Source organism: Enoplosus armatus, chromosome 17 (genome assembly GCF_043641665.1).
Source record: "Enoplosus armatus isolate fEnoArm2 chromosome 17, fEnoArm2.hap1, whole genome shotgun sequence".
NCBI lineage: Eukaryota > Metazoa > Chordata > Actinopteri > Centrarchiformes > Enoplosidae > Enoplosus > Enoplosus armatus.
In genome coordinates this window covers 6759832-6820779 of record NC_092196.1, presented here as the reverse complement: position 1 = coordinate 6820779, position 60948 = coordinate 6759832, and the positions used below count along the sequence as shown (strand labels likewise).

The 60948-nt window shown below is 41.4% G+C and overlaps 2 protein-coding genes across 2 annotated transcripts; one reads left to right on the top strand and one right to left on the bottom strand.

The window, feature by feature from the left end:
• Positions 1 to 2227: 2227 nt before the first annotated feature.
• On the top strand, positions 2228 to 13468 carry baiap2l2a (BAR/IMD domain containing adaptor protein 2 like 2a). Its single transcript, XM_070923797.1, has 15 exons — positions 2228 to 2281; positions 2792 to 2867; positions 4431 to 4517; positions 5665 to 5726; positions 5818 to 5889; positions 6672 to 6752; positions 6847 to 6978; positions 8023 to 8121; positions 9200 to 9269; positions 10111 to 10318; positions 10591 to 10656; positions 10918 to 10920; positions 11490 to 11670; positions 12865 to 12905; positions 13387 to 13468. Exons 1-15 carry the CDS (start codon positions 2228 to 2230, stop codon positions 13466 to 13468), a joined length of 1314 nt encoding a protein of 437 aa, XP_070779898.1.
• Positions 13469 to 16230: 2762 nt separating this feature from the next.
• On the bottom strand, positions 16231 to 29753 carry pvalb6 (parvalbumin 6). The gene is made up of 5 exons (XM_070922430.1): positions 29714 to 29753; positions 21805 to 21870; positions 20932 to 21064; positions 20706 to 20815; positions 16231 to 16984 (listed from the first exon to the last, which is right to left on the bottom strand). The coding sequence occupies exons 2-5, from the start codon at positions 21863 to 21865 to the stop codon at positions 16959 to 16961; spliced, it is 330 nt and encodes a 109-aa protein (XP_070778531.1). The 5' UTR covers positions 21866 to 21870; positions 29714 to 29753; the 3' UTR covers positions 16231 to 16958.
• Positions 29754 to 60948: the final 31195 nt, after the last annotated feature.

The following is a 60948-nucleotide window of genomic DNA, read 5'->3' as shown; positions in this document are numbered from 1 at the left end:
TTTTAACAAACAGATTTTTATTTGTGGTTTTAAATACACTCGCCAGCACAAGCACAAATGCCAGGTTTTAAACTTTGTTTTAGGACAGGCCAAGATGGCGGTGTATGTGAGCCGGAGGAGGACGGTGGAGGACGGGTTGATCGTTGATGTTGTTCCTGTGTGTGTGAAGATGATCAAGTCCAGAGTCCTGGTTGATTTTAGCTTTTATAAGGCAGCAGGTGACCTCGTTCCAGCAGGTCTGGGGTTTTAAAAAGGTTCTCTGTTCTGTGGCAGAGGGAGAACTCAGCTATGGAGATGTGCTCGTCTAAGTTATTTATTTATTTATGGAAGGTTTTTCAATGTAATTTATTAGGCTTTATTTCTGGAAGGTTTTTCAATGTAATTTATTAGGCTTTTAAATGTACGCTGTGTACATTTGAAGAGCAGCTAATAAAGTTGATTTCAAAAATCAAAAAATCTCTCTCTCTCTCTCTCTCTCTCTCTCGCTCTCTCTCTCTCTGTCTCTCTTCCAGGACCTCTTATCTATTGAACTATAAATCATTAAACCAGGAGCCAAAGGTTTCACCGTTTGCTTCTTTACTTCCTGTCTGGATTCTCTCTCATACATGCATTGAATAGAATAAAATACAGTCATGACGTTTACCACACCACACCTACAGTTCATGGGGAGTTTACCAACTCTCTGGCATGTCAGAGAGAGAAAAGCAATGTACAGTTTGACAATAATAAATCTGTCAGAGCTGTGGGTCGAGTGGAGCTCACGGTGTATTACAGCTTGGCAACATGGGGTCGGGTATTGGACTTAGTGCCAAAACATGATTGCTGAAGTAAGGAAAGAAATCAATAACTTTCTTTCCGCTCATCTGAGGTTTTGATTAAATATGGCAGAGCAACTCCCTTTTCTGTATTTCATACCAAAATGTAGGGACACCACTGCTTCTTTTTTTGCCTTGTACAATTTGTGCAAGGAGGATTTTGACATCTAGAGTGATTAAAGTATAAGGATTATAGGATTTTTAGTACATATGACCACGGAATTCTGCATTAACCAATCAAAAATGAGGAATATTAGTGATATTACTGTATTAAAGGATTGGGATTGAGCAAATCATGGATTTCAAAATATGCTCGAATTACAAGTGCCCTTGTGACATTTTCATATTCAGTCAAGTGAAGTCAGTTTCATTTATATAGCCCTAGTGCTAGCCCTATGCCCCTAGGGCTTTACAATCTGAACAGCAGACGAACCCCACGGTCTTTAGACCCTCAACAAAAGGAAGAAACCTCAGAGGGAGCAACAGAGGGGGGATCTTCACTTCTGTTTTCCTCAGATATTATTGCAGCTCCATGGCTGCATGTGCAGGTTATTTTCAGGCATTTAGGTTTCCACAAGCTACTAATGTATTTTGTATGGACAACAAGTTGTTCAGAATCAGCTGGAAAAACTGAACACTGATTTCTTTGTGACCCATCTTTGGATGTAAATCCAGCTCTTGAAGAACTGATATTAAAGATTAATGTTGGTGTTATTATATATTTCTTGTCAACAAATCCCACGAAAAAAAAATACCTAAGTATTGTCTGTGCATCCAAAGCCTGATACAGATTATTCCTCTGGGCCAAAGTCTAATCCCCAACAAATACACCATTTACTTCTGTTTGAGTAATGTTTGCAAACTACAGCATCCATCTGTTTTAGGAAATTAATTAACCTTTTTAAAAAATGAAAGTATATATTCATGACCTACATATGAAGATATAGTATCTTTATACGTAGGTATGTATACGTAAGTATTGTCTGTGTATATATATATACATATATATATATATATATGTATATATATATATGTATATGTTGTCTGTATACTGCATATTGAATTTGTACATTGCAGAGTGAAAACAGATCTCTGTTATAGTCTTGAATAACACATACAATGTGGCAGATGCACACTCACACACACTCACATGCCCAGACAGTCAGGGTTTATAGCATGTGTCAGTGTGTTTTATGGTTGAGCCATGTTTAATTATTTACTCCGGTCTTTCTCAGGCCACAGTGGTGTCGATTACCAACACACTGAGCTGCCTCCTCTCCTCAACTCCACGTCCACTTCAATACGATTAACTCTCTTTTCTCACCGAGGCTTTGGCATCATTTGCTGGATGATTTAAGACCTGCAGACCCTCTCGAGGTTTCACTGACAGCTGCACTACTCTGGATATAATAATGTCGGGGATGAATAGTGATCAGCTGCATCGCTCCACCTTGGGGATTTACTCAGTAAGTAACAAATTCTTTTGTGTGGGCTAGTGGCTCAAATTAGACAACAAACTTACCTGCAAGTAGGCGGGTGCAATAAATAACCACAGGAGTAAGAGCCTTGTAAGAGTGGTCTGTCCTTAGTTTTCTGGTTGATTTCTTTTCAAGAAACTCTTCAGGAAACTCTGGAGAAAACATTTCTCGGTTACATAGGAGTGAAGCTCTGTTCAACTTTTTGAAGCAAACATGATGTGAATTCACCTAGTCAGTTTTAAATTCAAGGAGTATTTCCTTTGCTTAAGAACAGGAGAGATTTGAGTCTGAGGCTGCCGGTGCTGGGAGGGAGAGTTTGTGCTCATAAATACAGATTGAATTAAAGATGGATTTTATTGATTCTCCTTTAGGTGGGTCTTAAAGTTTCTCTGACTTTGGAAATTCAACAGAAAACTGTGGTGTAAATGTGTGTGTGTCTCTCTCTCTCTCTCTCTCTCTCTCTCTCTCTCTCTCTCTCTGTGTTTGTTTCCCAAACAGAGCTTGATGGATGAGTTCAACCCCAGCCTACAGAAACTGGTTTCACTGGGTAACAGCTACATCCAAGCTTTCCAGGGTAAGAAAGAAAGACAGAAAAACAATCTGCTAATCAGAGACTCTCTCACTTGTGGGTCATTTGTGAGTGAAATTCGCACACTTACCTTTATAAGGGCTATAAACTAAACAAACTGTAATGGCGGTACACAAGACATGGGAGCTGTCAGGCATCTGTTTCATTATACTTAATTCCAAAGTCCACATGCTTTGGGAATATCCTGGCGCTGTTATAGCCTTGGTTATGGGCCTGCAACCGAGGCCTGCAGAGGTTGTTATGACTACATTGTCATTGTATAGACAAACTATATTTGATTTCCATATATTATATATGATTTCTATGCTCTATATCTGACTGTGTTTCCTTTAAGTCCTGTAAGGAAGAGAAGAGCAGAGGTCATTTCAGAGACAGGATTAACATTTTTAATTTGAATCTGAATGTACAGTAATTGCGTCTGTATTTTATGACTTAATTATCCACCATCATAATCACCTCTAATCCCAGCATTAAATATGAAAGGCCTTTAAAATGTTGCAAATGAAATTCAGCTACAGAAGCAGGTTTACATGGCGATGCTTTTACACATCATAATACATTACAGGTGTTTTGGTTTAATATACGCCAGAGCACCAATGCTACGTCATCAACAGCTGACGTCGCACCACTGCACCAAAGGCCTGCAGACTTCAAATACAGATTACGATGTCTCTTGTTCTCAGTTCTCTCTGTGTAGAGTCATAACATCACGACATGTTGATGAGTTCAAGCCAAGAAGAAGAACTAAAAAAAACTTTGAGTCTGAGTCAGATTTGACTGATGCAGCTTCTCCTCATACATACAAAAAAATGTATTTCTCAAATAGGTAGTGGATGCTGTTCAGACCCTCCCTATCCATTGTTATTAAAGCACTATCACATAGGTGTTCATTACATTTCATTAGTCTCACAGCCCAGGGGAGGGTTTGATTGGTTGGCGTTGGCTGTAGCCCCATCTGTCCAAAAACAAGGCCAGTTTCTTTCACCTCCAGCTAAAGCTCACTCAAGTTAGAAAGAGCAGAATACTTGTGCACAAGGATAAATGGGGCAAAGTGAGTAAATCTAGCTTGAGCCACGGCTAGCTCTGGCTATCTCATCTAGCTTTAACTGGATTCAACTGTTTTATTTGGAATTATACATTTCTGTGACATTAAACATTTTATATGTTAAAACACTTGTCAAGAAGTGAGATTCTAGTCTAAAGAAACGTTTGATTAAATACTGTATTTGTATATGTTGCTGTATTTTGGCTTTGTAGGGCAGTATAGTAGAAATATAGCTGTGTCAATAGCAGGTGGTAGCAATAGCAGAGTGAAGACGGATTTTATGGTTTTATTGCTTATCAAGAAAAATGTGATTTCACTATAATTTTATGCTACTGTTTTCTAAGTAAACATATTTCCAAATGATTGCAGAGAGATAATTGTGTGTATGGTAATTTGAATTATTGAATAATTTCCTTTATTGTAATTAATGGTTCTGTCAGGGAAACGAATTGTTCCAAATGAATTTGCATCTCAAATGACGATTGTGTCTGTGTGTGTTTCAGCTTTTGCTCTAACAAGTGAGGCCTACTTCAGTGCACTTTCAAAGATCGGAGAGAAGGCTTTCCACACCTTGTCCTCACACTCTCTGGGTATGTGTGAACACACGACTGTGATTACTGAGTGGAAACACAAAGAAGTTGTTTCTGTATCTACAATCCAGGATGTGAGCGGTTCGTTTATGGCCTTTTGTGACATTAAACACTTTTCTTCGGTATCATGAAGACCAAAGTTTACCCTCGAGCTGCACTTTATTGCTCCTTTCACAACTACTAAGAACCAGTGCACGTGTAATGTGTGTGTGTGTATGTGTGTGTGATTATGACAGTGTGTTATAAAGACTACAAGACTTTTACTTAGAGCTCAGACTGAGTTAATATTTGTACTGAACTCAGATCAAAAACGTGGCAGAACCGTCTAATTAGATTCTTACTCATGACAACAGTTAGGTTCAGAGCTAAACACAGTGAACATTTGAGTCTGTTTTTTCTTTACGAGAGTTCAAGCCAAGAGTGTCGGCAGAGTGGGTATCAGACGCCACCAGGCAACATGAATAATAGACGATGACAGGCAGCGGGCCGCGCTCCGTTCACTTAACCCAGCCACTCTGAAGGGGAGTCATGTTAGGTTTAGAGGAGTTTAGAGGCGGAAGATGTTGTCCAAACTGGATCATTAGTGTACTCTCACTGTACAGTTTCCTCAGTGAGGAAATCCCAGCATGCATTTCAGGGACTAAACGAGTTCAACATTTCCAGAATATGATGTTGTGACATGGTGAAACCTGATATTTAAACTGCTTTGAGCTTTGATCAAATGTTTAGGTCGCTCACTATGTATGTGGGTGCACAGCTACGCAGGGAGCTAAACACGATTTCAATAAAGGTTGAAGATAGCACGTTGGCTTTTTACTGGAGGCACCGTTTGACAACTAATTCAATGATAGATTCCATAAACATCATCACAGGTTGCAAACCACAAAATCATCCACATAAATCAAAGGTAAAATTAAACAGCTACAAGGAAACTGGTTTAATAACAGTATAGATTAGCTGTCAAATGAGTTACATTGCCCCTCATGTCAGGAAGAAACAAAGTATCACCAGTGGGAGATTAACTTTAAGTCCTCATAGGAAGTACAGCACAGTGATTAATCTAGTAAAAATACACATATTGCATACAATGTCATTTATTGTTTTCTAGTAATATATTAAGTATAATGTAACGCGTAATGTCTTTAAGGAGACATCCTGGTTCAGATCTCTGAGAGCCAAAGAAGACTCACCATGGAGCTGGAGGGAGTAGTAAGTTACATCAACACCACACTGCGTATGTACGAGCTCTTATGTGCCCCATTTTCTCATGTGTTTAATATGATTGTGTGTCTCTTTCCAGTTCCACTGGTTCAGTGTGGAGGTTCTTCAGCAGATGGACAATAACATAAGACTGGACAAAGACTACATATCAGTGAGTGAGGGCCAGGGCAAAATGGGACTCATGACAAGCTGCTATCTCACAATTATTTCCAGGAGTTATCTGATGAATTCATTTATTGATATATAGCTCACCGACCTCCCAGATGATGAAGACTGAAGAAGCCATTAGAATGAATGGGAAAACGTCTTCGTCTTCATTTCCACTGGATTGCTAATTTAAACCTTACATTGTCCTTGTCGTCAATTTCTTCTTCATTCCCCAGATGTAGGCGATGACTTGATGATGGAAGGAGACTCCGCTGATACTGACTTTTCACATAATATTCTTTATTTGCATCAAAGATCAGGATCAACAGGCATGCGCATCTTAACCTGGACAGCACCCGTAGCCGAATCAGTACTGCTGCCTCGAACACTGTTCAACCTCGTCCTTTATACATTTAGACATACATAGGGTCCTACTATAACTCATGAATCCATAAACTTATATTTCCCTAGGGTCCCTCAGTACCCCAAAACCTATGATATACAAGTTATTTGGACAACAGTCTAGGGGTCAAGGAAAAGAGACCTCTATAGCATAACTCCCACATTCCAAGGGAGACACCCAAACCATAATGAATCTTATCAGTATGGGGCCCCAACATCTGCTAGTTATTTACCTGGAACACTGCATACGTGACAACTTTGTACTGTGTCATTTTATGAAAAGATTGCTTTTATGATTCGTATCAAATAATACACATCATCCTACAGTGCCTGGGTGACTGACTTGATTTTACGCAGACGTGATGTGAATTCTCTGTCGTACAGGGCAGCAGGAAGCACTATGAGATGGAAGTCCACAACCAGGCAGCAGCTCTGGAGAGACAGCTGAGGAGAGGAGCCAACCAGGTTTGTAGCTTCTGTACCCTGGAGGAAAAGTACCAAAGTGTGCGAGTGTCCTTGTGCAGTATATATATATACTGTCAAATATATGTATCCTCAGGATTGTAGAGAGTATGTGCAGTTCCTCAGGGAGAGCCATGGCGAGGCTCTGAAGGAGGAGGAGAGACGACACCGCTTCCTGGCTGAGAAACACTGTGGCCTGATACAATCCATCGCTCACCTCATGAATAAGGTATACAACTTACTTCAAATAGCATTTATGAATTCAATATTTCATGGTTTGTTTTGTCTTATTGACTACAGGTGCCGAATGGGTCGGGTTTTGTCATACAGCTCACTGCAATGAATGTCAGAAGGACAATAACAGGAAGGCACTCAAAAGAGAATTCACAATAATGTGTAATGATTATGTGAGACTTTGTCGGTCCCCGTAGGGAAATTCCCCTGCTTTATAAGGTCAAGCACAGACCGGAGGCTTTGGAGGAAACAAACAGATACAGATTCAGTTTCCTCAGAGCGGGACTGATGCCACGCTAACAGGTCATCTGTTTGTTCTCTGGACTGTTTTTATTACACCACTCTAATGACCCAATCACATGTTTTATTGTGACTGACAGCCAAACCCTAGTTTTCATTTGAGGCTGTACCAGTGGTTCAGGGCTGACCTGACACACCTTTGTTTTTCCTGTTAATATTTAACATGAGAAAGTCAAAATGACAAAATGAAATGTAAAACTTATCAGATAAAAAGCCAAAACTTTGACTTACTAAGTAGATGTTTTGTCTCACTCAGTCAAAATGGAGACATTAAGACAAAAATCTGAAATAGTAAGTCAAAATTTTGAGATTGTAAGTCAAAATTATGACATAAAAAGCAAAACATTTTGAGTTATCAGAAGGATTTGCTTTTTTAAATCGACAGAAATGAGCTTCCATAAGTAAGCGTTTAATTCTGCAGCTTTAACCTGTTTGACCAGAACAGATTCGTATCACACAAACACAAAGAGACGGCAGTCTAATAGAAATGATGACATTTTTTATGTGCAACAACAACAACAACAACAGTACTATCAACAAATAAAGACGGCCACTGTTTATCATATGTGGTTTATACAGTCCAGCACTGAACATACATTCGTGTATATGAGGCATTTTTTTGTGAGTGTTAACATAAGCTGCTGTAACATAAGCTGGTAACTCTGTCGACCCTCACTCATTGACAGGATTTTTTTAAATCTTCATGAATGTGTGTGTTTCTGTGTGTGTGGTGTCGCAGACAGGAGGTTCTCTCCAGCAGAGAGCTGATGCCTGGTCAGAGGAGGTGAACGCCACCAGAGGACCCGAGGCCCAGCGACCCGCCACTGTGGACAGCTCTGTGAGTTTACAGACATCAGCTGCTGTTTGAACTGAATTATTAAATCACTGAATTATTCCAGCAGGAGGCTGGTTTTGCATTTGAATCTTTCAAAACTCCAAGAATATGCTGCTGCTGGTGTGAGCTGTAATCCTGTCTTGGGGGAAAAATGGATGACAGAATTTGAACCAGTCGAAACTTTTAAACTTTTGTCTGAATTCATGAAGCAAATATTATATAAAAAAATAATATTATGATGGAACTGGGTGTTACCTGCACTAGGAAATGGATACTCATATAAACAGACTGTGCTATAGGGAAAGCAGTAAATTATTGCAATAATATTTTTGTTACAAGAGCGCCCTCTGCTGGTTGATTCAATTTGAATCCATCAGAATGAGTCACACCTCTGGCGTGTTTAAGGGAAGCTTTCTGAGGAGGATTAAAACTGTAGCTGACATATAAGGACAGAGATTACACATATGTGATCCTGATAAGTATTTTTCTGTCCAAACACCAACTTTAATCAAAATATAAACCTACACATCATCTGAATAAACGCACGCAAGTCTTTGAGTGTGAATTCAGACGACTCTACATCTCAATACAGTGGGATTAACAGCTTGGATAACTCACAAAAACCATGTGGTTCTTTGCATGAAAGCTGCAATTATGATTCAAGTAAACAACAAAGACGGCCCTGAGATAAACCCTGTCAGTTTCAGTCTGTTCCTCGTTGGGAGGTGACGTGCTGATGAACCCCACAGATCCCACGTCCTACTGTAATAACAATCGGAGGATTAACATGGATTCTGCGTTTGTTTTGGTTTGACGTGGGGATTTATCCTCGCTTATAACAGAGTGAAGCCTGTGAGCCACTTTAGACAGATATTTGAGTTGCTACAGTCACACACGACACACCTTTCTCAGTGTAACACACAGTAGATCCAACGCATCCTCCAGGACAAGCCGTAAGGTAACATTAACTGCTCTCTTCCACGTCCTGATGTTTGCAAGATAGATAAACATTACAACTGCACAGATGACTGACAGTCAAGCTGTTTGTGCTCATGCTTGTAATGTGTTCTTGGTTGTGCAGATGGGGATGAAGGAGGAGGAGGTCAGAAAGAGCAGAGAGGAGCTGACCCTCGGCAGCATACCATCAAGGGGTGAGTGGTTACTGTAACATGACATGTTCACTTTGTTTGAACAGGCAATAAGTCTAAAACGTCTACTTCTTAGCTGTTCAAGTGTGCAAAACAAACGGAAACAACGATATCATAAACCGATTTACATCTTCACACATTTCATGTCACGTTTTTCCCAATTTCAGAATGAAAGTATTTCTGTAACATTCAGCGTCGTTTGTAAATCTTTTGCAGCCTGTTTTTCCTCCGCCTGTACATCAGTGCTCATTTTTCCTTCACTCCACCATCCGCTTTATCATTCTTTAAGCCTTTTATCTCTCTCTCTCTCTCTCTCTCTCTCTCTCTCTCTCTCTCTCTCGCTGGTCCATCATGCACTTTCATGCCTCCTCATTTGTACTTTCCCTCTGCAGAAAGTCTGTTTAATTATTTGGCTGGTTTATCTGGAGTAAAAATAGATACAATAACCATGTATCAAAAACAGACAATAAACAATCTCTGGAATATTAAATAGCACTTCCTCTTACGTTCCACTTTTGCACCCTCTGAAACACTGCATGCATCAGGCTTGTTTGTAGGAACACAGTGGCCCAACTGATGCTCACTAGAGAGGAAAACAATGCCACCCTCTTTGGTGTAATTCAATGAATTGCATCCCCTGCCATCCAAGCAAAATAATTATGCGTAGAGTAACATATTTAGTAGTCTGCTAACCCTCTGAGGTATGAATACCAGGGCCATAATGAATAAAGAAATGAATGTGAGCCGCTTATATTCTTTAATTAATCATTTCACCAGAGATCATTCTTTGCCATTTAAGAGGAATAAACAGTCGTCTCTGCACTTTCATTTGTTATCTCTCCAGCCCCGTCTCCCCAGGGAAGCATTTCTTGCTCCAGAGCAGAGTCAGTGGGAGGTGGCGGTGGAGGAAGATCCATGAGGGCCCGTGTGGCCCACCAGCCGGGCGGCTCCAACCCCACCCTGCTGCCCTTCACCAGAGGAGAGATGATCACCGTGCTGGTCCAGCAGCCCAGGAACGGCTGGCTGTACGGACACGCTGACAGCGGTTCACGGTGAGAGATGTTCCCTTGTGCTCTGCCTTGCTTACACTCTGTCTATCTGTACCTCAAGTATAATATATGGTAGCCTACTTTTTTTGCTGCTGTACTGTCTGTTGCACACTGATGCTATTCAGTAGGTCAGTATGTTCACTACCAACAGCACCATTTAACTGTATTAAAAAGTGTCTTTGCAAATGATGTGTACTTTTAACATTCTTCATGACCTTAACAACTAATCCACTAACATCTCTAACATCTTTACTCTCTGGCTCTTGTGTTTTCAGTCAGGGGTGGTTTCCAGCCTCATATGTGGAAGCAGTGGATGATCCTCCAAGGACAACCAGCTCTGGGTAAACATCCTGTAAAATGTACTCGACAGGTGTGACTGTGAAGAAATGCATTGTCATATCTTACTGACTCTCACTATGCCAGACATCATAGCGAAAGACAAGGTTTCCAGCATTAGACTGCAAATTAGGTCCATCATAAATATGAAGCTACAGCCAACAGTCAGTTAGCTTAGCTTAGCATAAAGACTGGAAATGGGGAATTTACTTAATGAATATTATTTATTTCTGTTGTGGTGTATTTTGAACAACGCTGCCTTACAGGAAGTAGATTTGAATCAAAACCGTGGTCCAAGTGCATGTCACACATGGAAAAAGTATTCCATCCTTTTTGTTGCTGCCATTAAGAATGAATGGGGATATTTCAATCAAAAGACTAAACTTTCTGCATGATATTTGCCTTAAAAACCTGATACAGAAGCTCAGCTTGGAGCTCCCCCAGGCTGTCCCTATTGTTTTATGGGTCCAACATTATTGAAAGGGGGTCAGCATGAAACTCAGGCCTGGAATAATAACATGAACTATTTAAGATATTTGGGTGACCCATTGCTGTGAGGAAAACCAGTAGGAGGTTTTAAACTAAATCTCTGCTCGGTCACTGTGAACACATGCCACAGCTAAATGCCTGAAATGTGAATGTTAATGTAGCTCGAACACACTGAACGTATGTATTTGACGTGAAAAACATGCTTTAACTCATATTTTTTGTCTTCAAATTTAATATTTAATAATATAATATAATGTTTGAGGGACAATAAGCATTTCAAGAGGAAAGAGAGCCCAGGTGTCAAGTGAAATAACTTCTTAAACAAAGAAAACTTTTGTAATTTCACCAGCTCCGCTCTCCGAGGCAGCAGCAGTGTGAGAAACCGGCCCGACCAACAAGGAAGCAGCGGCCACAGCGGAGCCCCACCCCCTCCGCCTCCACCACCATCTCTATCTTCGAATAAGCAGTCCGAGATGCGACCAATCACACCGACTCGTGACAGAAGGGCTGAGTCTAATTCAGAAAACAAGGTATGCCTATCAATCAGTCTGTCTGATTATCGATCAGTGTAGCTGATATCAATCAGTTCTCTCTCTCCCTCTCATCAAAAGAATATCAATCTTTAAGTGGGGACCACTTTCTGACAAGGCACCTTTTATAGAGCCTTTATGCTGTAAGTTGTAACTAATGGCTTTATCAGTAGTTAATAAATCATTTAACAATGCTTTTTAGATCAGCGGTACGCCATTAATAAGACAAACTTTTGGGTTACCAGGTTGTGGAAGGTCCTATAGGTTGGTGTTTGGTATCCATTTATTTGGTAATAATACAGTTCTAAATGTGGGTAATTCATAAATGCTCATGGCTTTGATGGTGCTTGTCAGTCTGTCCAGCAGGGGAACTGCGGCAAGGTGCTGTTCTCAATGGCACCCCACCCGTCTTTCTGGTGGATGCAGGGAGGGAGCTCCAGCTGCTGATGGTGTATGGGCGAGGAGGTTGTGTGCATGTGTGTGTGTGTGTGTGTGTGTGTATGTGTGTGTGTGTGTGTGTGTGTGTGTGTGCTCTTGTTCTGGCATGCTGCAACGTGAGACTATTAAACTGAAGACCTATTCTAAGTCCTTGTGACTAAATAGGTCTGGTTCATAACCTTTAGGGGGCTGCGGTGTGATAATACTGTCAATGCCTTTTCTCTTTGGTGCTATTCAAGCACACAGTGGTTTGAATAGCATTTCCATTTCTGTCAGGGACATAGTCTGTCAGATATCTTGACTGGCAGAAGCTTAAGGTATTAAATGACCCTCCTAAACTGTGATATTTTGATTTATAAATAAATTTTATTTTAAAGCAAATCATCACACTATACTAGTATTCAAAAAATGGTTGGTATATGCAATGGTAGATCCTTCCTGAAGCCTTACCCACAGTGCAGCCATCCTCCCGCTCCACCATTCCCATTTCATTGTGACATTGATGCATTTCCCTTGATGTCTCTGCATGCTCTCTGTCGTTGTTGCTCTCTTGTCCATCTCCATTGTAAAAGTGGGATTTTGCAGCTTGTGTCAACCGGGCGCCTGGCACAACACATCAATGAGCAGCTTGTGGGAGGACCGACTGAAAGCAGAAGGCCAAGGGGGTCAAGGGCCTCCATTAGTGCATGTTTGTGTACATTTTGTGGTTGGGATTGGCCCTCACTCACCCATACCTTTCTGTTATTCTTTCTACAGAGATCAAAACCACATGGATCACAACCAGAACTCTTCCCAAAGTAAGATTAATGTAACTGTGGCTCTGCTTTGAAAGCACACACAGGTTGTGAAATGTTCAAAGAGAGGCCACTCAGGTTCTCCTCTACAGAAACTAATGATATTTTTTGAAGTATATCATGAACCCATTAAATCAGAGAACAACAGACGAGGGCAGTGATCTAAATGGCACAGAATCGCTTTCCTTCCATTAGAGTTTGAAGTGCAGTTTAGTACTGAAACCATTTCAGTTATGGCCATTTGGGAACCATGACTATCACTCTCGCTCTCACTCTCACTACAGGTGAACAGTTTGCTAGATGATGCTTGTACTGTACTGTGAAATGGAGTGCTCATTTCTCTTGTTACAACCTTTGCTGTTGGGCTCAATGATGTTATTTAGGGTCAGAGCATTTTCTGATATTGGTTTTCACCACTCTGTCTCTTTTTCCTCTTCTCCCAACATTCATGTCCCTCTCTCCTCTACTCTTTTTTATTTCGAAGGGGTACCAACCCATTTGCAACAGTGAAGCTGAAGCCCACGTCCACCAATGACAGATCGGCCCCACGTTTAAATCGACGATGACATCTTAACCCTGAAACGAAGGCTGTCATCGAGCTTGATAGTTCACTCTTGGCCTGAGTATATGGTCGGAGTGGACCTTGAGTGGAGGTTGTTTTGTCAGCTAGTGTTTTCATACTTTGTCATGCGTCTGACAACAGTCTGTTTGCCATAGTGTCCTTCTGCATAGATACACACAAAGTTGGAGAAAGAGGACAAAACGTTTTATAAATATTTGAGAATTTGCTCAAGGACTGAAGATATTCATACTTTTTGTAGCCTGTAATGTTGCTCTCCTTGTTGACGTTTTCATTATTGGCTCTGGTTTTATGATTTGTAAAATAGTAGGAATGAATCACTGTGATACAAGTCTATTTATATGACCTAAACTAATATGTGCATTGATCTCACCTGCTCGTAAATCATCAATCCTTCTCTTTTTATTGGCACTGAAATATCTGACTGTGTGAATGACATAGATGTTATGGAAATAAATGATCACCGTCTGTGATGTGTCTGTAGTGTACAGTTGATGTTAGGAATCAGTGCTAAGAAGGTGTGCATCAAAATGTACATTGTATGTAAGATCTGTCATTTATAGCTCAGGGATGGATGCACGATGCCATGTAATGTATGTAGCTGCTTCAATGATCTTTTTTATGTTTTAGGTTTTTATTGCCGTTGTTATGCATCTCTACCATTTTTCTCTACCTGATCTACTGAATTAAGTCCATTAATAAATATTAATTGCATTACTAATGTACTTTGGAAAATGGCTTGTAGAAAATGAAAATGTAACCTCTGACAGATAAGGTAATACCTTGTAAAATAGGATAAAATGAGCCAGAAATGTAATGAAAAATGCAGTGCATTCATGGATAATGTAATACCATCTTTCTAGCATCATATAATTACTTTAACCAATGTGTCTCACTTTATTAGCAGGTGTCATTAAGTACTGGTGGCATAACGGTAATATTGATCTATAATGTAATTTACAGTAATAACTAACAAGAATAAAATGTTATGTTATTACATAATGAAAACTACTGGTATTACATCATCATTTAAAGCCAACTTGATTTCAAATCTTCAATATTTGTCTTTTGTATGAAACATAATAAATAAGCAACAATAAAAGTTAGTCAGGTGTTATTTTTAAAGGTTTAACAGTCAAAAACTCATCAGGAATGTGTGTGTGTGTGTGTGTGTGTGTGTGGTTTGATCCGAGTTGACCGACAGTGGCCTGGTAACGAAAGCAAACAACCCATCCACTATCATCAGATTAGCTTCCAAATGTTGCTAAATTCTGATTGGCTCACAGACGTATGTGACAGCTCCTTTTTCTGTTGGAGCCCCGCCCACTTCAGACCAGTTGGAAGAGCTCAGACAAAACAAAAAAATACAGAAAATCTCTTGTGAATTAACCAAAACTGTTTCAACTTTGGCAGAAAATAGTGTTATTCATGCAGAACCCCATCACTCCTGGTAAGAAGCTGGTTGCGAAAATGTTATCAATGCCTTTAAATTGTCATACTGTGTTAATCAAAGGGACATTTCATAACATTTTGACACTTCACTGCTTTTGAGAAGCACGTTGTCACGTTGAAGAATTTCCACATGCCACTTCCCATGAACCCTCTCTCTCCAGTGATCGAACAGTCCTGCATCATCTTTTTTAAGTAATCGCCTCCAAGGCCCTGTTGACACCCGGCAGTAACATTAACGTCTTGGGTGATCCGATCACAAGTGGACAGCTCTAAGTACAGGTGTGAATGCACCCAAGACGCATTGAGATCCATTCGCTCAGACCACATGGCCACATTCTTTTAGCAGTGTGTAGATGAATGTGTCCTGGGCCACATTGAAAGACCACCTACTCAACTGACGTCCTCTAAGTAAGTGGAAGTACGTACTCATTCGCAAGCCAACGGCGTCATATTAAAGCATGAAACCACAACAATGAAATAGTACATTTCTGCCTCCCACCGATCTTTGCGAACGGAGATGATGTAATAATTATTTGCATATAGAGCGGGGAAGTGAGATCGGATCACAAGTGGTCACTCGAGACGCATCTGCAGATGCATGTTGATGCCAGGGGTGAACTGACGTACTTGGAGCTGTCCACTCGTGACTGGATCACCCAACATGCATGTTAATGTAAAGGGCCTAAGATTCAGATCTGTGTTTATTTTCTCAGGCAGTTAAATGGCCTACTAAGGAAGATCAGCATTCCCGCATTGCCTGTTTGGGTCCTCCGCTGGGGATACTTAACCCAAATTGAACCTCAGTGTGAATCCAATTCTGCTAATGGCTTGACAGCATGGTTCTGTTAAACTAGCACAGCACTTCTGAGTAAAGACTCTTCAGCAAGTGGAATAATGTGGCCTCCGCCTCCTTTTTCTCTTTCAGTGAAGTTACATTCATAATGTAATAAGCAAAGCAAACGCTGGCAGAAAGAGGCTCCTCAGTGATGTGTGATTACAGTTTGCCTCTATGCCGTTTCTCCTGTCACTGCTTATTCAATGCTAATGAACACTAACAAATGACACTGAAGGGTAATTTTGACCTTCTTAAAGACAAAAGCTTTTTAAAGTACAACCCTTTATACATTATTAGGTTGCTGCCAAGATATGCTTCAGTCGTTCCGCTTGATAAGATTAAAAGTGACAGTGAAATAGAGAAAAGGAAGGAAAGGAGGAGGGCTGGATAGAGAGTGTAAAATCAGATAGAAGAATCACATCAAAGGAAGGAATTAACAGAAGAGTCTTAGTGAGTCAGTGTTCTCGAGGCTTTATTTTTTTTTTATTTCATTTGATTCTTTCACAGCTTGACCTCTTTCTTCTTTTGGTATGTTTTACAACAGCTCATTACCAGAGGAGAAAGGGATGGATAGATGGATGGATGGACGGGGTTGATCGAGTGGGAGGGATAGAGGGGAGCGAATGCAGGAAGGGTCGTGCCATAAGGGAAATTGACAGAGAAGAGAAAAAACAGAAAAACGGAGAAAGAAAAGTGTTGAGGAAGTGTTGGCTAAGAACATGAAGAGACAGGAAAGAGGGTAAAGTCAGAAATACAGAGGGAAATGAGGGTCTTTCTCTTATAATCTCTATTTTCTTTAATATCTACTTTATGCTTTAAAATGTGAGGTTTATTCCTGCAGGCATGTTTTATATCTATACATAAACAGAAACAAGAACAGTTTGTATAAAAAGGATAAAATAAATAGGGTGAATATAGCTGTGGGGACATTTGAGGAGGTGTGTGTGTGGGGGGGGTGGCACACCACAGCTTACTTCCTATAGTGCAGCATTGCACTTAGTGAATACAGCAGTGGGGGAGAGGTTGAGGAAGAGGAGTGTGTGTAGCAGGAATCGGCTGCTGTCTGGTGCGCAGGAAGTCAGGTGGTGAGGCGTGGGTGCTGGGGAGGAAGAGGGACCAGCGAGTGTCAGGATGTGGCGGTGGTTAGGAGGTGATCTCGGAGTGCTAGTCAGTCACGCTGGGTGACTGTTTATTCTTTCACCAGTGCAGCAAATTCTGCAAGAGAGGAAGAAGAAGCAAAAGTTGTCATGTTTGAGTTATTTTTTTCGCTATACTTACAGATGTCTTCAGCTTTAAAAGCTAAAAAGTTATGTATGCTTTGGAAAATGCTCAACAGTTAATATATAATGTGCACAATTTGCAGTTAGGAACTGCACCCAAATTATTAACTGGGAAGGTGGGGCCACAAAGGGGGAATGCTCACGCTCATCGAAAACCCCAATCATTTATGTACAGTCCCATAAGGGGCCGAAAGTGCAAACCTGTAGATGCTGTAGACTGTGATGCAATAAAGCTGTTTTTGAAGGATATAAAAGGGGACTGTGATGCAACAACAGTTGATTGCGGTGCAAAAATGTGTGATTGTGGATGTTACATTAGAGGATTGTTATGCTACATCAGGTAGTTGTGATACAACAATGTGTCATTGTGATGAAATAATGGATTAATGTGACGCAACAATGTGTCATTGTGATGCAAAATGTGTCATTGTGATGCAACGATGTGTCATCGTGATGCAAAATGTGTCATTGTGATGAAACAAAAGGTGATCGTGGATGTTATAAAAGGGTCAAAACATGTTGTGACGCAACAATGTGTCATTGTGATGCAACGATGTGTCATTGTGATGCAACGATGTGTCATTGTGATGCAACAATGCTTGATAGTAGATGCTACCACAGGGGACTGTGATTGAAAAGAAAGCTGTTTTTGGATACTATAAAAGGGGATTGTGATGCAACAACAGTTGATTTTGTTGCAACAATGGGTCATTGTGATGCAACAATGGGTCATTGTGGATGTTACATTGCGGGAAAGTGATGCAACAAAAGCTGCTTGTGGATGCTATAAAAGGGGATTGTTATGCTAGAATAGGTAAGTGTGATGCAACAAATCGTCATTGTGATGTATCAAAAGGTGATTGATAGAGGATTGTGATGCAAACAAAGCTGATGTGGATGCTATAGAAGAGGATTGTTATGCTACAATAGGTAATTGTGATACAACAATGTGTCATTGTGATGCAACAATGGATTATGATGATGCAATCATGTGTCATTGTGATGCAACAATGGATTATGATGATGCAATAATGTGTCATTGTGATATAAAATGTGTCATTGTGATACAAAATGTGTCATTGTGATGCAACAAAAGGTGATCGTGGATGCTATAAAAGGGGATTGTTATGCTACAACATGTTGTGATACAACAATGTGTCATTGTGATGCAATAATGGATTATTGTGACGCAACAATGTGCCATTGTGATGCAACAATGTGTCATTGTGATGCAATAATGGATTATTGTGATGCAATGATGGATTATTGTGACGCAACAATGTGCCATGGTGATGCAACGATGTGTCATTGTGATGCAATAATGGATTATTGTGACGCAACAATGTGCCATTGTGATGCAACAATGTGTCATTGTGATGCAATAATGGATTATTGTGACGCAACAATGTGTCATTGTGATGCAACAATGTGTCATTGTGATGCAACAATGTGTCATTATGATGCAACAATGTGTCATTGTGATGCAATAATGGGTGATAGTAGATGCTATAAAAGGGGATTGTTATGCTACATCAGGTAATTGTGATACAACAATGTGCCATTGTGATGCAATGATGGATTATTGTGACGCAACAATGTGCCATGGTGATGCAACGATGTGTCATTGTGATGCAATAATGGATTATTGTGACGCAACAATGTGCCATTGTGATGCAACAATGTGCCATTGTGATGCAACAATGTGTCATTGTGATGCAATAATGGATTATTGTGACGCAACAATGTGTCATTGTGATGCAATAATGGATTATTGTGACGCAACAATGTGTCATTGTGATGCAACAATGTATCATTATGATGCAACAATGTGTCATTGTGATGCAATAATGGGTGATAGTAGATGCTATAAAAGGGGATTGTTATGCTACATCAGGTAATTGTGATACAACAATGTGCCATTGTGATGCAACAATGGATTATGATGATGCAATCATGTGTCATTGTGATGCAACAATGGATTATGATGATGCAATAATGTGTCATTGTGATATAAAATGTGTCATTGTGATACAAAATGTGTCATTGTGATGCAACAAAAGGTGATCGTGGATGCTATAAAAGGGGACTGTTATGCTACAACATGTTGTGATACAACAATGTGCCATTGTGATGCAATAATGGATTATTGTGACGCAACAATGTGCCATGGTGATGCAACGATGTGTCATTGTGATGCAATAATGGATTATTGTGACGCAACAATGTGCCATTCTGATACAAAATGTGTCATTGTGATGCAACAAAAGGTGATCGTGGATGCTATAAAAGGGGATTGTTATGCTACAACATGTTGTGATACAACAATGTGTCATTGTGATGCAATAATGGATTATTGTGACCCAACAATGTGCCATTGTGATGCAACAATGTGTCATTGTGATGCAATAATGGATTATTGTGATAGAACAATGTGCCATTGTGATGCAACAATGTGTCATTGTGATGCAATAATGGATTATTGTGACGCAACAATGTGTCATTGTGATGCAACAATGTGCCATGGTGATGCAACAATGTGTCATTGTGATGCAATAATGGATTATTGTGACGCAACAATGTGTCATTGTGATGCAACAATGTGTCATTATGATGCAACAATGTGTCATTGTGATGCAATAATGGGTGATAGTAGATGCTATAAAAGGGGATTGTTATGCTACATCAGGTAATTGTGATACAACAATGTGCCATTGTGATGCAATGATGGATTATTGTGACGCAACAATGTGCCATGGTGATGCAACGATGTGTCATTGTGATGCAATAATGGATTATTGTGACGCAACAATGTGCCATTGTGATGCAACAATGTGTCATTGTGATGCAATAATGGATTATTGTGACGCAACAATGTGTCATTGTGATGCAACAATGTGTCATTGTGATGCAACGATGTGTCATTGTGATGCAATAATGCGTGATAGTAGATGCTACCACAGGGGACTGTGATTGAAAAGAAAGCTGTTTTTGGATACTATAAAAGGGGATTGTGATGCAACAGCAGTTGATTTTGTTGCAACAATGTGTCATTGTGATGCAACAATGTGTCATTGTGATGCAATAATGGATTATTGTGACGCAACAATGTGTCATTGTGATGCAACAATGGGTCATTGTGATGCAACAATGGGTGATAGTAGATGCTATAAAAGGGGATTGTTATGCTGCATCAGGTAATTGTGATACAACAATGTGCCATTGTGATGCAATAATGGATTAATGTGACGCAACAATGTGTCATTGTGTTGAAATAATGGATAATTATTATGCAAACGTGTCATTGTGATGCAAACAAAGCTGCTTGTGGATGCTATAAAATTGGATTGTTATGCTACAAAAGGTAATTGTGATACAACAATGGGTCATTGTGGTGTAATAATGGATTATTATGATGCAACAATGGGTCATTGTGGTGTAATAATGGATTATTATGATGCAACAATGGGTCATTGTGGTGTAATAATGGATTATTATGATGCAACCATGTGTCATTGTGTCGTTACAACAGGTGATGCTTTTATTTATATTGCGTAAAGTTCTATGTGTGTGTTTGTGACTTTCTTTCTACATCTGTGTTGCTTGGTGTCTGTTTGTGCGACCTTGCGACACTCCCTCTAATTGAATTTGATGTTTACCATCAACTCCAATCTTGCCGTCTCCATCCTTGTCAGCTGCTTTTAAAAATATTTTGGTTTCTGCGTCGGTCAGGTCCCTGCCATCTTTGGTGAAACCCTTCAGGACGTATCTAGGACAGAAAGCAGAACGGATCCGTGTCACCGAACACAGTTTTATGTGCCGAAAGATCATTTGTTGCATCTTTTGGCTTTATATGTGCGTGTTTGCATAGCTGCATTGTCTCACTTCAGCTCCTCCTCCTCTATGAAGCCGCTGTTGTCGGCGTCCAGCACCGTGAAGACCTTCTTCACGTCCTCAGAAGACTTGGCCTTCAGACCCACCATCTCGAAAAACTTCTTATGGTCAAAGGAGTCAGCAACTACACACACACACACACACAAAATATCAGCGCATTGCAAGCACTTCTAAACTCTAAAATGTTAACCTCTTGAGACCTCCTGACACTTGACGAAATTTTTCACAAATACTTTGACATAAAGTGTCTAATGTTAGAATTATAAAGACACAAAGTTTCTGTTGGACACCAAAGATAGTGGGCATGAAATCCCACACACACAGGTAAGTGTGCACACTCATAAACACACACTAAAAGTCACTTTAAGTTGCTGAAAGTTACTTGTCCTGTGTTGATCTGGGTGATGAGGCCCAAATGCAAAATAATTTAATTGTAATAAAGCAGCCGTCTAACAGTGTGACAGTTACATATTGAGAGCAAGTGTTTGCCAGAGGACCCATGAAGCTCCCTGTCCTCAGACTTTCCGCAACAACTGTGTTATGTGACAAAAAGTCGAAGGTACGAGCCTCTCAGGTAGAAGTGAACTACGACTCCCTAGGTGGATTTTGGCATGAATCATCCAATCACAGAGCTTAAAATCCAGCTCCTCTGCAAAGCCTGCAACATAGGTGTCCAGTAGGAGGGAATACAAGTAGTACTGGTCTTAAACCAGTCTAAAACCAGTAGTATAGTATTCGACACCAGCCCAAAGTGCTAAGCCTTGGCTCTGCAAATAATTTTAAGTCCATATCCCCAAGATCCAATCAAATCTGGGAAATCATATATGGGCCAGATCCACCTCAGAACCGTGACAAGTGCTTTACCTGCAAATGCATCTAGAGCTTTCTTGATGTCATCAGCGTTGAGGATGCTGCTCATTGCCATCTTGGCTGTTGGAGAAGAGAGATGGGGGGAGAGGGAGACAGAGAAGGAAGAGAAGGACAGAGAGGGGACAAGGTTAAAAACAAGGTCGTTAGAGAGCAGAGAGAGAACACGGAGACATTCTCGTATTACACTGGTGACACTCTAGAATTGGAGCAGGAAACCAGGACATGTGAGAGGGAGGTGATGAGTGACAGAGTGAATTAGTGACAGTCGAGGAGGAGTGACAAAGGGAGGGAGGGGAAGGAGATGTGATGGAGGGGGAGTAGAGAAAGATACCAATGGTGTTGAAAGAAGACATAATGGAAATATTGGAATAAAGGAGAACAGAGAGGGAGGGACAGATGGACAGAGCAGCCAGCGTGGTGTCCATATCAGTGTTTTCCATTTTGTCTGTGTGATATCATTGAGCTGTTACAGATGAGAGAAGGGCACAGGGCCAGAGGCCAAGTCAGCAGGGGTGTAACAGGCCATCTGAGTCGTCTGCTGTGCCTGAAATACCACAGGAGAATTTAGGTTGTCAGCCCAGTCCAGATAGTCCAGATGGAGAATCTTCTTGTACCTCACACTATGAAAGGTGAGCCCGGCACTCAACAGGCTTTTCACCCTGTGTGTGCCTGAACCTGATCGCTGCTTATGAAGTTGTCACCTTCCCCCCGACTTTGACTGATGCCCTCCTCTCCTCTGTTGCTATCCCAAACACACATATACAGCGTGTATACACTTGAATCTGAACACAGAAGACAGACAAAGTCTCAGGGGAGTGGAGGAAGACTGGAGTCCAGACAGCTGTGGTGCTGAGGAGTGAGTGACACGTGGATTAGAGGACGCCGCGCTCTGATTTCACTTCACTTGTTGTGGTCTGGCAAATCTTAACAAGGATTTGCTTGCCACACACATTATTTCAAGTAGGCAGACGATTGACACTTCACTCAGACATCCACGCGAGCCTCACAGACAACTTGTTGAGCTGTCAGTCGTCTTCCAGTTAAAGAAGTCAGGTTTTGACAGACATCAGTTTATGAATACATTTGAGTTGAAAATTGGCCGCTCAGCATCTACAGTATTTTTAATAGGTTCCAGAGGTCACCATCTCAGTGTAGCATGTTAGCATGCTAACATTTGCTAATGAGCGCTAAACTTAAAAAGTACACTGTGAATCATTTGAAGCTGGTTCAACTTAAAAGCGTAAGTTCCCTGCTGCCTTGAAAATGTGAGTTAACTGAACTTTGCCTGGATAATTAGTCTTGTGCGTTTTGAAAATGTAAAAGCAAACAACCTATTTTCTGTGTTGTTTGTAGTCAACACAGCAAATAGGATCCTTTTCATAATTGAAGCCCTTTCAGGTCATAAACGGATGATTTCCCCACACTGTGGTAAATGTTTCACACTGAATTTGAATGGACCCCAGATGAATAACAATGTTTTTTTCTGGATATTAGCCTTTAATGCCGCCAAATAAAACCACATTGTGGCAGACTCTGAAGTAGATGATATTAGAATAGTTGAGGTGCTGCTTGAGGCGTGATGCAGCAAAACACCACAGCATGAGTGATTTGCAACGGGTGGAAACGTACAGGCAACTCAGACTGTATTTCCACTGCGAAGGACAGAGCGGCGATACTGGCCAGCTCAGCATTATGTGCTGCACAGAGGGAACACAGTGATGATGATGCTACAAGGATGATGGTGATACACTGTCATTACTGTGACCTTTCTACCAGACATCTCACTTCTCCCTGCTCTGCATCAACATCACAATCTGAAGGTTAAAAGATGTGTACAGTAACCTGCTCTCACAAACAGACAGGTGTAAGTGTGTATCTACAGTATGTGTGTGTGTGTGTGTGTGTGTGTGTGTGTGTGTGTATTTCTATCCAAGAGCTCTAGGGCCCACTGCAGATAAACTACAGTAAGCTAAGCATAGTTGTTTACAGTGAGTTCTCCTTCACAGGATCCCAGTAGTCTTGAAAAGCCAGACCACATCTCTTAAGGTCAGTTTTTCAGCAGCGTGGCTCCAGGGAGGGCAATGTCGCTCTGCCGGTGCACCAATTTGTTCCACACTGACATATCTCAACAACTATTTGACCAATAGCCATGAAATTTGGTACAGACATTCAGTATGAATTGTAATAACTTTGGTGTCCCCCTGACCTGTCATTTAGAGGCATCATTAGGTCAAAATGTCAAATTGTCCAATACTTTGATTTAGATAAACTCTTCAAAACGAATGATACCACCAACCCCAGCTCATAAACGTCATACAGGAATTTTTTTTATCATTAATGTGATGAAAATATAAAAGTTCATTGATTTCCAGTTAAAACTTATTTCATTTTTATTTTCAGACCACTTCAAAATTATGAACATGAAGTATTTTTTCTTAAAGTCGTATGACTTGAAATGATGAGTTGAATGAATGTACTTCTGGGAGTTCACTGAACTCATTACATTAAGTTTCTAAAGAAACAGGTTTGACTTGAGCAGACTTCCAAGCATGCATTGTTTGGGGGTTAAAACTCTCTATAGACACGACTTGCTGTGTGTCTTTAATACATGTTAAGATAATTCATGGTTGAGCTTTTCACAATAATGAAAACAATCCTAACCATAATGAAGGTTAATATTGGACTCGGCCGTACATTTTTATTATAGTAAGGTCACTGAGAGCAGCAAATCTGTCAGTGAACCGACAGCTGTAGATTCGACTTATTTTCTCAAGTTCAGCGAACTTCACTCAATTTGTTTTACATTTTCAAAACGCACAAGATGACTAATTATCCAGGCAAAGTTCAGTTAACGCACATTTTCAAGGCAGCAGGGAACTTACGCTTTTAAGTTGAACCAGCTTCAAATGATTCACAGTGTACTTTTTAAGTTTAGCGCTCATTAGCAAATGTTAGCATGCTAACATGCTACACTGAGACTACAAACTCAATTAAAAGAAATGTCCACAGTTATACAATTATAAAATGTACTCCGGCTAGATGTTTTTCATGTAAGCTACGTAGATAAATGTAGTGTTAACCACTATTTGAAGTTCGTCCATTGGTGTCCCACTCAGCTTCAGTGATGTATGAGCTTCCTTTGAGGTATGGTGTTATCTACCTCAGCAACATACTGCTGCACACACAGATCAATACTGAACACTGCTTAACTTGTGTGGCCACACATTCAATCTGTTATCATTATAAAAGCACAACCTCCCTCTCTGACCTTTACCACAAAGGTGTCCGGGGGGAGAAGAAACAATTCACCGTGAAATGAGGAGGATGAGATTGATTTACTGAGATATCTCGTTCAGTGTGCTGCCAGTGGAACTGTATGTGTGTGCCACATTGATTTATTTAAAGGGAAGTATAAAGACCAATTGTGCTTGTGCTGATCTGCTGGATGTCTCTGCAGATTTTTTTTTATCTAAGTCAATTATCTGAGATGCTTTGTTTTCTCTCTTCCAGCTATATAAACCTGCACTGATAGAGGGTTTTTTTGGCCACTTGGAGACAAGTTGTGAATACAAAGCAGGTTTCTGTCCACCTGATGAATGTGAGTTCAATATTTACGAACTTTTAGCTCTGCTTTTGGTCACTACCAACTCCTTAGCGAAATACTTGGCTCTTTAGCTGCCAAATGCTCCACCAGCTAGTGGTTAACTGTGTCTGTCTGCTGTTTGGTGCGCAGGTAGAGAGTGATGAGAGTGAACAATAACTGTTCTTACCGACTTCTCTTGGGTTCATCACTACAAACAACCCTTTTCACATGGTCACATTGTTTTCACATTGTCATTTGATACATTATTATAAAAATATAAATTTTTAGCCACTTCAAATACACATTGAGGCATTTACAGTAGAATGTCATAAGGCTTTAACTTAAGTCACATATCTTCCCCTTAAAGACTGTGTTTGTTTACTAATGTCTGTGGTAAATATGAGGCTACCACCAGCAGCTGGTTGGCTTAGCTTAGCATAAAGACTGGAAACTGGGGGAAAGAGCTAGCCTGGTCTGCCTTACCCAAACGTAACAAAAGCACATCAGCACTTCTACAGCTCACTAATACGTTATATCTTGTTTGTTTAATCAGTAAATTTCAGGTTGGGCCGGCACACTCTACATAGGAAGTTAAAAGCCATTTGATAAGATGTACCCCGACACAGTATATGTGTGTGTCACAGTAGCACGACCTCCAATCATGAGCTGAACTTCAGGATCAATTCAGAGTAATCAAGAAATGACTAGATTTGAAATAATGTTGTTTAATGAATTATTCTTTAAGGTTACATTGCTGCCCCAGCTTTTTGCAAGAGTGAAAACGAGTTGTGGAATATTACATTATTCATATCTTGCTTTGACAGGTAGACATGAGGTGATGGGAATCGATCCGCCAACCCTACAAATAATGGTCGACACTCTCCACCACCAAATCTACAATACGGTTATGTGAAAGTTATAAGACAGTGTGGTCTGACTGTGTTGATATGGGTGTAATTTAAAGGGATGATATAGCAAATCTCGAGGGGACATGAAAGAATAAAGAAATATTATGAGTCTACAAAATCAATATCTTTTGGATTGGTAATATGGTAGCTCCAGTAATGCATGGAGTAAAGCCTCCTTGGTTCTGGTTTCTTATTCTGATACTTATTAGTGTTCAATGTTTCAAGCTTCAAGCCTCAAAGGTTTCTTTACATGATTTTATTGATATACAGAAAACAATACGGGCAAATTGTTAATCTGCGGTTTTTATTAGTGTTTTTATGTGTGGGTGTGTACTTTGTCATGCTGTAGCAGTCAATCAAACACGTTTCCACTGGACAACAGCAAGGACATCTTTGCAGAATGGTTAACCGAATGTATGTGCTTCATATGGAAAAGAGGGGAATAAGCTAACAATCTCTCCTCCTGTGAGCCCTTTGAAGTAGAATACAGTATGTGAAACTGGGGTTTCCTTTGTGGGAAGTCCCATCACCCTGATGGTCTCTCTAGGTGTGGGAAACCTTACCATGCTGCAGGGCTGCCAACTCTCCAGTCTACTGTAACAGCTGCATGAACGTGTGAATATGTGTGTGTGTGTGTGTGTGTGTGTGTGTGTGTGTGTGTGTTCACACTTGAACGCGCTTGCATTTCAAGAAACTTGAGCTCCTTATGTTCATTTGACTGTTGTGTGCATGTTCATGGGGTCGTCTGTGAAAAGCAGAGAAAATGTGCGCATGTGTTCGACTTAGATTGAGCAAGACACAGTTAATGAGAAAAAGGGATGAAGGGAAACAGATTGCAGAAGAATATTCATCTTCAGTGTCATTGCATGCAGTTTATGAACTGAAGGTGAACTCTTGTCCTCTGTAGAAATAGACTTTGAATGTATTGTGTTGAGCTTCTTTCCCCTTCATGCCGCTGTGCCAGTGCACTGCAATGAGGCATTTAACAATGAGCATTGTTTTGTGGAATCACTGTTTTTATGTGACTCATACACCCCTCGAGCTTTATGCTCTTTTAAGTTTAAACAGAGGTCACCAACACTGGGATTTATTTGGTAATGAATGATTGAATAAGAAAGGCTGTATGTGTCTTTGTTTACTTATATGAAGATTGTGTCGATGCCATAAAACTATAATATAATAGAATTTAGGTTATTCATTTTCTTATATAATATCTTTAATCAGTGCATGGATGGTTCACATTAATATACTGTGAACTGAAGGTGGTACAGTATTATTTATATCTAAGGGAGTTCTAAAATAATGAATTTCAGTGTAATATTATTTTTCATGGCCACTTCATGTAATTTATAATGATAATATGTAGGCAGTCTGACATATTGTCTATTTGCTTATCCTAAGTTTATTCACATAGGATGGCAAGTTATAACATGTTTGTTGTCCAGTTTCCTCAAAGAGATCCAGCTACTGTTGTTGCACAAACTCTAAACCATTAGGCCATTTTCCTGAATCAAAGGGGTCCCAGTGATTTTCTTCCCTCACAAAGGCTTTTTATCTGAATTGCCACTGATCTGCACAGCTGACCTTGAAATAAGCCTGGTGTTTGAATGTAGCCAGAGCTGTGTTTTCGGTATGCATTACATTGTCTATTGATTTTATAGAGACGGCCAATAGAGAAAGAATGTCCAATGGAGTTCATTCAGAAACAAAAAACAAATACACGTGTGCCATGCATGCACCCATGCGTACACACACACACACACAGAAAGGATGGATTTGATAAAAGCAGTGCAGAGGCCTGGGGATCATCTGGCTGTTATCACTACTGTCCACTGTCTAATCCACTGGCAGGTACAGGATAGGAGAGCTTAACCACACAGTTAAAGCTTGGCAACAACAATATCTGTGTGTGTGTGTGTGTGTATGTGTGTGTGTGTGTGTGTGTGTATTTACTTGTTTTCCTGATTGACTGAGTCAGTTTGTGAATTATGAATGTATTATTTGTTTTGTTTTTAGTTTCTTTTTCCGTCTCCACTACTCATGGTCATTTTAGTCACTTGGTTGTAACTTTAAACTCTGTAACTGTTTATATAAAACAATGAAAACAAGACTAAGAGTCACCAGCCATTTTATTTTAGCATGTTAGCATGCTAACATTTTCTATAATATAATTAGCACTTAAGCACTAATTAGAAAGCACTTCAGCTGAGGCTGACGGGAATGTCATTAATTGTGCAGGTATTCTAATTTGTCCAAAGTAGTGGACAAATTAAAATTTTAACCTGATGATGGTGCAAGAGCAAAAGTCAGGGGATCACCAAAGTTGTATGAATTGAGAGGAACATGAACGTCTCTACCAAATTTGTTTTGGATACATAACAGTGAGTCCCTAGCGCCACGCTGCTAGCATGGCTAAAAACGTGTGTGAGCGTACAGGTGTATGCATGCAGCCTCGCCACGGTTACACTCTGCCACTTAACGTACTGTAGGCACCACTAACATTCACAATCTAGGAAGGTCACAAACTCTAAATGAGATGACTCTGCAAAACACATAAGCGATGAAAGCAATCTTAAGCGTGCAGAATCAATACACATTTGCATAAAATATAACCAAACAAATTAAAGATGTAAATTCCATTTAATCTGCCATTGAAAGCAACAGCGCTGTGTTAAAAAGCATTACATATTTCATTGTGACACACAAACAAAATATTATGTGTCCCCCCCCCATTAATTAACAGAGGCTCCACTTAAGCATTGCTCCGTCCATGAATATTCATGGTACATAATGCTTCTACTGAGTGAGTACATGCAACATTTTTTAAATCTCTGTGATCAGCCAAAGAATCAGACGATACATTCTCAAGCCTTTCACTGTGTCAGCATTTTGACAAAGTTACGCTTCCCTGGAGCCCAGATGGAGACTGTGTTCAATCTCATTAGGTGTAATTAAAAATTTGACCTTGACAGATATCACAAGTAAGCACTGCAACAAAATTGCGCCCGTGCCTCTTATTTTGGCAGCAAACCGTTGCTATCAGAAGAACAGTAATTGCCTTGCTGATATACTGTCTCTGTATCTAGATCTAATCTCATCATATAGAGGAGCCTGTGAAAGAAGGCAAATTGCATTTCTTAACACCTCTACACACACACTCTATCTATCACCTCACCTATTACTTTCATCTATCACTGCATTTGATCACAAAGTAACATCAAGAACTTCAGAGCTACTGTGATGTCAATATCAACCATCCGTTATCCGTATTTGTGTCTTGCGATAAGCCGGATTTGTTAAGATCCCTCATCTTAAAACGTGTGATCTGCCATCGAGCTTTGTTGCCATATCTGTCATCTGTGTGTCTTTCTTTCTAGCACACAGATATATAATATCTCATATAATTTCTTACCTGGTTACTGGCTGACGGATGTTAAGGTGGGAGAATGGCCAGATAGGTGCAGGAGGGACGTCCAGTAAAAGATCAGAGGCTTTGCTCTCTCTGTTTTATACATGTCCTCTCCGACTATTTTGGGATGAAAAATGGGCGCCCAGTTCAGCATGGGGTCAGTGATGTTAGGCTGCCCGTATCACTTTCCTGACTGCACTCACGCTAATCAAACATTACTATTAATAATCATCAATCTCCACCTCTCATACCAGCCAGACTTCTTTTCTTATGCTCACTCTTTCTCGCCCCTCCCTTCCTCTAACGCTCCCTCCTTCCAGCCATTTCTCCACCTCATATTCTCTCACTTCCCACCCGAGGGACCTCGCTCTGTCCCCTAATCCCCCTCTGATCCGATCTCTCCCCTTGGCTTTCTCTTTGCCTATCTCTGTCTCTCTTCTCTTAAACTTTTAATTTTCACTTTTAATTCTCCTCTACTTTCCTCCTTTAAGGCATTCTGCATTATCAGTGACAAATTATTAGGCCAAGACCTTGTCTACCTTTATCACTTTCTCTTTCCCTAATCTAAAATATTATGAAGATGGTAGTCTATGTAGTTTATGTTTTTCTTTAGTGCAATTGTCAGTTCGCTAAGCCCCACAGCCCCTACTGTTGCTATGCCTGACAGGATTTCCATTCTTACGTAGTATATATGCAGTTCACAGTGAGAAGCGGGGGCAGATTTACTACTCTCAATTCTTCATTATTTTTGAAGCAATGGGTCCTTAATTTCAAACAGAGGCAGACAAAAACAAGCTTCTCACTTTTAGCCAGCAGTCAGTCTACGCTGAATACATGATATTGTGCTGAGAGACTGGGCCTAAAGCTGCATGTCTCTGGCAGAATTTCAGTATCCTCATTAGTTGATGGCCCATGTAAAAGACATGGAAATAAAGAAGATATATTGTAGAGCAAGTTAGTCTAGAACGAGCAAGTAAGACTTCGTAGTCTTACTATGATAAGGGAAAATGTGCTCTTACTGGGTTACTGGGTTACTACCGTAACAATAAGCTAGTTAGCCGGACACGCTATTGGACGATTGCTGTTCAGGGGAGGGGCTTAGTGAATGGTTAATTGATACTCTCAAAGGTTGCTTTAATTTGGGTCATTTTGCCTCAGGGGTCGAATCAAACAAAACATTTGTGGGATTTGTAGTATTATGTTAAAGTAACTAGACTAAGAGAAGAAGAGATCCAGAATACCTCCATGGCCCACTGTGCAGTATAGTATAGCCAGTATAGCCATAGTACTTTGCAGAGAAAGAATCTACAAGAGGCCTATTGCTATTCATCGCTAACCCCAGCGATAAACCACTCAGGCATTGCCAGGCTATACATCCCTCTGGGACAGTGCAGCACTCCCTGCCCAGGAATCCTCCCTGAGGCTCACTTATAGATGAGAAGTGATTATAGATCACAGCAAACATCAGCTGTTTCCACCAGTGGCACTACTGAAGAGCCTCTCACGCTGACCTTTACGAAGCGTTGGTTAAGAAAGGCCGATATGAGACTTAAGGGCTACTGTCTGTATGTGAAAGCAATAAACAAGTTTTCTTGGGAGGGATGGATTTATGTGTTCTTGCATCTCTGTGTTCGTGGAGTGTGGAGAATGGTGTGAGTGTGTATGAGACATTAAAACATGGACTGGTGTTCTCTGCTATTGAACGACTTTCAACAACAGGTGGTATTATCTCGGTTACTGTCAAGGTATTGTATTTATGTGACAGCTATCAAGTTTTATGATAGACGTTTTATTGATGTTGGATGTTTTGTTAGCCACAATCATTTTGAAAGTGGCAGTAATTTATTATCTTTGCAACTTAATCATGAAATGATATGTAGAAGCCAAACAAGGAGGGGACTGTCCTCGTCAGAAAAATGACAAGATGGGTCATTTGATCAAATGCTTAAAATGATCTATGTTTACTGACAAAGCCCTCTTGATGTGTGAATAGTGATTGGCTTCTCTTAGGAGCAAAGACAGAGTTAGCATAAGGTGTTAACATCACCACAAAACCTCTTACCGGGCATTCAGATAAGGTGCAGGTTGTTGGGGACAACAACAACAACAACACTAGAAAGGCCGGAGTAGGTGACACATGTATTAGTTTGAAGACTTATCAGAGGCCAAAACAGTGGTTTATAATATTGTGCAAAAGGATCTTACAGCTCATGCCATCATAAAAGTTATTCTTTCTCACAACGATGATGAGGTCAACAGTAGAAATAAACCATTCATGATACCAAGTGATCTATCAGGAATGTGCGTTGACCAACACAGCACCTTACCGGATAACACTGCATCGTTGAACCACTGAGGTTCAACTTTTTTTACCCACACTACCCTGCGATGTTTTGCCAGAGCCCTTTGCATCGTCACTCTCCCTGTGCCAATGCAGCAGTACCACCGCAATGAATGAGGAGGCCACTATTTTAATGCAGTGGTGTTGTCTGTCCAAACATGACCGTAGGGAGGAGGTCGGGTGGATAGTTGGACGAGTTGCAGTCAGTATTCTTATGTCTTCCTAGAAGTCAACACTGATTTCTTTTACATTACCCAGGCCACAGTAATTTCTTAACCAAGTAGTTTTAGTTGCAGATCAGAAAACGTTCATACTGTAGGGGTCATTTTGGGATCAATCACATGGGGCGTTTTGTTAGACACTGACAAATGGGTATGAGGACTGGTTGATCTGCCTAGCTCTACGAAACCTTTTACTTTCTCTCCCTTTCTCTTTGTCTCTTTCCGTCCTCTGCTCTGTATTCCCCTTGGCGTAACTGCACAGGGACATCACTCCCAGTCCAATTCCCAAACCCTTCCCTCAAAGTCCTAAATCTTTTTAACCATTCCATGCCCCTTCTCTTTCATCTCTCTCTCAACCGTCTTTATCTAATTTTGATGCAACCTTGTGACAAGTGTTTCTCATCCCACCCTTCTACCCATTACACCCTGTACACTCTTCTAAATGTATCACCTTCTCCAGCCTCCTTGGAGGGGCCAAAGGGCTGCAGAGGGGGTTGCCTTGATCCAATGATGTGCCAGGGTTCTTCTTGCAGTTCTCTTTGGGCTGACAAGGGGTTCAGCAGGGGGAAGGGGGGAATGAGAGGAGGAGGTGTTGGAGTGGTGACAAGCAAAGCCGGGAGGGAGATCGAGGTGGATGATGAAAGAGGAGAAATTAAAAGAGGAATGGCAAAGGAGAGATTAAAAGAGGAATGCCAACAGAGCAAAAGAGAAGAGTAAAAAGGGAGGGATGAGCCCAGTGAAGGGGTAGAGGGCTCGAGGTCGACACTGGATCCCACGAGGGAATGTCGATGTTAGATGAGGCATGGACAGGGGTGGAGGGTAGGGATGAGAAAGCGAAATGACTGAAAATGAGGAAAAGAAAATTCTATTCATGGGTAAGGTTTTATCTCACCCAAAGCCTGCAAAGCTGTGGCCTGACAAGGAAAACCATCAGGGGTTGCTACCGGAGACAAAATGGAAATTTTTTTTTCTTCTCTTCCCTTATATATGGCAACATGGCACACTTAATAATTAACACAAACTTCTCTTCACTAAACAGCATTTGAGTTTCAGTCCCAGTCGCCCACTGCTTCAAATGATTTGATTATCTCTGAATAACTGTCATTAAAGAGACTTTTGTGACTACTTATGCAACTCCCATTCATAATGGTTTGTTTGAGATTGTTTCAAATGGATATGTGAGTTAGTTGTGTGCAGACAGACTGGCTTATTATAAATTACAACCTTCCTAACTGGTTCATTTACAGTGTGTGTTGTTTGCCATTGGGGCTTTCTTAGCAGTCATGCAAACCATCACCAGATTTATTGTTAATCACACAAACAAGCACTGCTCATTCTGAAATTGTCCTGAGGGTATCTCACTTCCGTTTCTTTGTCAAATGATAATCAAGCTTTTGTGGTGCAGAACAAACGTAGTTCAAAAATGTTATTTTAAATTTGCACTTTTCATTGTCTTCATTTTACATCCTGTACAAACTTCTGGTCTGGCTTTTTCCAGCACAGGTTTTGGGTAAAACATGAGATTACATTTATATCACATCCTGTAACTTAGATGAAAGGGAGGTTAGTCTTGGGATCAGCTAAGAGGATAAAACATAGTATGAGGAAGAATTCCAGGGAGGAAAAGAAGAGAGAAAGAGTGATGTTTATAAGAAAAGGCAGGAGACAGGAGAGAGAGAGATGCCTTTGAACCTGAGTCCAGTTAAGCCAACATAATGCGTTCACATTGTGAACCTATTTGAGGGGAGCATAAAGAAACAGAGAGGGGCACAGAGAGCATGTCTCCAGCCATCTGGCTTCAGCACATTTTGATATGTGGATATGCCAGAAATTTGAAACGTTACATTTGGCTGAAGTGTATCCATCATCTCTGCTTCATCTTTTTTGTCTTCTCTCCCCTCCACCCTCCTTTCTAGACCACTCAGGCTCTACACTATTTTTGTCTTGGTCAATGTGTCTGCTGTTTTTGACACAGTCAACCAGTACTTCTTCTTTGGCGTTCTTGCAGACCTTTTATGTGGTTCTTTTACAATCTGAGCAACCCTGTTCTCAATATACACCACGTCCCTTGGTCATCAAATTATCCTACCATGCAGTCTGTTGAATGTCATCTTTGTAGATAATATTCATGTAGACATGAAAAGCCACTGCCCTGCTATGCTATACTCTTCTCCTTCCTGACCCTGACACAGAGGTCCAAGAATATATCTGGGAATGCCTGACTGAAATATCCATTTGTCCTCCACGACCTCTGTCTTCCTTTGGAAGGCTTAGACATTATCGGACAATGTTATATGACCGTAACACCTGGCTTAAACATTACCACTTCATTACCACAACACCTTTCTTTCAGGTGTTGTCCCCCCATTCTGACGCCAGTGGATCCCTGTGCAGACTGTCTCCACACAGCAGGAAGGCTTGCTCTTAGCATCCGACTGACAAATTATGCATTTAGAACAAAGTTCCACCATCAGCATCTTTTTGACAAAGTTTTGCATTCAGATAAAGTCAATCTGCTTGATTTATTAAGTTCGGAGTAGCGTTCAAGTGCTGATGTTTGTGCAAAGTGAAAGGGCTTAATAGACACAGACATGACAGAGGGAGAAAGACATGATAAAGAAAAAGATTGCATGGAACAAATGCTGAAGCAGAGACTAATTTCAGTATGAGTGCATCTAACAAGAACAATCCTTGAGGAAAAATCATTTCGATTTAAAGCATGCTCTAAGATGTTGATGTTGTGCTTGTATGTAAATAATGACATGGGTCATTTTGGGATGCTTCAGTATGTCAATGCTGAGGTGAGGAAATTTTACATTATACTGTCAACAAACCAAGGTAGGGAATATGTAAATATGTGACATTTCCTAGATGAAGACACTATCATGACACACAGGCAAGCATCTGTGAGAGAGAAGAAAAAAAGCTGTTATATATATGGTTATATTGTCCTCCACGTACGTTATATATATGGTTATATTGTCCTCCACGTACGCCATTATATTACTCTGTCTCAGCATTATTTCTTTTCCATCTGTCTCTCTCACACTGAAAAATTGCTGCATGAAAAAAAACGAGTGGACTAAGAATGGCGAGGGAAACATGAAAGGCAGAGATGGATGAAAAAATAAAGAGGAAGAGAATCTGAGAATTGAAGAAAAATGGAAAAGATGATATGCTGAGGACGGATAGATAGATAGATAGATAGATAGATAGATAGATAGATAGATAGATAGATAGATAGATAGATAGATAGATAGAGGGGGGTAGGGGGACATTACTTGACAGCAAAAATGAGAATGAGACAGGAGAGGAGAGGAATGATTCGCCTGTTAATGGGAAATCCAATCCAATCTCTTCTGCTGTCTGTTTCTGTGTATGTGTGTGTCCGATGTGAGCACGTTCGCCTGATGCTCGTGCAGCATGATCCACCTGCTTAATTGTTCTTTCTACGCACATATTAAGACATCAAGACAAAGTCATTCGATTTTCCTTTCAAAAACAAGTGTTTTGTGCGTTTTCCTGTTTTCATATAGAAGTGGGTAATCAAATTAAAATTTGAAAACCAAAACCAAAAAAAATCTAATGTCTGTTTTTGACATTTTTCAGATTTCTGGATTTCTGACTTTTCTTCATCGTGCAGAGCAAAAGAAGAATACTATCATTTTAATGATTTCTGAGGAGGTTTTGTGTTTTATGACTGATATTAACCTTTGCTATCTGGTTCAGTTGTGTTGACAGACTGCTATAATAATTATATAGGCATTATTAGAACAGAAATATTTTTGGGGGAAAGGCGACAGTAGGCCATAAGCATTGTAATGATAATGAGATAACCTCAGTTTCATGCTGAAAAAGTTACACATCACATTTTTTGAGGGGAGGAAAGAGTTTTACTTACTTTTACACTTACTTTGTGTGTGTGTGTGTGTGTGTGTGTGTGTGTTTAGATGTGTGTGAGATGTCTGGATGATGAATTGGTGAGTTACAAAAGCAGTATGGACCTCCAATAAGGTGAGGATGACCAGTACTGGAGTTTTGACAAGCAGAACGACACGTTTTGGAAAGACATTTAGGGTTGGTCACTATACTCTCTCTCACCAAGTCACGCAGTAATTATCTTACAGGTATTAACTTACTGATTAACCTGCTTTAATGACCGTGGCCATTAGATGCCGCTGTACTATCTGAGCATGTCAAATCAAAGAGTCAATTAGAGGAACAAGGGTTTTCTTATTTATTAGATTATCCATTTCAAGACTAAAAAAAGGAAACAGACAATTATTTTCCTTTTTTGATGCACACCAAAAATGAAATTCTGACCTGTTTTTTGTTTTTTAATAACCGTTTCTGAAAGTAAAATCGCATGACTAAAAGACACTACACAATCAAGTCCCTTTGATGCTGCCAGGCCTGTAGATATCGGACAGAACTCACCCTCGATCAGAAGTACAGAGATATCAAGAGACTCAGAAGACCGAAAGATTGATTGAGCTGTCTGTGTACACACAGAGGAAGCCTTGGCAGAGAGAAGATAGGATGATGGAGCGCAAAAAGAGGAGGCCATAGGCTGCACAGAGGAAAAATAGATTTGTTGGATGTGATTTAGAGAGGAAGATGTATGAGAAGACTGTCAGGCATCTTTCTGTGTGTCAGTCCGTTGCCCTGGACTGTCTGGAAAATGAGATATCTGAGGTCAGTGTTGTAACTTTCCAAGCCATGAAGTGTCAAGGTTGTCGTCTGCAACGGCATCTTTACCACTATCGTCACTGTATTGCTACTGTCATCATCATTGTGTCGATGAGGACGGCTTAGCAGGCTGACCTGGAGACTTCGGTGCTGATTTTGAAAGCACACTAGAGTACACATGTTATAAAGAACATTAACAGCTTTTAAGGTGACTACAAGATGGAGAGCTTCTCATTCAAGCGAATTATACAGTTTGCTATCTTTCTTACTATACTATTGAGATGTTGGGAACATTTGCGAATTAGTACAACAGAGGCTACTGGGGATGACATTAGTTTTGGGTATTTTCTCGTAGTATTCGACAGATGAAAATGACCTGATAGTGGTGCTACATAAATGGGAAAGGGATCACCAAAGCTATAACAATTCATCCATAAGGAGGGCGGGAATGTGGGAACCAGATTTCGTGGCAATCCATCCAATAGTTGCCAAAACATTTACATTACAAATATAAAATTTGTGGTGGTGGAAAAGTTGGAGGATCATCAACGTCAGTAGGATTCATCTTCTGGGAACCATGAGTGGACATGACTAGAGCCGCATGGCTAATGTAGGAAAAACAGAATTTCTGTGCGGGGAGATATGATTAAAATGGGCTTTAGATTTCTTTGAACTTAACACTTCATTCTGGTGTCCTTACATCTGGACAAATGTATGACCTTAAAGATGTCAGAGATGTAACTAGGATCTTTCTGATCATTGTGATTCAGATTCGGAGAGTTAACTTCTCTCACGTCACCAAAGTGTGGTGGGCATCATCCAAATAGTCCTGTAGGGTGTCTTAAGCCAATATAGTATCACATATATAGCCAAAAGCCCAAAATATGTCTAAAAATCCCCATTCAGACGGATGTAAAGCACAAGCAAGGTGATACAAACACTTGGACAAACACACACACACCAGGAATGCTGAGGAGAGCTACAGTGTATGAAGTGCAGGGTCTGGATGAGAGGTGAGTGTGTGTGTATGTGTGTGTGTGTGTTGGGGGGGGGGTGATTGTGTGATTCACACAGTATCTGGTGCCGGCCTTGGCTGGCAGAATAGTGTGAACTCCAGCAACAGGTGTCTAGAAATAGTTGTCACTGACTTCAGAAGCAATATGAGTTTCAGCACAGTGATATGAGAATCTGTGAGGATTCAAAGAAAGAGAGGAGAGGAGATGAAAGAGAAACACAACTCTTTTAACCAAGTTTGAGAAATGTTTTCAACCAAAGTAAAAGAAAAAAGTTGGGGTTACTCTTGGAAGTATTGTATTCGGATGTATGGAGGTAGAAGAAGTCAGACAAAATAGGGGGAATAAAGTGAATAGTGGTGGACTGAGGGTTACCACTGAATAAATGAGGGTCTAGATTGAGCGCTTGTGGTCACTGGTGTCCCTGGATGAGGTGTACAGTATCTGCAAAACATGATTGAAATGAACTGACGAGCAACCCAATCTCTGGCAAAATCACAACTCACTCATTTTATGTTCAGCAGTTCATTCATATTGGGCGAATTCAAATTAGATCGTTTTTTCTTTGGAAAATCCCACTGAAAGATAAGACTTGTACGCTGGTAGAAGTGAAGAGCGGTGCCATGTATTTTATGCTTATATTTCACCTAAGCAATATTTTCGATATACACATTGTTATATTTTGACATACATACATACAAAAGCAGGTGCATATAAATACAGCGTTCATATTGTATCATATGACTAGATGACTTGTATCATCATTGTCATTATAATATTCATAAATATTGAATATTATTCATATTATGATACTATTAAATTGTGGGTTGGCATCAAATTAAATGACTGTCGATTGTAGTATACTGTATATTGTCTGGACATCATATTGGCTGCAAACACAAAGTCAATGTGACAGGTGGGCAGAAACAGTGCTGTAAACAAGTCACAGAGCGGGGCTTTAGTGTTTGAGTTATGGTTCATACAGCCCATAATACAGGAGGATAACATTGATTTGAATTCAGACACACACAAACATGTGCATTAATCTGAATGGCAGCGTTTCATTCCTTTATATCTACAAGCAACTTTCCAGCATGGAGATTTACAGCAGAGATTTATGAAAATGGCAGACAAGGAGAAGAAATTAATGAGAATATTTCTTTACACACGCGCATAAACACACACTCACTTTGGTATACACACATGAAACCCCCCTCCTGCTCGCAGTTGCAAACACCTACACAAATCTGCCAACATGTACATGCAAGTATGCAGACAGGCACATATACAGTGGACCCTACACACATGCATATTCTAAAAATGAACAAAGAAGTGTTTGACCTTGACGTTCAGTGTGCACAGAGAAATGTGTTTGCTATGGTATGTGTGGGTTGTGAGTAAACAAATCACCAACAAATCACTAGTGTCAGGCAATAAAAAAGAGAAAATCTCTGAAGATTATTCCACCCTTAAATCCTCTCAAACTCGAATTACGTCAGCGGCACATGGCCACATCTGCACGTTACAATAATAACCAACAACGACTGTCTGTCACAGACGGCCAGACGTTCATGTGTTCCTTTTGTTAATCCAAGGGCGGCTTGGTATCACCACACTACTCGCTGCACATTATAAAAACATTAGAGCGATAACAGGGCTGGCGTTCGTGGAGAGAACAGCACCTGCTCTGCACTCTCATCCTGCAGATGTGTGACTTTATTTGCTCTTTATGGACAATATAAGTTTAACAGTCATTTCTAAGTGGATGGTCTAACACACGTTATACTAGGCCTAACTGGCTAATAGTGTGCTGTGCACTGAAAGCCAGCCGCACTGCAGTTAAAATCTAATTTAAGTCAAGGACTCAGTCGGGTGAAGGATTTCTCTGGACAACACTCCGCCAGTTTGCAGAAAAGAGGATCTTTATCATTATCCATCAATCAATTAACCGGCAAATTGGGGCCATTAGAGTACATTAAATAAGAGTAGTGTATGTGTGTAAGTGTGCGTATTTGGGAGTGTATGTCTCTTCAGCACCATGTTATTGTGTGTTGCTGTGTGTTCATTTAGTTCAACAACTACTACCATGTTTAGTCAGTTTCTGTTAGCCGGCGCAACAACAATGCAAAAGTAATTCTTGATCAACCAACGAGAGGCTGCCGCTGCAGGTGCAGTACAGTAACTAACCTGCTCCCTACCCAGCCGGCTAACTAGCTCGGCCGGGCTGTGAGAGTGAAGAGCGAGGGTTAGTTCACAGCTTTTCAGAGAAAGACACGCAACTCTGTGGTCGCTCAAGCCAGCAGGAGCTAGTTAACTAACACCGGCTCAGAGGGGTGTTTCTGTTATTTAGCCTATCCTCGTTAATGTAAATGGGGTGGACAAAATAATGGAAACACCTTTATCACTACAAGACATTACAATTCAACAGCACCACACCAACGAACTCTAGGCTCCAAAATGACTGTTGAATCGGCACCTCTCTAAAACTGAACATTATAACCCTCATGAAGGTTCGAAGTTAGTTTTAGCTAGGTGTACCTAATAACCGGCAGCTGAGTGTATGTGTGTATCCGTGTGTTGTAGGGAGGGAAGAGGTGGCATTTGACACTAGAGAGACACTATAATTAAGTCAGGTTAATGCACTGGCATCTCATGTGCATCGATCCACTCCCTGCTAATGTCCCACAGCGGCATGACTTGTTAGACTTATTAGGAGCACATCTACAACCACAGTGTGACCTGATTAGATAAAAGAGTATTCGCTCAACGTGCATGCTGAGCCACTGGTGCTGTCATTGAATGCAGCGGCAGTGACAGTAAAGATGGTTTAATGAAGTCAGGCGAATGATGGAAAACTTTTTTATTTTGTTCTGTGGAGCCCAGAAAAGCAAAGTCTTCTTATCTCACTGTAACGAGAAAACGTCACACTGTGTTTCATTTCATGCCGTGCAAAAAGAGAAATTGGTTTAATTTTAATTCCTGGATTAAAACGTGTTCACCCACAACTAGCTGCATTGCATTTTACGGAGGAGATAGTAGCAGAGCGCCGCCATAATTGAGCAGTTTGGGTGAGGTGTCGCCAGGCCTTTGAACAAACCCTGCATCATTCATGACTTCTTGGGGAAACAGATGTAATTAATCTTTCGGAGAATGGCTTGCTCTCACTGTTACCTCTGCAGGAACACATGTGAGTCTTGATTAACGAAGACTGCAGACAGAGACTGTATCATCTTGGACTTTAGAACATTAGTTGGAAATATGTTAAAGTTAATGAAAAGTGGCTCTGGAGTGTATGTAGCCATGCAAAGTGTTGATGTTATTGATGTTGTACAGCTAATGGAAATTTCATGAATCCCTATGGAACGAGTTGGCCAATGGGCACTTTAAATATTAATACAATGACGTATGTTTTGATTGAAATATAAGTACTTCTATAATCTAATTTTATGGAAGAGAGGAGAAGAAAAGAGAAGAAGAGAGGAGTTGTTTTAGAAAACTGTTTTGTCAGAACTCCTCTGTGGGAAAAAAAAAAAAGATCATCCAACAGCCTCAGGATTCAATTTCATCTTCGGCTTCTTTTCTCATGCTTTCATGCATAGCTTGCTTTAGATCAAACAGACTCCTCCAAATGTGACTTTGTCTGCCACTGGCCTACCCTATGGCCTGCTCATCCCTGTACACACATACACACACACACACTCCTCACTCCCATCCACTGGTGCTTGTCACAATAAGTTCATGAGTCAGTTATGATACCTTTACATTAACCTCTCTGACCTTCTACCTGCTACGCTGCAATAACACACATGAAGCTGATACACACAGATATACTGAGCACAAACAGAGTGACCTCGCAGTGTTGATGTGCATTAATTCTGCTTCCATCAGCCTCGTAGAAGCGTTACATAATGTACATTATATGTGTTTGGAGCAGAGTGGGGGCCCAATTACATGTTTACGCGTAGGCATGTATGCATGCATGTATCTATGAGCAGGATTTGTTAGTGCTCTGGTTCAACAATAGCGTCATGCCTGCGGTGGTGTGTGTGTGTGTGTGTGTGTGTGTGTGTGTGTGTGTGTGTGCTGCATCTTTTATGTGTAGGCTGAACAGTGAACATAATCAGTATTGGAATCCATTACTAGCCTAAAACGATAATGTAGGAGTGAGTCAGTCAGCAGAGCTCCATAACATTACACTGCTGTCCTTCCCCTGACCATCAAGATCTGAAGTAGAGGAAGAATGTGTGCGTGAGTGTGTGCGTGTGTGTGTGTGTGTGTGTGTGTGCGTGTGTCAGAAACTAACTCACAGAGCTCGTGAGAATGAATAATGATCAATACTTTGACCTTTGTTGTTGCCACCTGAAGGGTAGCTGCAGCACCCAGGGGAGTTAGCGCCCAGCGGCCTGTATCAAAACTTAAACACCTCGGTACTGCATGTCAGCGTTCACACACTGTGTTTTTCTGTGTGTAGTGTGTGTGTGTGTGTGTGTGTGTGTGTGTGTGTATGGGCTGCAGGGCATACAGTGCGTCCTACATATTGCACAGTACTCACAGTACTTAGCTCTTCACTCACTTCATCTCGCAGAACAAAAAGAGAAAAGAGGAATGTACGTCCGATTAGATAATAAGTGAGAGAGAGACAGAGACAGAGAGAGAGACAGAGAGAGAGACAGAGACAGAGAGAGAGAGAGAGACAGAGAGAGACAGAGAGAGAGAGAGACAGAGAGAGAGACAGAGAGAGAGAGACAGAGAGTGAATGGCAGAAAGAGAAGGAGCAGAAGGTGGCTTTGGTTTATCATTCATTCAGCAGCTTTTGGTGTTTTGGTGTTCATGCTGTCTTCCCTGCCTGCATGGCCACACTAATAGCAGCTGCCAAGAGTAAGGACACACACACACACACACACCCACATGCAGAGGATTTCGGTCGTAGTAGTTGTTGAACCGGGCCTGCCAATAAAAGCTCCTGATGTGGAATCAGAGGTGACAGGTGAGGCAGGTGAGGAGGGGAGCGGGGAGGTGGGGGAGGGAGAGGGAGACAATGAGACAGACAGGGGGAGTAATCAGGAGAGGCGTGTGATGTAGGAGAGGGGGATGCGGGAAGGGAAAGACAGTGTGGAGAGGTGGGGTGAAAGAGGAAATATTACAGGACTGATGTCCCCTTGTTCAGTGGTGAGTCCGATTCAACTGCAGTGACGACGGCCTGATGAGACAGATGACTGTTTATGGCCCTCCTGCATTCTTTTTAGCAAACGCTAGCGACATGGCTCCAGGGATGGCAGTCGGTCGGCCCACCACCTTGGTCTGGAGAGAAATATCTCAACAACTAATGGACAGATTGGAATGAAATTTACTGCAGACATTCGTGGTCCCCTGAGAATGAATCCTAATGACCAAAGTTTGACATTTCCTGTAGCGCCATCATCAGGTCAAAATGTCCCTTTGATCAATACTTTGGTTTATCACTAAGTAGCCTACTTGCTAAACCAATGACATTGCCGCTGTACTTTGTGTTTAGTGCTAATTAGCAAATGTTAGCATGTTAACAAGCGTAACTAGGATGTTGAACATAGTAAACATAATTCCTGCTTAACATCTGCATGTTAGCTTTATCTTTGTGAGCATGTTAGCATTGAGCTCATTACTTTTCTCTTCCTTTTCATTTTTGTGTGTCCTCTTTATGGCTTTTTCTATTTGCATCTTCCGTCTTTTCCTCCTCTTCATCCTCTCTTCTTCTTCTCCATGTCATCCCATGTTCTCGAAGGTAACATCTGGTGCCGGGAATGTGTTCTTTCTTTCTTCCTTTCTTTCTGGGAGAAACATCTGTGTGTCTCTCTCTCTCTCTCTCTCTCTCTCTCTCTCTCTCTCTCCCTCAGCTGGATGCTGCCAGCTGTCAGTTTCATCAAGGTCTATGATGGGTTTCTCATTTCTCTCATTTCATCATCACGCCATTCTCTAGTCAGGTGAGACGAGACGAGATCAGATGCCGTGCCTCAATGGGCAGGTGTCTCTTTGCATCTCAAGTAGCTACTGAATGCTTCATACCAAGCAGATATCAGCAAACAGTCAAATGCAGAGGAAGAAAAGTCTTCATTCTTTGGCCTGGTCTTAAAAAACTTTAAAAAACAATAGAATCTCAAATAAATCTCAAACAAATTTTGGGATATGAGCAACATAAATGCAGAAAGTGAGATCAATGCATTTCCCCAGTAAGGAAAAGATAAGAACAAATGACTAACTAGTCAGAGTTGATAACCCTAACACTTGTTTGACTTTAGCAATTTAATGCCTTCATCTAAATGAATTGAGTTTAAATATGATACCAGAATCTACTCAAATAAAGATAAAAACCTAAAATATACTAAATGCAAAATTAATATTCTATTCACTTCAGTCATCAAGACTTGCCAATTTACTGAGAGTTTTTTTTTTTGATTTGATGATTTTATTGGCGTGTTTTGGAACGGCATTTAATTCAGTTAAGTGGTAGTCAGGAACATTCACTCCGACAGCTGCCTCAGAGTCTTCATGCAGGTCTCAGGATCATCCTCCGTCATAACACCAGACAGTGTAACATCACCTACTGCAAAATGTTCTCTGGTTCTTCTCCACAGTCTCCGCCTCCCATCTAAGTCATGGACCGCTTTGCTCGACGTTTTTTCAGTGTCTATAACTTCATGTCAGACTGTTCACTCTTTATTTCTGTCACGATACGGTGCTGCTCTGACAACGCGCCGTTGGCAGCTGTATTAATAACTTCGTGCTGATTGTTTCGGGTCCTCTAATACACTGACACTGCTAAATATGTTGTGTTTTGGTCTGGTGCTATCTGACAGCGGGACTCAAGGGGTCGATTATGCTAATATGCTAATAATCAAATCTCAAGATGGTGCACCTCCTCATGATTTACGACACGTTTGGGCAGCTAAGTGAGTTTAGTGAAACACACGAATAGAAAGAAGAAGAGAGATTTTGGATAACAAACTGACTGTAACTTAAACCTCGTCTCTAACACTTTGCTTTTCATTTGTTTCCATTTCACGCCAAAGAGAAAGAATCAACCTAAAGAAAAACTTTCTACCATCAGTCTTCGTGGTCTCCAGATTACAGAGTAATTACACACTGCGTCAGTCTGTCTCTGCCAGCTACACACTTTGAAAGATGCTTTTTAGGGTGAGTGAGTTTGTGAGGGAGGGGGTGGTGTAGTGGGAGGGAGGGCGGGGAGGGAGGTGTGTCCTTGGATCTAAGTTTTATCCATTTAATGCCAGAATGATGTTAGAGTACCTCCAAAGTAGCGCTCTGATATCGTACATTAGGACCGGGGCCAGACTGGGCAGCAGAGTGGCAACGTTAAACACTGAGCAGCAACACAATGAGGCTTTCCTACCTGCTCCAATTTTCTGTTTTGCGTCTCATTTAAATCAGAGTTTGGCCTCGTCCTCTCCTCCTGCTTTGTTTCTTTATATATTCTTTTTAAATTTAATTTCCCCTCATTTGTCTGTGCGGCTGCTCTCCATCCTCTTGAAGCTGCAACCCAAATTAACTCTCACATCTATCTCGCTGCCTCTCCATCCATCTCCTCCCTCTCATTTGGCTTTGGCTGTCCTTCCTCTCTCTCACACCTATGTGGTCGCATCATCCCCCTCTCCTGGCACATTTTGCATCCCCCATTCTCTCACTCCTAAATCCTTTATGGCCCATTCCCACCCCCTCCCTTTTATCTCTCTTCCTCCATTCCTGTGTCCCTCCACCTCTCTGGCAGGATCATTTGGCCGCAGCAGAGCACTTATACTCCAGGTGTGGTGCATTGAATGATGACCACAGGACACACACATATGCAGTGAGCAGCCAATGGCCCCATCATTGCACCAACCTTTCTGTTCCCAGCATTTCTCCTTTTTTTCCTTCCCAGGAAAACGATCTGTCATGTTTTGCCAATCAGCCTCTGCTATAAAGCCTGATTCACACAATAGTGTTGTCACACTGCGGCTAACAAATGGTTTTATATAGTACATGACTATGTGTAGTTAGTAAGTTAACATTTCACATGCAAACACACACCCAGAAACACACAAATGAGTGTGGTGGTCCAATCCTTTAGAGGAAACACATGTGACAAATGTGTTTTGCATGCCATCTCCTCGTCCACTCAGTCCTCTGCCAAGCCATTACTGCCTCCTCCTCCTCCTCCTCTTCCTCCCCTCCTCTCTCTTTTTCTCATTCCAAATGGATTAATTCATCTAGCCGATTAAATAGACAGCAGCATCAATAGTTTTCAAGACTGCGCTATCATAATTTTGCCTCTAGGCTCAATGAGGTGTAAAAATGGCTATTATAACTTGTTGGGGAAGACAGAAGAATCATTGTATCTGGATGGGGGTTTCTGAATGGAAGTAATCTTTCATGGTAGAAAGCAGTTTGCCACCGCCGTGGAGAATTTCTGAATTAATTACTTTTCGTATTGATATTTGTGTGAGCCTGACTTGAGGGACAGATTTGTGCGGTTTCTACTTTTATCACAAAATGGAAATGGCTTCATTGTTAATAATTTCAATCAAGCAAAGTAGATAAAGGGTTTTGAAGTGCAGAGGAAACAAGCAAAACAATGCAGGCCCAATAAATTAAATATCTCATTTATGCAGTCCCCAGCTCTGCTAAACAATCGTTTTAGTCCTAATGATCTTTCTTTTTCAAGTATGTACAGTGTCATTGCATGGAATGATTTGGTATTCATGAGAAAATTGTATTTGTTGTCAAAGATGGCTCTCTTTCAGCTGTGGCATGCACTTGCACTGCATTTGCAGGTCTGCATTTGCAGTGCTGTGATGAAAACAAGAAAGGAAACATCGAGATGAGCCTCTTCGGTCGCTCCACTGAGCAGAAAAGAGAATGGGTTCAGGATGTACTGTGTGTCAAGCTGCAGACAAGGTTGAGAAGAGGTCTTATAGGGAAACACACCTCTTCACAGAAACCGAGACACATTCTCATCAAGGGAACAACTGAATGCCACTGACAAGCTACCTACAGAAGTAAATACAACTTCAATGTTCAATGTATAGCAAGGCTCACTGCTGTGCTGCACTCTCTGATCTGCACTTCGCTCCTCATCTCATCCCCTGCATATGTGTTTTGATAATGGACATCAGTCAACATCACATGCATTTGAAACCCTTTTGTAATTTTCTACTTTGCTTGTCAGAGATGTAGAAAAAGGTCTGAATAATGTGCTGCACGCTGTTGATGGTGAGTGTCTGAAAATCCTGAAGGTAGATCATAAAAATGTTTCTACGGAGTTGGATTTCATTCATCTTTTGTACTCGCTTTATCCTTTTCAGGGTCGCAAGGGGTGGGAGGGGGCAGATCCCAGCATGCATTGGGTGAGAGGCAGATTATCCTGGACAGGTTGCCGGTCCATCACAGGGCTGTCACATGCGGTGTATGACAGACAAAAGCACTCACATAGACCAGCAATTTAGAGCCCTTAATTAATCTAACCTGCATGTTTTTGGACTGTGGAAGGAAACTCCACACAGTAAGAACATATGTAATGCAGATGATACAGATGACCATGACTTTGACTGTGAAATTTTGAAGTGTTCTCTGTGATCGGTGTCACCGTCCTGTGGGCTGCACATCAGTCGGACTGATCTTCCCTCCTTTCCCTCTTTGCTGTGCCGCCTCGTCCTTTTTACCGCTATAAGACACACATGCACATTATTCTGCTGTCCTTAGATGAATTGCTTCACGTGTGTAATTTTCTTTGACACTGATGGATTCATGCAATAGAAAAACTAAGAAAGTGAAGCCAGGCGGAAATGCATCAAAGTGTAACTTTAACCTTCACCTGCGACTGCACTGAGAAAACATTCACGCTTTTCCTCTCCGAGTTACACTACAAGAATCTCTAAATATTATTTGTCAGTGGCAGTGCAGCGTTACAGAGGGGGTAACTAGTTTACTGTGGTGGTGGGGCCATAGTGTGTGTGGGTGTGTGTGTGCTTGTGTCTCCCCAGCTGAAAATACTGCAGTCTTCGTCATGCCTGGCTGGCTCACAGCACTGTGATAATGTTAGGGCCCTTTTTTTCCCTGGTTGCTTTAAAGTGATGGAGTCCAGTTTGGGCTTTGTTTGGGGAAAACACCAAATCAAACAAGACACGCGTCAATCATACCACCCGTGTCTGTGTGTGTGTGTGTGTGGTAGCTGGTGTGGCACTTTGGGCAATGCAGCACAAAAAAAACAGTTTGAGCCCTGAGTAAATGGGGTCAAAGAGAGTCATGAGAGCTCCTTTTTTTTACTCATACAGACACACACCTCTTCAGGGCAGTGGTTTACACACACACACACACACAAAATATGAGGCATAGGCATTCACAGTCACACACACCAAACACCCCTTTTGGTGCCAATGTTCCCCTCAATATCTTCCTTTCTCACAGTTCCGCTGTGTTTCCTCTAATGCTGTCGCACTGTCTTTCTCTCTGCTCGAGCGCAGCATTGACAGTGTTTAGTGTAAGTGGCAGACAGGCCTGTTTCCGTTGATTTTAATAGGGGAAGATGGACTCTGACTCACTGCATACTGTCTGTGAGAGGCACAGGACAACCTCGCCTAGTTAAGAGTAACAGCTTACTTCGTCAGGTTGGTCGGTATATCACAGGTCTCGTAGGAACAGCCCCCTCTAGAGTCCTGCTCAAAGGCACTTCAGGCAGATCTTTCTGCTCACTATATCACACTGATGGCTCAATGGCCTGAAGGACACACACAGTACATACACCCACCTTTGCAGTGTAAGCTCCTTCAAGTTCAGTTTGGGTTCTGTATTTGCTCTAGGACACTGAAAGAATCATTTGCAAATGAAAGGTTTACTTCTCCTATTCATTCCCTCAGCTCTGGATACTCTGGAGATCAGTGAGATATCAAACCAGTGATCTACCATTTAGACATTGTTAAAGGGGCACTTAGTTTACGCAGTTCAGTTTACTCTTTATGAGGAGTGTTACTCAGCCAGTAAAAACAGTTGTATAATGTTTTCTGTGGCTCTGGAGAGAGCTTTCCAAGGTTTGAATTTTACAAGCTGAAGGCGTGGGGTTCGAAAGAAGAGGGCATGTAGGAGGCAGGGAGCGTCTAATCAAAGAAGCTACTGAGTTACATTATGGGAAACTTAAGATGCAGTGTTGTTGGTTGTTGTTGCTTGACCCATACTAAGTCCCCAGTATCAATTTTAACCATTCTTCTTCTTCTTCTTCTTCTTCTTCTTCTTCTTCTTCTGCCACCAATGACATGAAGACCTGTCTCATGTCTGAAAAAAACTAAACTAAAACTAACTAAAAAACTACCAAAGGGGACAGGAATGGTTTGATTCTCATTCTTAAGTTCGAATTTGTCACAGGACACTGCTTCATGTTGCCCTTCATTTTAAATCTGGAGTCACATCTGATGTACCCTGTGAAAGCAGACTCAGGGAATCAGATGGCACCCGACGTGTTGTATTGTCTTTCGGGGAAAAGTCAAAGCTCCATTGATCAATATTTTTGATCTGAACATACAATCTAATGACTCGCTGTAATGTGAAAGGGTCACTCATACTGCCGATTCCACTGAGAATCAACACCCCACAGCACTATGCAGATTTTGGCCACTATTGAGGAGAAAGTACTTTGTGTCATTGTTGCTTGGAAAAAACAGTGAACCACATCTTTGAAGACTATTCAACAGCCTTTCCATTATCAAACACAATAGTGGAACACAAGTATATCCTCCTTTATCATTATTTTGCCTTTTGTCTTCGCATCTTTTCTCCCTGTCTCTCACTGTTCCTGTATCTTCCTTTCATCTCTACATATTCTCTCCCTCTCTGAGCATCTCTATTTCTACCTCTCTTTGTCTTCTTGTCTTTTTGTCTGTAGAGCAGCTTTACCACCCTATTGTTGCATCCCTTTCCTTTCCGCAGGACGCATTCACTCCCATCTCCCATTCCCCTCTGGCCTACAGCATTATAGGCTACCCAAATAAAGAAAGGAAAACACAATTTGTATTCTGGACCACATCTGTGATGCGAGAGGAAGGGGGGGGGGGGGGGGCAGGGAAGGGAGGAGGGGTTGTTAAAGTCACAGTTTGAAGACTGGTTAAATTCATTGGACATAAAGTTGGGTGTCTGGGGGCATTCGCCTACATTGTCAGCAGATTTGTTACTTCTTAAGCAGGGAAGTTTGACCTTGTCAGTAAGCAGGGAAGTTTGACCTCCCTACATTGTCATCCACTTTATATCATAATAATGATTCTCATTTCTGCTGCTACCTTTAATTAGGCATTCATCTTGTAGAGTACGATTCATCCAGCTAATTTTATGCATCATTACACAAGTAGTTTGTATATTGACACATGACTGGTCTGCTGGTGGTTGTTTAGGATTGTCTAAATATAGACTCACAGTGTATCCTCACAGTTGGATAATGATGCATTCAGCGGAACTGGAGAGTAAGTGAGGTGGCTATCCACACATCGCATCTCAAGCGCTCATCAATACACTTTTTTGTCAGCACTGGTGGCATGGTGTATTTGACTCTGTATTCGCGTGGGTGAGCAATGCTGGCCCACACGCATGAGTGTTCACACGGATGCCAATTTGTGCCAGTGCGTGTGTGTTGCCCTGTATCCCTAACCCCTCAGCAGCAGCAGCTGACACCCTCTTGTCACTGACAGCAACTCCTGCAGTGCTACGAGAGGGAGAGAGAGAGAGAGAGAGAGAGGGAGTTGGGGGGGGGTGTTTCATTGACCTTGCAGCAGAAAGCCCTAACCGTTACAGCAGTAGTAGCACTCTCTCGACTGCTCATACGCAAAGACATCCACTCCAACAGGGGCATACACAACACACACACACACACACACACTCCCCCTCTCAGTCTCTCATGTTCATTCTGACACTCGGCCCACACTCTAGCGCTGAGGACTCGCCTGCGGCCTGTTTGCCGGGGCCAGCCTTCTTACAAAGCAAGAGAAAGCGAGCAGGATGGAAAATGGGCGGAAGGCAGGGGGTTGAGGACGGTAAATGCACATTCACATAAAGGAAAGAAATGTGCAGTCAGTCATAAAGCCACAAAAGACAGAGACAATGTAACTGAGCTGCAGGGGAAGAAGTGAAAAGAGACACACACACACAAGGTCCTGCACGGTGCACACTTATCTACATATGTGAACAAAAATGCCTCACCTCCATAAGCATATAGCTTCTGCACAAGTAAGGTAATGTGTATTACACTGCTATACGATGCTGTCACATCCACACATACATGCGCAAACCTCAAACCTCCTTGACAAAAGTCAGCTGCTAAGTCTTTGTTTCATCGGAGTGCAATATGAAAGTGAAAATAGCCCCATCAAAGCATCGTCTGTCTCCAATCTAATGCCTCTTACTGATGAGCAGCCTGGCGCCGCCAGATTGAATATGACACTGAAGTGAATGGGTCTTATGAAGGAGTGCAATATGGATAAACACTGTCATTGAGTGTTGCCTCTGCTGCTGGCTTTTGTTTCTCCTGCTGGATCAAATCACTGATGTGAATTCTGAATGAAAAAAACAGAGTATTTAAACCTTTGAGATATATTTTATTGCTTACAACCCACAGAGAAATAGTATGCCAGTTCAACCATTATCTCTGCTGTATTTCACAGAGGTGTGGAGCCTCAGTGCGCCATATTGATCTGTGAGATTGAGACAAAATGTTTACTTTTCAACTCCACAGACGAACACTTTATTTACATTTGGTCAGGTATCCAAACAAATCAAATTGAATCTGGAACGGGAATGGCAGTCTCCGCCACTGACAATGAAAACTACTATGTAGAGAGGTAATTACAGAACATCAATACATTAAATGGCTATTGCTGAAAAATGTTGATGTGAATGTTAAATAGTATCACAAATGGGGTCTGATTTCTTGAAAATCTTATGTATCATAACTTTAATGCTGCAGCTTTAAAGCATAATGTCAAACGTATTGTGTGTTTGTGTGACAACTTGGAGTCAGACTAATTTAAAGGGGAACTCTGCACAGGTCTTGAGGAGTATGACGGCACGTGTGTAGTTGTGTAGAGCCTTGAGTGGCTGCACAGGGAGCTGCGCACTTGAGTCAGTGTCGGTTTGGTCTGAAGACTACAAATTTGAAAACAAAGAAAATCTGGTGGTTTGGAGTTAGAAAGAAGTGAGCTTACCAGACCTCTGTAGCCTGCTCCTCATCTCTGCTTGAGGTTAGCGGCTTGAGGCTACATTAGCCGCTACGAGCATCACACCTTTAAACCTGTCCATCCCTCAGCAATTGTGTGTACAAGAGAGAGAATGAGAGAGACAAGGCGTTTCGATGTTCAAACATTGGCTCTGGGTTTGGATCAGCTTGAGGTCAGATGTGAGCAGGTTCTGGCCTGAATGAATTGGGCTGGTCTCAGAATAGTTAGGTCCGCACTCTGTTGGGAATGTTTCTGCATAAAACTGAGTAGCAAAGTAGGCGAAAATGCAGAGATTGAGGCAGAGAAAAGAGAGTATGGGCGATGGGATAAGGATTGTGGATTAAATTAAATGTAGGGTCAGGGAATTGGAAATGAGGGTCAGATGAAAGGGGACTACTGTAAGGAAAACTTCCCTGCAGCTGTCCTGGCTTTTGTTCCTGAGATGTGGACTGGGAAGATGACATTCAAGGGAGATTGATGGATATTGTTCTCAACGAATGCTGCTTTGCATGGCCACAGCTACAGCTCATCTCGGCTAATCTCTGCTATTGAGATGAGCTGTCATTCACTTCATGGGTTGATAATGCAATTCCATCTGACCATTGACAGTTCGTTGCTCCACATTAGCTTGAGCTGTTTCAAGATAACTGTGTTTGCATATAGGGAACTGGGCCATAACAGCACTTTTTCCTTTTCCCACTTGTTCTCTTCTGTTGCGCTGGGAGCTAAGAACTTTTCACTCACTTTGAATAATCCTACTTTGAAAATATTAAATGTGGAACAGGAACAGGGAACAGGTAAAGATTTGAAAGTTTTCTTTTTTGGATTTGAACTTTTAAGGACACAACCAAAGAGATGATGATTAACAACTGAGAAAAGGATGCAGCTATATTGAGTTTTCATGAACATTATTGTGAAATTTGAAGTAAAAACTTTATTTAAGGATTGTTGATCATTAAAGGAATAGTTTGACAGTTGGGGAAATAAGCGTATACTAACTTGTATTTATTTCCAAGAGTTAGATGAGAAGATTGATACAACTCCATGCCTTTATGGTCATTATGTAGCTTGAGCCAGCAGCCACTTAGCTTTGCTTAGCATAAAGACTGGAAAAAGGGGGAAACAGCTAGTCTGGCTCCGTCCAAAGGTAACTGACAAGATGCTGTTTGGTAATATTCAGTAATATTTGTATGAATGATGGGTGGACTGTTGTCTAATCTATGTTTTGAATGAAGTGTATGTAGTGTGTCTGTATTAGCTCTGTTGTCATCTAAGCCTTAATATTGTAAAACCAGCTGAAAGTTAACGTAAGAATTTGTTTAGCATAAGTGCAGTGATGTTGCACAACCTAACGTGGAACAAAGTTACATTTGTTGTCCGAGTAAACGTTTAACCTTAGGATTGGTGCTGGTCATTGCTTAAAAAACAGTGTAAATCTATATATACCATGACTTTGCTCCCCATGGATGGAGGCTTTAAGTGGCTTTGACAAAATAGGTCACTTCATCATCCTATTAAATCTTCTTTTCTAAAATAAAATGACCAAGCTCTAAAATAAGAAAAGTCTCAATCCATTTCTGCTCGCTCTCTCTCCCATCTGACCGTGGGTTCGTTAATGATCTCATTTAAGAGGTCACAGGTTTTCTAATTGGAAGTGGGCTGACTCCTGTTGCACCGGGCTGGCCTCTGTGACAGTCTAAAGTTAGTATGAACTTTTTGACCTCGGTAAAAATACTCACACTTCTGTCACCGCTGTCCTTAGAAACACTTCCCAAACCTTTAAATAGCTCAAACAACCTTTGGACCTAAGTTCTCCCTTAAGGAAAAAAAAAGTGCTTTGCTTGAAGAACATTTGAAAAGTTACTGAAGTTACTCTTCAGTGTGCATGTAGGTAAGTATGGTTTCACATGTGTTTTGTGACATTACTTCAACATATGATGCTTGATAGAGAGGGACAAAAGGAGAAAAGCTGCAGAGAGAAAGCTTTTAAGAAGAGGAAGCACAAATGAGCCACAACACCTTTGAACCAAAGGCATATGGACTAATGCTGGTTTTGCAATTTAGCCACAACAGGGAAGCATAACACCTGAGACCTTGCCATTCGTTGTGATTGTGTACAACATGCCCTCACAAAGTCCAGCTGAGCACTGTCGGGCAGAACACTGTGCACCGCTACTATCCCATCACTTATTCAAATATTAGCTGAACCTCAACACTGGATGTTTCAATAGATGCTGTTCACTTCACGCTCGTAATTCCTTATTAGCGGGTGGCTTGGTTCCAGCGCTAGTGCCACCCACACAAACAATGACTTGTGCACATACACGCATAACATTACACTAGTGCCTGCAGGCACACACACACACACACACACATAATAATAATAATAATGAGCCCCAAACTTGTAGTGTCGGGCACGTTTTGCACGTATCATCCTGCGAATCAGCAAGACCACGAAGCGCTCTCCAGATGCCAGCCGCCTCACGCAACATCTGTCCTTGACCTTGGCAAAAGACTCATTGATGACGACTCCAGAGAGCCTGTCTGCCTATCACAGCCTTCTGTCTAGGCCCATTAAGACTGTGTGTTGTGTAGATGGGATTGGGTGGTTGCTGGGTGGGTTGGGGAAGGGGAGAAATTAATGTCATCTGTGACCTGCCCTGCATCAACACACACTTTGTCTGTATGTGCACCTGTATAAGCGTATTTGTATCAGTTTGCATCTGCAGGAAAAGGTTCAGGGGTGCTGCAGCATAAATTGTGTGTGTTATCAAAATAGATGACTTTGCATGCAGCCTGATAAGCAAATGCAGCATCAAATATACTGAATGAGTTTTTCTGATTGCCACCACAGGACCTCCACTTTACCTTCTTCTTCATTCTCTTTTATCAAAAGCTGTCTTTTAATTAATGCCTTTTAATAAGGGCCCTGAACGCCGGGTTAATTGTGCTTTTCATGACAAAATCAGCACAAATGCAAATTGTCTCAGAGCGACTGCTGTGCCGTGGCTGGGAACAGTGTTTTAATTATCCAGACAACCTCTTAAGTGGGGGAGAAAGCGTAGTGACGAGGCGGCCATATGCTCAGCAGTCACAACCTATCTTACAGTTATATATCAGCACACAGGTGGTGGAGGCTGTGAAGAAAAGGGAGGAAAAGATTAACTTAAGTGATTTGAACAATAGTGAAATGAGGAAAAGTAGGGAGGGGAAATAGGGAGGAGAGAAAAAGAAGAGCGAAGAGATGACGGTGATGTACTTCAAAAATAAAGGTCAAGAAGAAAAACCAAGATCAAAAGAAATGCACCAGAGAAAACGTTTCTTCCATATCCCAATATTTCCATGGATGTTTGCCCACTGTCAGTGGGTTTGGTGGTCCTGAAATATATCAACAAGTATTGGATGGATTGCCATGAAATATGTTATAGATGTTCATTTGTTTGTGTTGTTTGTTTTTGTTGTTGTGTTGTGTGTGAAATGTCTCAACAGCTATTGTATACACTAATGGATTTCCATTAATACCTGCAAAACTAATGACATCAGCCTCAGCTGTACTTCCTGTTTAGTGCTAATTAGCAAATACTAGCTAACATGCTAAAGTTAGACGGTGAACATGGTAAACATTCTACCTGCTAAATATCAACATGCTAGCCTTGTTATTGTGAGCATTGTGTGCATGTAAGCATGCTGAGGTTAGCATTTAGCTCAAAGCACGGCTACTAGCTTGGCTGTAGTCTTGTTTTACATTGGTGCTGTTTGAAAGAGTCCGAAATTGAACCTGTAGAGATTTTTACATTTAAAATAACCCTACATTAAACCTAATTATATTTTAAATGATTTCACAGTTTTAGATAGATTTTTAATTTGCAGTAACACCAGGGCTGATGTCTGCATGCCCCATTAATGATAATCATTAAGTGTAAGGACTCAGTCACACATTTTTGCAGTCTGTCAAAACAAACCACTGACTAACCTTCTTTGGATCATTCACCTCATAATCGACTAAATCAGTAGCCATTATGTGGCGGTATATAAAAAAGAACAGTTTATCAGCCCCTACATGTAATGTCAAGGGAGAACACATTACAGGAGTGGCCTTCAGTGGTAGAAAAACTGTGAAAAATCCTGATAACATAAAATGCTGTTTCATTCCCAGTCCACAATCATATGTTTTATGTTTGCACCTCCTTTTGCAAGAATGTGTCTTTTCCAAGTGGTGGATTTGTCATTTTGTGGATATACAAGAGGGGATAATGTGTCAGTGTGAAGGACTGTGTCTGGATCCATGAACTGAGAGAGAAGTGCGCAAACACACATACAAGAGATACACTCTCATTTTTTTTTTATCTCAACTGATAGGCCACAAGAGCCACCTCAAACCAGCATTTAGCAGCACTTAGAGCTCCTGCAGATAATCAGATCGCTTAATAGGACCACCTAGACCGCATATTGTCAATACACACACATTGGTCACACACTTAAGGAACTTGAATACCCAACATGATTGTTCTCATCCCAGGTCATCAAATACCGACGCTGCTTTGTCACGCCCCTCTGCCAGAAAGCATACTTGGTTTGGGTTAAAATAAGTACGCTACGTAACGTAAGTCACGTGACATAGTCTTTGGGATAGTCATGGGATGCAAACCCAGGCATCCTGGGTGAAAGTCCTGTGTTTGACCCACCCATCCAAATGTCTCCTATACTGGTTCTCCATGGTCCCCTAAACATACCAGCATCAGTACTGCACAGATTCACACATCCCTTTCTTTCATTCTCTCTTTGTCCTTCTCACACACATTCATCCCCACTTCCACCTGTTTGTCCCTCTTCTTGTCTTCCTTGTCCAGCTCGTACACAGACATGCATAACCACTTTCTCTCGCTCTCTCCCACACACACAAACGTCCCATAACCACACTGTGAGGTCTCCTCCCCCAGGAGCGTTATATCACACCTGGGTATTTCACACTCCACAGAGCTCCATGCTCATTAAATCACTGAATTCCCATGAAATCAGAAGAAGATATGCCGCTATGCATCACGCCTGACTTTTATATCTAATGGAGAAGTGGTGATAAAGTTTATAGGGATGTATGATGTGTGGGTTTAAGAGTGGAGAGACATGGAGGGAAGGTCCAGAGGGGTGTGTGGATGGTTCAAGTATAGCCTGTATGTAATCTGTAGTATCCTGCTGGGTGGAAAGAAGAGGATAAGTTGTTTTTTTTCAACAATAATGGCTACTGACCTTTGTGCTGTCCTCTGAAGTAAGGCTAAAAGTAATGCTTCTCCCCCACACTTTCTCTGCCTTCTACTATTTTTGATTCAAACCTGAACTTTGACAACCAAGGAGTTATTCAGTCTTGATTATATCAATTGAGAAATATCACTAAAGTTACACCATTTCTGTCCCAGAGAAAGTTGTCTGCCTGGATTTGACAATTGGTCAATGCAGCTGCTCAGATTTTATTTAGAACTACAAATATAATCTGCACCGCTACCTTTGTATTTCAAACGTCATCTAAAAACACAACTTTTTAAACTGGCTTTTAACTGCCTTGTATGATTTTATATCTCCAGGACAATATTATATAATTTAATTTATTTCATTGATTATTTTATCTCTTTTATCCGATTTTACTTTTCAGCAATGCTGGCGGCACAGATCTAGACAATGACGGTCAGACTATTGAATGGATTGCCATTAACTTTTCTACAGATATTCAAGGTACCTCGAGAATACATTTTAATGATGCTGATCCCCTAACTTTTCCTCTGGCGCCAAAGGCAGTTTTTCCCATTCTGGGAATTATCTCAACATCTACTTCCTAAACTTCTCGGCAAATTTCAGCCTTATTTTTCTCATCTCTCTTTCTGTCTTTCTCTCTCTACATTGCAAACTGAGAAGGTATCTGAAGTTACCCTTCTCTCTTCCTCCTCCCTTTGTCACCTCCATCTCTCTTTTTCATCACCTCCCTGCCCTCCAAGCCAAAAGCACCAACAGCCCCCCCACCCCTCCCCAAACAAATGTCACTTTCTAATTGGCAGAGAGCATCGCTGTTTGGACAGCTGTTAATCTGGGAGGGTTGGCGGTGGCAGCGAGATTGTGGCAGTGACGGTGGTGGGGAGAGGGATGACAATCTGAAACAGCACTGAGAATGACGCAATGAGGCAGAAAGAGTAGAAAGAAAAAAAAGAAGTTTGAGCTTGGTGCAAAATCAACACTTGCACCCCAGTCTGTCCACACATCTGTCTGTCATTGTGACGCTATGTTGTGCCAATGGAAAACTGAGACCACAATTTAAAATGCAGTGTCACTACACATCTCTTACCATCTCTACACTCCTGGATAGTATGGTCTGTGTAACACAGGTAATGTTAATGCACAACCCTGCAGTTTCATTCAAGCCTCTGCTCCGCAGCCTCAGCATCACCCGCACAGGAATGTAATGCCCCCCCGTCCTCCTCCTCCTCCTCCCTCTCTCTTGCTCCATCTTCCCCTCTCTTTCTTTCCACACACATACACACACACAATGAAGTACACACAGAACACAGCGCTTGGGGAACCAATCACCATCGCCTGTTTTCAGGTCCTGTTTGTGAATGGGATTTTTACGGGAGAGGAGGAGGCAGACACCGCTGCATTTGTAGGCATGCAGCTGCTACACCAGGGAAACATCACCAGCCCATTCTCATTTTCTCCTCCTTTATTTGAAATATTTCTCTCACTCTCTGTTGGCTGCTCTTTAGTCAATTTTTTATGTTTTGGTTTGATTTTTTTTCACGCCCCCATTTCCATCTTTGCTTTTCTTCCATCTCCTTGAACACTCTCTGACTCTTGTTTAGTCTTTTTTTGCAGCAGTCGATTGTGACTGCTGTATCTTTTTCCATGCTTTTCTTTCACTTTTTTCCTGACACACCATCATCATCATCACCATCTAGCACTGTTTGCTTCTTTTACATTTTTCCACCCCCCTGTCATGTCATTCTCCCATATACTGCAGAACAGCTGGCATTCTCCACTACATCTTTTTGTCTCTTCCCTTATTCGCTTCTTTTCACCAGTCATCCCATCTGCCTCCTAAAGCAGCAGCCGAGGCAGGTAAGGTTATTGACTACCACAGACATACTGTAGACACTTACCTCCAGTGACAGAGTCTTCGTCCCAAGTGCTTCTGAATCCTCAGTGGTTGGAGGAAGAGCGGCGAGCCTGCGAGCTTCTGGCGGCTGAAGAGAAGTGGAGGACAGAAAGAGACAGAAAGAGAGCGAAAGAGAGATAAAAGACAAGAGACAGCAGAGAGAGTGAAAGGTATAAAGAGAGAGAGAGAGAGAAAGTGGACGAGAGCAGGCAGGCTGTGCGAAGAGGAGGAGGAGGAGGGTGCTCCGGCTGGCTGGAGGTGAGATGAAGGGGAGAAAGAGAGAGGGAGGGAGAGATAAAGGAAGAGGGAGGGAGAGAGTGAGGGTGCGCTGGATTGGGATAGGAGGGGATTGTGTGATGTTTGAGAGGAGGAGGAGGAGGAGGAGGAGGAGGGATTGCAGGGAATGGAGGAAAGTTAAAGAGAGGAGGGAGGAAGGAAGGGATGCGGAGACAGAGAAGAAAGAGAGGAGAAGCAGAAACTGTAGAAAAGAGAGATGGGGGGCACAGGCAAAGAGGTAGAGAGCACAGAAACAGGTATGTTCACGTTGTAATCCAGGGGGCTTTGATTTGCTGGAGGAAAATAAGTGAAACCATCAGATTTCACCACACTCTCTTTACTCCATTACAACTCTAACCTTTCACAGCCTCCAAAAAACACAAGTACAGCCCATGTCAAGCCGTCACATGCGGCCGGTCCCTGGAGACAATCAATTTCAGAGTGGAGAAAATGTCCTTCCATCCATTAAATCATACTGTAATCCAATCCTGTGTTGGTGTGTTGCAGTACGGATACTGCAATTAACTTTGGAGCAATAACTTACTGGAGCTGGCAGACGAAGGGCTGGCAGAGAGAGAAAAAAAGAGGAGAGAAGATGAGGGAAGAAGAGCTGACTGAGTTTTGTGAGAGCTGGTGACAAAAATGGAACCGGGGGAACATGGTATACTAAGAAAAGGATGGAGTGATAATGACATGAGGGCATTAGACAGGACATGTGGAGAGGAGAGGAAGAGGAGCAGATTGGCCTCTGGCTAAATGCACTCAGGGATGAAAGGGTGGTGAAGAGGAGAGACGGAAAGAAAGAGAGGAAAGATAAAAGAAGGCTGAATGGAGGAAGATGATGATATTGTGAAAACCCACTGATCTGCCATGTGCCTTTCAGAAAGTTTAGAGAGGATAATGGGTCGCATGTGAATGGTAACGTACAACTGAACGTGTCACTGAATGCACGCGACCTCAAACCCACTTTACACCCACTTTACAGTAACAGACGGATTATGAAACAAAAAGCCCCCCCCCCACCCCGCCTACACAGACACCCAGACTAACAAGGGCACATTGTTTGTAGTCATTTTTTTCTAGTCATTTTGCATTTCTTTGAGGTCATTTTGAATCTCTTTGTAGTTGTTTGACGTCTCTTTGTAGACGTATGATTGAAACAGTCACCTCAAACAGAGGCTCTGTCTGCCTATGCCCGGTAGGCCCATTCAGTAATCCATGCATGATTACAGTGTGGTAAAAGAAATCCTAATTAATCCTAATTTTAAGCTTGCGTGTTTCCTTTTTGCGTCTTTCGTGTGTGGCCCTGTCTGTGACTGTTTTACCTTTGCAGGCAAATTA

What these genes read in the sequence shown, in the direction of transcription:
- baiap2l2a (XM_070923797.1), top strand. Translation starts at nt 2,228, where the DNA reads ATGTCGGGGATGAATAGTGATCAGCTGCATCGCTCCACCTTGGGGATT. An exon ending in CTTGTCCTCACACTCTCTGG is followed by an intron (nt 4,518 to 5,664) that starts GTATGTGTGAAC and finishes AATGTCTTTAAG; the next exon opens with GAGACATCCTGGTTCAGATC. An exon ending in CCGCCACTGTGGACAGCTCT is followed by an intron (nt 8,122 to 9,199) that starts GTGAGTTTACAG and finishes TTGGTTGTGCAG; the next exon opens with ATGGGGATGAAGGAGGAGGA.
- pvalb6 (XM_070922430.1), bottom strand. Translation starts at nt 21,865, where the DNA reads ATGGCAATGAGCAGCATCCTCAACGCTGATGACATCAAGAAAGCTCTA. An exon ending in ATAGAGGAGGAGGAGCTGAA is followed by an intron (nt 20,816 to 20,931) that starts GTGAGACAATGC and finishes TTTCTGTCCTAG; the next exon opens with ATACGTCCTGAAGGGTTTCA. An exon ending in CGGCAAGATTGGAGTTGATG is followed by an intron (nt 16,985 to 20,705) that starts GTAAACATCAAA and finishes CCTCTCTTGCAG; the next exon opens with AATTTGCTGCACTGGTGAAA.